General features: G+C 30.1%; 6 protein-coding genes across 6 annotated transcripts; 4 read left to right on the forward strand and 2 right to left on the reverse strand.

Moving 5' to 3' along the window:
• The first annotated feature begins 16,728 nt into the window (after positions 1 to 16,728).
• LOC122501746 lies at positions 16,729 to 17,373 on the forward strand. Its single transcript, XM_043611459.1, has one exon. It carries the CDS (start codon positions 16,729 to 16,731, stop codon positions 17,371 to 17,373), a length of 645 nt encoding a protein of 214 aa, XP_043467394.1.
• An 880-nt stretch (positions 17,374 to 18,253) lies between these two features.
• LOC122501747 (translation initiation factor IF-2-like) lies at positions 18,254 to 18,853 on the forward strand. The gene has a single exon (XM_043611460.1). It carries the CDS (start codon positions 18,254 to 18,256, stop codon positions 18,851 to 18,853), a length of 600 nt encoding a protein of 199 aa, XP_043467395.1.
• A 3,178-nt stretch (positions 18,854 to 22,031) lies between these two features.
• LOC122501748 (translation initiation factor IF-2-like) lies at positions 22,032 to 22,631 on the reverse strand. The gene has a single exon (XM_043611461.1). It carries the CDS (start codon positions 22,629 to 22,631, stop codon positions 22,032 to 22,034), a length of 600 nt encoding a protein of 199 aa, XP_043467396.1.
• An 880-nt stretch (positions 22,632 to 23,511) lies between these two features.
• On the reverse strand, positions 23,512 to 24,156 carry LOC122501749. Its single transcript, XM_043611462.1, has one exon. The coding sequence runs from the start codon at positions 24,154 to 24,156 to the stop codon at positions 23,512 to 23,514; it is 645 nt and encodes a 214-aa protein (XP_043467397.1).
• A 4,421-nt stretch (positions 24,157 to 28,577) lies between these two features.
• Positions 28,578 to 33,198, forward strand: LOC122501730. The gene is made up of 2 exons (XM_043611444.1): positions 28,578 to 29,268; positions 31,813 to 33,198. The coding sequence occupies exons 1-2, from the start codon at positions 29,081 to 29,083 to the stop codon at positions 32,039 to 32,041; spliced, it is 417 nt and encodes a 138-aa protein (XP_043467379.1). The 5' UTR covers positions 28,578 to 29,080; the 3' UTR covers positions 32,042 to 33,198.
• A 4,473-nt stretch (positions 33,199 to 37,671) lies between these two features.
• LOC122501750 lies at positions 37,672 to 58,496 on the forward strand. Its single transcript, XM_043611463.1, has 5 exons — positions 37,672 to 38,111; positions 40,269 to 40,493; positions 42,013 to 42,437; positions 46,485 to 46,510; positions 58,263 to 58,496. Exons 1-5 carry the CDS (start codon positions 37,924 to 37,926, stop codon positions 58,494 to 58,496), a joined length of 1,098 nt encoding a protein of 365 aa, XP_043467398.1. The 5' UTR covers positions 37,672 to 37,923.
• The last annotated feature ends 13,593 nt before the right edge of the window (positions 58,497 to 72,089 follow it).

Here is a 72,089-nt window from a genome sequence, read left to right on the forward strand (position 1 = left end):
TTACACGTACTTTAAAAACCGCACCGACTTTAACTTAAAAATAAAGTCTTTCTTTTTCGAAACTGAGAAATGAAGCAAAATGTCAGTGGTGTCCCTTGTCAGTGGTGTCCCCTCAAAATTCTGTTTCTTGCAGCTTATTATTTTATTTTTAATAAATTTGTGTTAAATTTACTCCTTATATGCAGTTAATGAAGATATGATACTGGATTGTAATTTATAGGCTGATTTTATTCTCACTATTAAAAAAAATTATAAGTGAAATCTTTCAAAAATGTCAGTGTTGTCCCTCAATGTTCATATGTTTTTTTGGTTTTCAAAAGTATATTAAATTATGGCAGAACTCATTACAAATATTTTTTAAGTCATGTTGAAACATTCATTATTGTAATTTGAAATATTTTAACTTTTTAAAGTTGTAAGAATTTATTTAAGAAAAGAATAAACGAAAACAGAAAATTTCTTATCATTTCTGCCTATCGTTTTTCACCTAGTGAAAATTAAAATTTGCTTCCACCTGCTCGACCACTATTATTTTTGTCCATCATATATTCTAGTCAACCACAATAGAGTATCGTTAAGTTCAAAATCCAACATCGAAAAATCAAAGTTAGTAGGATCAAAAATGACATTTTAAATTTAATCACCCATATATACATTTCTAATTTTGTTTTTTATTATTATTATTATATATAAAAAATAAATGTATAAATAGTAATAATAAAGAAATAATTTAGATTAGAAAATTTTAACAGGTCTTATATTTTAATTACATTTACCTACAGATATGGAAGGAATGGAAAGCCGATATGAAAAATAAATGCAGATTAGAAAAAAAAAATTTGCATTCAACTAGTGGAGGATCTCCATCAGAAGTCTCTTTCTTGTATTTGGATGATCAATTAATTAAAATTTTAGAAAAAAGTAATGAAGACTTGATACTTTCACACCCAGAAAATCAGGAAAGAAAAACCATAGAGTCTATAAACAATTTAAATAGTTCTTCTTCTGTTTCCAAAAGTCAAAAAGAATCTCTTAACTCTTTGAATGGCTCAAACCTTACTTCCACTTCTGGTACAAAAATGAAAAATGCTAAAGTAAAAAGCAATCTGAAAGGATCGAATGCTTCTGAATCGGAATCAGACGGTAAATTAATCTATCTTTACACAAAGTTTGTATTAATACTAATTAATACAAAACATAATTATTTATTTATGTATTTATTCAATTGCCTTCATATTTAATAATTCAATTATTTCTAAATTAGATTTAATTATTATTGAAGATGGAAAATCAGATATTCACCCACTACCTACACTTGATAATAAAATAAATGACATTGATATTTTGGTATAAAAACGATCAAGTAAGAAATATGAATTTCAAATTATTATGAACTATAATAATCTTCGTATCCGGATTTCCAGATCTCTGTTCACACCTGAAGATAGACTTATGTGGATCCTTTTGTTTTATTTCTAGGTTTGACATTTCTTTTGTATATACATTGTTAAGTTGTCAATTCACAGAAAAAGCAATTCACAGAAAGAAAAGACGATCAGCATTTTAAGGCCAAGAGTAGCGATTTCAATAGAAGGGAAATTGTACAAATAAGTTATAGAATAAATCCTGTAGATGTCTCTGGGAAATTATTTGAGCTTTACACGGGTTGAAAAATTTAATTAGTACGAATAAAATTAAATTACAGGATTTAAAAAATAAATATAAACTACAATTATAATATTATAATAAATAATTATAAATAAAATTATTATAATTATAATAATTGTAATTATAGTATATAATTAAAATAATGATTATTATAATTGTAATAAATAATTATAAATGTAATAAATATATAATTGTAATAAATAATTATAAATATAATAATTACAATTGTGAGGGTAAACTCTGTGAAGAGATACCAGGATGCACTCCCTTTGCGGAAACTTCCTGCTATCTTGGAGAGACACATCGACCTCCACGTCCGAACATACATGTTCACGTGCCCTTGGATATCATAGACGTCGCATCAATGCTCCGGCAATGCTATAACGTCTATGTAACTAACGGAGGCGGTTCAGGGCCCATCTTGGCCAGATGGTAGTACCCTGTTTAGGCTCGATCGTTCCCTCGACACGGAACAAAGAAATTAAAAAGAAAATGAATGTAATGGACAAGATTTTAAATGAAATACTCCAAGTGGGTACCTCGAAAGAGGGTAATCCCACCACCGATTCTGATCGGGTGCAAGCCCTGACAGTCGGTGCAGATGGCTCCAAGGATTTTGGAGGGAGCCAAATAGATAGCCAGCTGACATGCTACGAATCAAATGTCGCAAATCAGTTCCTGGCTATTCCCGGAATTTTCAAGAGTGTGCGTCAAGCATTCAAACGCCAAAAGAACGTCAGTCGTGACATTCAGGATGGCGTGGCGGTTTTAGAGGGTGCGTTCTTTACAATTTGTAGGAATCTGCGTTTTATCCCTGAACCGTTCAATGATCAGGAGCCACGGACTCCAGCTGTAGGAACTCCAAGGCAAACGTGGAGTGCTGTTGCAACTTTGGATAGTGCAGCAGCTGCAGATTGTAATAAGGCAAAGAAGGCGAGCAAGCGCCCCAGGGAAGGCGGAAGCCCGAATAAGAGTCCACAACAAGCGACTCAAAGTGAAAAGAGGATTAAGCGAAAGGATGCTCCACAGCTTAATCCTGAGTCGCTAGTTGAAGCAAATGAGGCATCCTCAAGTAGTCCTAGTAAGACGTATGCCGAGACCGTCTTGAAAGACGGAGCGGACAATGAGGACGGCTTTAAGGTTGTTGAAAAGAGAAGGGAACGGGCTTCAAGAAAGAAGCCCTCAGGCGAGAAAAAAGAGCTCTCAAAATACCCTTTGAAACTAAGAACCACGGAAGCGGTAAAGATCACGGCAAGAGACCCAAAATTTCTAACAAAATTTTCACATTCCATGATCTTAGCCAAAAAAAAGAAAATTCCAAAATTTTAAAAACAGGAAATTTTTTTCTCCATCATTAAAGGTTTTTCCAGTTTTGTATCCACTATAAAAATTTTTTTTAAAGGTTTGAGAAGGGAGCAAAGAAATTCGAAAATTTTCTGAAAAAATTTTCACATTCGATTAACTGAGCCAAAAAAAAGAAAATTTTATGAACAGGAAATCTTTTTTCTCTACCATTAATGGTTTTCCCGCTTCGTATCTAGTATAAAAAGATTTGTCAAAGGTTTAAGAAGGGAGCAATGAAATCCAAAGATTTTCTGAAAAAATGTTCACATTTGATGAACTTAGCCAAAAAAAATTCAAAAATTTTAAAAACAGGAAATTTTTTTCTACATTATAAAATGTTTTTCCAGTTTTGTATCCACTATAAAAAGATTTTTTCAAAGGTTTGAGAAGGAAGAAAAGAAATCCGAAGATTTTATGAAAAAGTTTTCACATTCAATGAACTTAGCCAAAAAAAAGAAAATTCAAAAATTTTAAAAACAGGAAATTTTTTTCTACATCATAAAAGGTTTTTCCAGTTTCGTAACCACTATAAAAAGATTTTTTTAAAGGTTTGAGAAGGGAGCAAAGATATTCGAAGATTTTCTGAAAAAATTTTCACATTCGATGAACTGAGCCAAATAAAAGAAAATTTTATGAACAGGAAATCTTTTTTCTCTACCATTAATGGTTGTTCCCGCTTCGTATCTAGTATAAAAAGATTTTTCAAAGGTTTAAGAAGAGAGCAATGAAATCCAAAGATTTTCTGAAAAAATGTTCACATTTGATGAACTTAGCCAAAAAAAAAAATTTAAAAACAGGAAATTTTTTTCTACATCATAAAATGTTTTTACAGTTTCGTATCCACTATAAAAAGATTTTTTTAAAGGTTTGAGAAGGGAGAAACAAATATTTTCTGAAAAAATTTTCACATTCGATGAACTGAGCCAAAAAAAAAGAAAATTCAAAAATTTTAAAAACAGGAAATTTTTTTCTACATCATAAAAGGTTTTTCCAGTTTCGTAACTACTATAAAAAGATTTTTTTAAAGGTTTGAAAAGGGAGCAAAGAAATCCGAAGATTTTCTAAAAAAATTTTTACATTTGATGAAGGTAGCCAAAAAAATATGAAATTCAAAATTTTAAAAACAGGAAATTTTTTTCTTTATCATAAAAGGTTTTTTCAGTTTCGTAACCACTATAAAAAGATTTTTTTAAAGGTTTGAAAAGGGAGCAAAGAAATCCGAAGATTTTCTAAATAAATTTTTACATTCGATGATCTTAGCCAAAAAAAAAGAAAATTCCAAAATTTAAAAAACAGGAAATTTTTTTTCCATCATTAAAGGTTTTTCTAGTTTCGTATCCACTATAAAAAGATTTTTTTAAAGGTTTAAGAAGAGAGCAAAGAAATACGAAGATTTTCTGAAAAAATTTTCACATTTTCGTTTTTTTTGGCTAAGTTCATTGAATGTCAAAAATTATCCGGATTTCTTTGCTCCTTTCTCATACCTTTTAAAAAATCTTTATATACTTAAAACGAAACTAAAAAATCTTTAGTTGATGGAGAAAAAATTTCCTGCCTTTAAATTCGAATGTGAAAATTTTTTCAGAACATTTTTGGATTTCTTTGCTTCCTCCTTAAACCTTTTGAAAAATCTTTAAATACTTGATACGAACAGAGATGCCAACGACCGTTGGCATATAAGACTATATAAGACTATATAAGACTATGAGAATACAAGAGAAAATGAGAGTAAAAATATATTCTTTTTTTATATATAGAATAAAATATAATACTGTATGAAGTTATCAAAATTAATAATAATAATTATTATTGATAATAATATTTAGAGGCCTTTTACGGTTTTAATTATTATTATTATTATTATTATTATTATTATTATTATTATTATTATTATTATTATTATTATTATTATTAATGGATAAAATATTTGTTCTTAAATAAATATTATTTATTACTTTTATATTTAAAAACAAAAAATATAATCTTTATTAATAATAATTAATTAATTATTTTATTGACAAATTATAATTTATGAATAATAATAATCAGTGTTAAATAAATATTAATTATTATTCAAATATTAAAAAACAAAAATTATTAAATAAGTGTAATAATTATAAATTAATAATAATTATTATTATTAAATTATAAGTAATGAATAATAATTATTAAATAAATATTAATTATTATTCAGTTATTTAAAAACAAAATTTTATTAATTTGTATAAAAGTAATAAATTAATTATATTTAAACCTGAAAACAAAATATTAAGAATTAGTAACATGGAATAATTATTTTTCGAGATATTATTCTCTAGATCCGTAGTTTTCTGTATAAACAGGGGCACCTCTTGTAGGATAAACTACGATCTTAGTTGATCAGAAGCTATATATTGCGCTATAATCAACTCTGGGTTTGCACAATAATAAGAATCTTTTAATGTTTAAACCCTTACCCCCATAAAGAAATAAAAAATAATTTTTTTTTCTATTTAAAGACTTTAAAATAAGAAAATTATTAAACAATAAAACATAAAAATTCCATATGAATTTAAAATTCAGAAGAAATTGAATCAAAAATTGAATTAAAAATCTTACTTGATATTTACATGATCGTTTTAAAATTTAAATTAATAAAATTTTAACAATTTTAGAAATTAATTTTTATAAACGTAATATATATGTATATCTTAAATATTTTTTTAGATTACTTTTAAATAAACTACATTCAAAGTAAACTATATGAATTGAAAACTGAAATTATTAAGTAAATAACGACATAAAAACTCTATATTTGCAGCTCAACAAACTAATTTTTATATACATATATACAAAACTAAAACTGCTTGCACTTCGTTAGTACCTAAAGAGAAAATAATTTTAGAATTTGAAATTAAATAAACATTTCAGGATACGAGATCACTCAAAACGAAATACAAGTAATGAAAAATGCATTTTTCTACATTTAATGATTATTTTTGTATTTAGGAAAATTGGAGTATAAGTTAGAAGCTTCTATGAGTTCTAAATGTCTATCGTCAATTTCGAAAGAGGTGCAATCTAAACCGCGTGTTTGTAGACTTGTTCGAAATCTACAAATTGCAGTTAAAAGATCATTTTTCATTTTATTTCTTTTTTTTGATCTTACATCTGTGACAATAGAAAATAACCGTTCTGCGGCTGCATTGGAGTGCGGCAAACTGAGAGCTTTTGTGACTAATGATCTTAAATTTGGAAACATTAGTTGACCTGTTACTAAACGCAAATCAATGACTTTTGACCAGAATTTTATTAAATTACACTTCAACAAGTCCTTGTCTAAGTCATTTTCAAATACTGCAGGTAAAACTAACCACTCTTCATTTAAATCATCATTATCATAATATCCGAAGAAAGAAGCTACTTTGGACAAATCAAAAATATGTACTCTTGTTTCAGAATCCATTGCAACCTCAGGACGTAAGAAAGTCAAATTTGATAGCAAATCGTGTTTTAAAGGAAGTCGCTTTTGAATATCATTTGTGACAGAGACATAGAAATTTAAACAAATTTGTCGAAAATTGTTTGCAACAGGAATTTCAACTGTGCTTAAAAGTCTTTCACATTCAGTGCCCAAAAAAACAGAGTTCAAATCTAACTGATTTTCTAATTCATTTGCTTTAATACTCGAAATTGACTGAAGGAAAGTTTCTGGTTTTAAAAAATTTTTCCAATCTGCCAGAGAAATTGTTCACTACGTTCTGAAATTTTGTCGATTAGAGTGCTACTGCTACCTGACTGAAATTTAGCATTAAATTTGTTAAAATAATCTAATACGTATTTTAAAAAGAACATGTATGCTTTAACTTCATCATTACCCAGTGGGCACACTTATTCAAAAGACGTCCTAAGGATGTCTTTTTGCGGACGTCTTTTGGACTTGTACAAAAAGACGTCTTTGAGCCGTCCCATACATTTTCTATGTCTTGGCCATTAGATGTCTTTAATATGTCTAAAAAACGTCTTTTTCATTCAACATTTGAAAATAGAAAAATTTTCATAAATAGAAAATATTATTTTCCAAGTTCAACTTGGACTTAGAAATTCATGAATGTGAAATTCATTGGAATTTTTCTAAGTTAAATTCATTTCATTGACAAGTGAGATCGTTAACTTTGTAAAAGTTCATATCTGTCTTGAACGGCTGAGGTTCTTAAGGCGCAGTGCTTCAAGCCCAAGGTATCCGAGTTCGATCCTAGCTTCGTAGGAATTTTTTCATTATTTCTCCACATTTTAGAAAACATAAAATTAAACTTATAATAAATTTAAAACAATATTACTGAGTTTCAACTTAGAAAATGTTATAAAATAAATGTCTATTTCAAATCTGAAGGAATGTAAAAAGGACGTCCAAAAGACGTCTTAAAGACGTCTTCTAGACGTCCCTTTTATGTCTTTTAGACGTCTTTTGGACGTCTTTTGTACCAGACATAGAACGTCTTTTAGACGTCTTTTAGTTGTCTTTTTGATGACTCAGAAACATTACCATCATTGTCCTCGAATTGTCCGCGGACAAAAAGGGACGTCTTTAAGACGTCTTTTAGACGTCCCTGTGCCCACTGGGTAGCGAGTAAATTCAAAATTTTTTCTGCTTCTGAAATATTTTGTTGATTATCAGAATTTAAATTGCTGCTATCAGCTGAAACTTTAATTTTTTTTTCTTTTATTTAAGGATTGACTTTTTAATTCGCAAACTTCTAAATTGAAATAATCTTGCAAAGCTGACCAATACTTTAAAATTCTTTCAATGCAATGTTGATGAGATAACCATCTCGTTGTTGCAAGTTTTAAAATTTTATTTGATTCACCAGTATAAAATTCTTGAATTTCAGTCAGATGAGCAACACGTTTCGCACTTCGAGAAAAATAAAAAGAAATCATTGATAATAATTGAGTGCAGAAACGTGGTAAATGTTTATTGCAATTGTCTTCAGCAATTAAATTTGACGAATGACAAATACAATTCATTAAAATTGCATCTGGGACGTCTGATTTTAATTTTGAAAAAATGAATTATTATTACCGGTCATAACTGAGGCATTATCACATGCAACACTGACGATGTTTTTCAAAGGAATATTCTTTTGAAGCAAATTTTGTTTAAAAGAATTATAAATATTTTCTGCTTTACAATCTGTAGCATCTAGTTTTATTAAATCACACACGTCTGTAACTAATTCTTTTTCTGATGACAAATACTGAACTAAAACGCATAAAAGTTTTTCGTCAGTATTTGTTGTTTCATCAACTAACATCGAAAAATTTGTATTTTGCAATGACTCTACGGTTTTTTCTTCCTCCCTTTTACTTAAAACATTTTTTATAATTTGTGTACATTTTGTTCTTTCTAACTCTATCCCCGCAGCAGTTTTTGAATCTTTAAAAATTTTCTTTAACATTTTTACGACAATTCCTATCATATCGATAGGAATATTGTGGCAAGCAAACAATGAAGCTAAAGCTACTTCCGCAGTTTTTATATTTCTTTTTAATTTGTCATTTGCATCAATTATTTGAGACGTCTCAAATGCAATGCACGCTTTAACAATTTCATTCGTAGCTAAACTGTTTGCCATATGTTTCGCCCGAGAACAATGTTTTAAAAGATTTTTTTTACTAGCAATTAAATTAACCTTACAAAACGCGCAGTAAGCTTTTTTCGAATTATTCTTTTTTGGTTAAAGCCAATCTTTAAATTGCAAATCCTTTAACCAAGCAGCTTGGAAATTAACAACATTTGGCTATTTTTTCTTTTTTGATTGCACATGCCTAGATTTGTGCGGTTTTTGAGAACCTTTTTCTTCAGCTTTTGCAATCAAAATTTCAGGCTCTGAACACTCAAACTCATCCGAAGAGTTTAAATTTCCATGATTTTGTGAATCAATTTTTTATTTATTAAAATAAAAAATAAATCCACAAAATTTATTTTGTGAAAAATGAACGAAAACGCGAATTTTATTTTTAGGTTATTTAAAGAAAAATTGAAAGAAAACAACTTTACGAAAAAAGAACTTTTTGAAGTTATTCAAATTCAAAGAAAAATAAATCAGACACTTTTTCAGTACCTTTAATTGCCAGTTGATCACCTCGTAGTCCAGATATTTTCGATTAAGCACAGGATCGCAATAAAATATATTGTACTTTTTTCAGAGAATTAATCTCCCTTAATATGTAAACAAGAAAAACATTCATTTGTTTTTTCTTTTACCTTTTTCGACAATCGATATATCGATGACAGTAAAAAATGCTTTCATTTTTCGAAAGAAAAATAATTTAGAATTTAATATATAATAGGTAATATTTAATAATTATTCAATAACTATAATTATAATTTTCTATTAATTATAATTTAATAATAATTATTTTTAATAATTATTTAATATTATTATTTTAAATTGACTATTACTATTAATATCAAATAGGTGGGATTATGAATCAAAAACTATTATTATTAATTAATAATAATTACTATTATTAATTAATTATAATAATTTAATTAATAATTGTTAATTAAATTTATAATTTTTGATTTTTAAGATAGGAATAATTAATAATTACTTTATACCTATATTTTTGTTCACTTATTGCAATTAAATAATAATTTTTAATTAATTAATTAATTAATTAATAATTATTATTTAATTATAAATTATTATTAATAAAATTTATAATTTTTTTTTGAACATATGAATAAAAATTAATACATTTTAAATAACTGTTAATATTATTTATGAATGGATTAATAATAATTGTTATTAATAAATTTTTATAATTAATTAAAAAAATGTATATTGAAATTTTTGTTTTTAAATATAAAAATAATAAATAATATTTATTTAAGAACAAATATTTTATCCATTAATAATAATAATAATTATTATTATTATTAATTTTGATAACTCCATACAGTATTATATTTTATTATATATAAAAAAGAATATATTTTTACTCTCATTTTCTCTTGTATTCCCATAGTCTTATATAGAGAGTTTTAAATTGACGCGCTTAAATCAAGCAATAAGAGAATTTTGGTAGCGCAAGCGCAGTTGCGTTTGGGGACGGTCGTTGGCATCTCTGGATACGAAACTAGAAAAGCTTTAATTGACTTAGAAAAAAATTTCCTGTCTTTAATAATTTTTAATTTTTTAATATTTTAGGCTAACTTCATGGAACTACCTCCTAAATAACTTATAATAAACATTAGCTCAGATCATAATTCGTAATAAATATAAACTTTTCAACACAAATTCAACAAAAGTCAACTGTATAATATAATAAATTAACAATTTGGACTGCGTCTAAGAGCCTTTCTATTCGAAGCAAATCAACTTTAAATGCTCTTGTTCGATATGACCGTTATATTTTTTAATTTTTCAATTTAAAAACGAGTTTAAACAATAACAAATATTTATAAAACATAAAAGAAACAAAACTGTGATTCGCACACGCACTTTTTATAAATAAAAAACAAGCACGACATTCACCCAACGATAAAAACACATGCTTAGAGCGAAACTGGACGTCATGTGACTCGAGACGGACATCAACAAGTACGTTTTCGGCCATATTGGGAAAATTGGGTGCGCACCCTGCGCACATGCGCATCGGCGAGACTGCGAATATTCAAAAATTATAAAGTCAAATATTTTTCTGCCTATATTATCAACTTTAGATAAATAAATGAAAATAACGTTCTACAGTAAAGTTTTATTTTTTTAAGTAAAAATTTTTTGTAGTAATTTCAAAACATTTATAGTAATTTATTATTATTTAAATTAAATTATAAATTACAATCTATAATAAATATTATATATAAATATGAGTCATTCCATTATATTTCGACTAAAGTCTTTGCCGACTAATTTTAAATAATTAAAATATTTTACAGAAATGATTTTAAAGATATTAGCATCTAAAGTATATAAAGTCGTAAAAACTGTTTATTAGAAAATATTAAAGAAAACACATAATTTACTATAAAAACGTAAAAAAATTATTAGAATTTATTATAAATGAATTATTTTATTATTATAAATTAATAGAAACAATTATTATTAAGAAATATTAAATAAAAAATTATTTTAAAGTTCACCTTGCAAATAACCTATTTTTGCAAATTTCATTCGCTAAATGTGAGAAAGAGAAATCATTAAATTTAATAAAACCTTATGAAAGATAAAGAAACTTTTAATAACTTTCAGTTTTTATCACTTTCTTCCTTTTTCCTTCACAAATGTTAAAAAATTAGCAATTAAAACTGGCACTTTGCTTATTTTCACGATTTTAAAATGTAAATGAGTTCTGCCCAGAAGAATAAAAAATTACGAAAATTGGGCAATAATAATAAGATGCTTATTTTACAATAAATATAAAAAATATTTTAAAAATTCTTTTTATTCGATGATCCTAATATCTTTAAAATCATTCCTGCAAAATATTATAATTTTTTAAAATTAGTCGGCAACGACTTCAGTCGAAATATAATGGAATGGCTCATATGCATATTATATAAATTAATAAAATATAAATTATATATTAAATTTTAAATTGAAAATTGTTAAATAATTCAATTTTATAAATTTCTACAAGTTATCATTAAAGTAATTTTCATAAATTTATAAATTTTATTGATTTAATGTAATACAAGATTATTTGAGGGGCTGCTATAAGTGGTTGCAAAATATTAAATTTTTTCTTTACTATTTTAAATATTTTTTGATCATTAATTATTATTAATTTATCCGTAAATTACAAAATCATTTTAGCCCGTATTTGCGCCCAAGTCACTTATCCCACTTTTGCTCCTAATTACCACTTTTACTATCAACCCCTCATTTCAAAGTATTACGTTTATGCCCTCACGCATGCTACAAAATTAGCACGAGCGATAGCAAAATGTGTCTCATTGAGCAAGCACGGTGTGACTCGCACGTCATGTGCCTAAAGTGTCTTTGTTAAAGTAAATTTGTAAATTTGTTACAGTGTCTGTTTTAGTATTTGTTTAAGTAATTATTCTACACTTAGCAGAAGTCCAATTGAAACATTGGCGCTCCATACTAAGGAATTTTGATAAATTAGTTTAGTTTTAGTGAGTTGGCAGGCTTTGTCAAACGAAAGCGACTTCGTTTGGCAAAGAAGCTCTCCTTTTGGGTTAATTGACAGGTTCCTATGGTCAAGAAGGTCGCAATCTTGCCATAGGAAAAGTCGTTTTAGTTTAAGTATCATAGTATTAGTAATTCAGAATTCTGGGAGAAGCAAGGTAGGAGAAAACCCCCTTTTTGTATGGAAATATCGAGAATACCGATAAGTCACCTAACGCCAAAATTCAGTACTAATTCCCAATTTAAAATAATTCTGCAAAACCTTTTGAATCTCTCTCTTGTCATCGATCCCTTGTTGTGTTAAAATCGTTAGTTAATTTCTCCGGTTTTAGTAAAAATGTAATAGATTTAGAATCAGTTTTACTTTAGTTACAGTTTAATTCTTTTATGGTTTCGAATTGTTAAATAATATGTTACAGTGAGTTTAATATTCCAATTAATTATTAGCTTAATGTTTTCTTTAATAAATAATAAATTTAAAGTGCAAAATGAAATCATGATCCCTATCACGAGTCAACTTATCATCGATACAGAATCTGTAAGTTATTTATATTATTTATGGTTCTTTGTTATAATCCAGAATACTCAAGTAATTCTGCTTATGGTTTTTTATTATTTTAATTATTAATTATAAACGACAAAATGATCATCACTATTTATTGTAACTTGTCAATTTAATTTCGTTGGTACAATATACTTAATTATTTTTATCTAATCGATTGTTAATTTATTTATAATTCCGTCACTGTGTTTTAAACTACCTTCTCTTTCTTAAATACAAAACTCACCCCTCTCTCCACGACCAGCATAGCTGACTTGTTCCGGCACGTGCAAATGTTTGTTTAGTCGGTCTTAATTAAGTATTGAGTAATGTTTGATTTAATGATTTTTGATTAATTATGTTTTAGTCCGGTTGACAATACCGGCGATACAAAAGTTGTCTGGCGCCCTACCGGGGACCACCTAGACAAACTATAAAGAACTAGATTGCACAAGTAACGTTTTCTTTAGTTAAATATTGAAATTCGGATAAAATCAGATTTTGAGTATGTAAAGTTGTCTTAGAATTCAGTTACAGTAACTTTAAAATTATAGTTTTAGAACTATTTTGGATTTATAAATGATTGTTTATTATTAATGTTCCATTTAGTTTCCTTATAATAATAGTGTAGAAGAAAGCGTTACAATTTGGCGCCCAACGTGGGGCGCACAAGTCAATATTTTTGAGAAAGTAGTTCAGTGAGTAATAGAGAAAAGAAATTTTTTTAGAAAAAAAAATTATTTTTAGTCATGTTGTTAAAGTGTGTTACAGATAATTAAAATACGTAAAGTAACTGATTAATTTTTTTAAATGTAATATTATAAGAATCGACCAACTTATCTATTTTCATGTATAAATCTCATATTTTTTAATTTACAAAAAAAAGATGAAGAGAATATTGTAATTGACTAATATTAATTTTCATAACAGAAAATTAAAATTTGAAAAATTCAGTGTCTTTAATCTCTGTTTTCTTCTTTTTTTTTGAAAGAATTTTTAATTAGGAAATTTTATTTCGAAAGGAATGATGATTATTTTGTTGTTGACAATAAATTGATGTAAAGTATTATACATGCTTTATTGTCCAATTTCATTTTGTCTCGATGATTTGTTTCGAAAAATTGTTTATTTTTAGAATTTTAATATTTTAGCCATTGTTACAGTAACCTTTACTTGGCTTATAATTATTGAAAGTCAATAATAATGAACCAAGTTTGTAAGCTTCTGTTGTTAATTATATTTTATCCCTTTTGAATCGATGAAATTAATTAACTTCTTATTTACGAAGTTATTATAATCTCTTTTTTTTAATTTAAATTTGTTCTCTGTAAGGGCGAATATGGAAAAAACTGAGTGATCACATGACTTGCCCTACCTCTGAAAATTAAAAATTTTGGGGGAAATTTGCAAGTGGGGAAACCCCCCTCACCCGAGGAAAGACCATGTCCCTAACAAGTGGTCGACGCCATGCTCATTAGTTTTGCGGATTCTAAATTGAATAGTCGTGTTTTCGCCATTTAAATAAGTTTCCTGAAAATTCTCGTGCTACAGTTTCAATTAATTAGTTATTAATTAACTTACTTGCCACAGTAGTATTATTCTTTTTTCTTATTTTTCATTTTTATTAAAAGCTGCAGTTTGTTTAAGAGTTATTTTTGGGTTCTTCTTATTTAATAATTTTAGTTCTTTTTTTGAGTTGGTTATAAAACCAGAACTCTTGTGTGTGGTGCATTGTGCCATCCACTTACACCTCAACCCCGTGTGGATAGTTCCTGTCGTGTCATCCACCGAGTAAGTAACTATAAAATCAATTCGATTCAGTGTAAAAGAAAAATTTTGTGTATAAATTTTCCTTTTCTCGCCATGTGCTAGCATCCTACCGGCGCCTATTTGGTATGCGTGAGTATTACTCATGGTGTCGGATTAGTAGTAGTGTGTAAAGCGTACGAGTATAGAAACGTGCTTCCCCTCTGATCCTCTCGCGCCAGTGATATACTCGCTCTCGCTCACTCCTATAGTGCGATCTCCGTCCTATCGAGTCTCTGCTTTGTGCGATCGTTCGTACTTTCAAGCAACCAAGACCAGTGCATATGCACTATATCTTTCTCCGTCTAACCCATTGAAGTGTATTATCTTGCTTTTATTCATACAGTACCTTGGTATAGAAAGTTACAGAAATCAAAATTTCGAATATTTCACGAAAGAAAATAGTTACAGAAATTAGAATTTTAAGAACATCCTTGTGAGAAACAGTTATAGAAATTTGATTTTAAATATTTTTCAAAAAAAATATAGTTACAGAAATTTATTAAAAGGTAAAAAGTAAAAAGAATAAAAATGGCAGACCAACGGTCTATAAAATCAGATACCTCCGAACCATCACAGTTGCAGCCATTGTTACACGATCTGAACCTTGGTTACGACGGGTATGATGCAGAAAATAATCATGATCAATTGCGTGAAGACCAAATACCATTCGAGCCTGAAATACAACACCGTGTAAATGGAGAATTTAATTTCGAAAATGTTAATACCTCTCGCGGACATTATTCTCGCTCAAACAACACTAGAGAAACGCGTAATTTCCACAGACGTAGAATCATTCCTAATCCTCGGGACTACCAATTTGATACTGTTCACATCCCAGCAACAACAATAAATACTCCGACTCCATTGAGCCCTCATTTGCTGTTACAAACACTACATCGCTGGAATTTACAATTCAGTGGTGATCGTGGAGAAGATGTTGAAAATTATATAAATCGAATCGATGAGGGTCGTGAATTATTGGTTATGCGTGAATCAGATTTATTAAAAGCCATTCCTTTTACGTTAAAAGATGCAGCGTTAACATGGTACAGAAGATTCATTCTTGAATACGCAACAAAAGCCGCTCCACTGCACAAATTGGTCAAGAAAAATCAACCCTGGGAATGGAAAGAAGATCAGGAGAGTGCCTTCAACACATTAAAATCACTGTTGACAACCACTCCTACATTAGCATGTCCTAACTTCAAACTACCATTCACCTTACAAATTGACGCAAGTTCTGTCGGATTAGGAGCAGTGTTGACCCAAAATATTGAAGGTCAAGAGCGAGTGATTGCTTACGCTAGTCGCGCCCTTTCAAATGCCGAGAAGAACTACACGGTTACAGAACTGGAATGTTTAGCCGTAGTTTGGTCCGTTAAAAAGTTCCGTTGTTACTTAGAAGGCTACTCATTCACAGTAATAACGGATCACAGTAGTTTACGCTGGTTACACAATTTGAAAAACCCAACTGGTCGACTCGCAAGATGGGCTCTAGAACTCATGGAATATGACCTGACGATCATCCCCCGGAAAGGAGCACTTCACCACGTTCCAGACGCTTTATCGCGCATACCTGAACAAATGTCGGATCATGTTCACCAAATTGAAGTGATAGAAGACCGATGGTACTTGAAGCGTCTACAGGAAGTCGAACAACATCCTGACAGGTTTCCAAACTGGAAAATCGAAGATAATCGACTTTACTACCACAAACCAGCTGATTTTCCAGAAACCGAAGTCACAGATCTAAATGCCTGGAAGTTGGTATTCTACAGGGAATGTTGTCTACAGGCCTTACAGGAAAACCATTCAATTCCTCAGTCAGGGCATTTTGGTGTAAAGAAGACTCATCGCAGAATCGCAACTCAATACTATTGGCCAAGCATGTTCAAGGATGTTGTTTCTTTTGTTAGGCATTGTGAAACTTGTCAACGCACCAAGGTCGAGCAAATCCGACCTGTTAGTTTTATGGGAAAGAAGACTGTTGAGGAACCCTGGACAGTGGTAGCTACAGACATAATGGGACCTTTGACTCCTAGTTCCAGAGGTAACGTGTACATTTTGGTCATTTAAGACCTTTACACCAAATGGATAGAGATACAGCCTTTAAGAAAAGCTACAGGTCTAACAATATCAGCAGCGTTACAGGACTTAGTTATTAACCGTTGGGGGTCATCTAAAGTTTTACTTACGGATAACGGTACCGAATTTGTAAATAATAACATGAAAGCCTTAGCGACTAAAATAGGATTTCGACACATGACCACTCCACCTTATCGACCTCAGGCCGACCCTGTCGAACGAGTAAATCGAGTAGTACGCACCATGATAATCGCATTTATAGAAAGAAGTCAACGTGAGTGGGACCTACACCTCCCAGAATTTCGTTTTGCACACAACACAGCGTACCACTCCTCAATCCAAAGTACTCCAGCGTTTCTTAATTTCGGGCGCGAACCATCAGCCGCGATATCCCTACGCCGAGAACTAGAAAGAGATATGGTCATTGTCCACCAACCCTCACTAACTTGGTCTAAAAGAATGCAACAGCTTAACGAATTGCGAAATAGTATCGTTCACGCTCTAGACAGTGCCTTCCGAAAACAATCTTTCTATTATAACCGCAAACGACGCGACCAACGATACGAAGTCGGTGATTTAGTATGGAAAAAGCAACGCGTGCTATCCGCCGCAGATAGACACTTCATGGCGAAACTAGCAGATGCATTTCACGGTCCCTTTATTGTCACTAAGCGCATATCAAATGTGGTTTCTGTTCTGGAAGATTTACAGGGGCAATCGATGGGAAAGTTTTCGGTACAAGACCTAAAACCTTACCATTCATTACTCCAAGATAACCCAGATTAACCTAAAGTAATAAATTAAATTACAGTACTTAACAAAGATCGTTACAGAATTTAAAATGTCTTAATAATTAACGTTACAGTATTCCTCACGACTCAGTTTGTTCAACATTGAGTTTCAACGTTTGTCTTTGTATTTGTCTATATTTGTGTTTCTTGTGTTCCTGTACACCAATACCAAATGTGGTATTTTGGTATAACATTCATGTCCAGAATAAGTTACAGTATAATCTAGTGTTCCAGTATTTTCAATAAAGTTACAGTTTTTCAATAAACGCTACAGTAAAGTCGTCTTGTTACCGTCCAGGTGGTGGATCCTGTAAGTGTATTCGAAAATTACAATAAAAGAATGTTACAGGCTCATAATGGAATACCCTCCACCTGACTCCACGTGTCAAATGGATGAGGCGGAGATTTTACAAATCTCCGACTCGGAGGACGACCTATCGACGATAGACAGCCTCGATAGCCACCTTCTTGAAGAGGAAGAGGACGAGATTCGACCACCATCGTCACCAAACTCGTCAAGCTCTTCAAGCATCGAAATAATCGAGATGGAGGAGGAACTAAGAGACGCTGCGCAAATGGAGGAAGACAGGGACTTTCGGGAAGAAGAATTAGAAAATGGGGACTGGCAGATGGAGGAGGAACCGAGATTTGCTGCACCCCAAGATGAACTCGAAGAAATCCCTCGAATCCCTACACCACCCGCCTGGAATCCACCAGAGCCAGAAGAATTTGGGCCAGATGAGATCAGGGGACCCCCGTTGGAAATACCAGTCCACCTATAGGAAGATCCTTTCTGGGACCCCATCAGACCCTTTGCACCAGCTCTAGCGTGGCTGGAGCAGTATAAACCAGGACTGTTCCGGGCAATCCACGAAATGGTGTCTCGGTATAGTCACCAAGCCAACGAAGATTGTCCCATAAGATGGAGAACCGACCTGGCTGGTTGTTCCGCACTCCCCAGTGAAATCCTGGAATGGCCACTCACGGTGCCAACCACCAACGATCAAGGCACCCAAACGGAACGGAACGTCGACGAGACGCAAACACAAACGGAGGGCGTACTCTGCCACACTACGCCACCCAAACCTGCTCCCGGACCATCTACACAGACTGTTCCTAGACCTTCCCCATCAACAATGGACGTCGACCCTATCTCCTCAGACTCAGAGGAAGCAGAAGGCCCCTTCGACCCCTTGAAGGCACCCAAGCGACCTATCGAAAAAGCCAATTGGTGGACTGAAGAAGATTCCTCCAGCCACCAATCAGAGCGATACATCCGACCCAGGAAGCGGAAGAATTGGAAGAAGCCGTATGTGAGACCAAGGGAAACGGCCTACAGCCGACCACCCGAACCCACGTGCTTCCTGAACGCCAGAGGGGAACCAGTTCCAGGCCCATCACGAGGACCAACTCCAAGCCGAGAACGAGGCCCAGAACCAGCTCGAGGTCAAGCACCAGGTCCAGAACCAGCCTAAGTACCGGTTCCAGCCCCTCGACGCCTCTGTTGGAATTGCCAGAGGCCGAGCCACCGCTACGGCACCAGCCCTTATGAACGGACCATTTTTTGCCAAATGTGTGGCCGACGAGGGTACACGGCCAAGAACTGTCTGAAAGACGCAGAAAAATGGGCGTCAATGGGACCGTACGTTTCGAAATACGGGAGGAACATCCCAAGGGACCACCAACACCCATACAGACAACACCGTTGAGGCCAGTGTCAGATTTATTATATAAGAATAATTTTTCACTCATTTTCACTTATAATTCACTTGAATTTTTCACTCATTTTCACTTATAATTCACTTCAATTTTTCACTCATTTTTCACTTATATTCACTTATAGTTCACTTAATGTTTAATTATATTTGCCTTCACTTGCGATCCACTTGATATTAATTTATAATTTGTTTATAATGATTTTAATGGAGAGAGGGGTGAGTTTTGTATTTAAGAAAGAGAAGGTAGTTTAAAACACAGTGACGGAATTATAAATAAATTAACAATCGATTAGATAAAAATAATTAAGTATATTGTACCAACGAAATTAAATTGACAAGTTACAATAAATAGTGATGATCATTTTGTCGTTTATAATAATTAATAATTAAAATAATAAAAAACCATAAGCAGAATTACTTCAGTATTCTGGATTATAACAAAGAACCATAAATAATATAATTAACTTACAGATTCTGTATCGATGATAAGTTGACTCGTGATAGGGATCATGATTTCATTTTGCACTTTAAATTTATTATTTATTAAAGAAAACATTAAGCTAATAATTAATTGGAATATTAAACTCACTGTAACATATTATTTAACAATTCGAAACCATAAAAGAATTAAACTGTAACTAAACTAGAACTGATTCTAAATCTATTACATTTTTACTAAAACCGGAGAAATTAACTAACGATGTTAACACAACAAGGGATCGATGACAAGAGAGAGATTCAAAAGGTTTTGCAGAATTATTTTAATTTGAAATTAGTACTGAATTTTGGCGTTAGGTGACTTATCGGTATTCTCCATATTTTCATAAAAAAGGGGGGTTTTCTCCTACCTTGCTTCTCCCAGAATTCTGAATTACTAATACTATGATACTTAAACTAAAACGACTTTTCCTATGGCAAGATTGCGACCTTCTTGACCATAGGAACCTGTCAATTAACCCAAAAGGAGAGCTTCTTTGCCAAACGAAGTCGCTTTCGTTTGACAAAGCCTGCCAACTCACTAGAACTAAACTAATTTATCAAAATTCCACGTCGGTGAAGTTCGCAACGTTTATGATCAACGATTGAAAAAAAAAATTATTTTCCTACGAAAAAGAATAAAATTTTTTGTTCACAAATATTTCTTTTGTAAATCATTATTCAACATACTAACCAAAATATTTTCTATACAAAAATTAATAAAAATTTGCTTAAAAAAATATTTTTTTTATGAAATCGTTGATTATAAACGTTGTGAACTTCACCAACGTAAAATTCCTTAGTATGGAGCGCCAATGTTTCAATTAGACTTCTGCTAAGTGTAGAATAATTACTTAAACAAATACTAAAACAGACACTGTAACAAATTTACTTTAACAAAGACAATTAATATTACCAAAATTCAAATACTAGAAAAAATGTTCTCAGATTAGTGCTTTTGTGACGTAAATCGTAAAAATAACGTCACAACTCGCCTCTCAACAGAAAGATTGTGGAAGGGAAAAATATACGTGAATAAATATCCTCTAAAATCGGGACACCAACTATTCTGAACTCTAAACGGTTATTGACATAACAATAAATATAAACGAAACTCTATTACGATAAAACTAAATTTCACAAGGTGCACTCCCGATACCGAGCTAACGCTCTGGAGGTTTAAAAAAGGGAACTACTCTCAATTGACTACTTAGGTTCAAATAGTAATGAAAATTGTGGATTGGAAGTATCGGTTCAGATAAGACCACACAACTTTTAAATTCAACACCAAGTACTTTTTATCTCAGAGACTGAAATCTAATGGTACAAATAGTATGATAGCGATGGATGTTGTATCAACAATGGTCATAGGGATACTGGGCCGGATTATTAGTGAAGTAAGGGACAATAATATATTGAAAGTTATAGTGAATTAAGTGAATTAAGTGAAAATTGTCTTATTTTATTATGAAGTTGGGACTCAAAGTAGGTACGTCCAAAGGCAACAGATTTCAAGTCTGTGGAACAGTAAATTATGAATATGGAGACGTTGCTTCAGATTGAGAAAGGAAACTCTTAAGTTTGTTTAAAATGAGGGTAGTGAAAATTATGAAAAATATTACGAAAGCAAATTGCGTCCAGAAATGTTGCAAAGATTTACTTTCAAATTAACGCACTTGTACACTTGTACTGTAACGCAAGTAAAACGAAAAAAAATTGCTTCCAGAAATGTTGCAAAGATTTACTTTCAAATTAACGCACTTGTACTGTAACGCGTCGTTCCGACGGCTTGTCACCAAATTTTCAAAAGATTTAATAATAATACTAATTGTGTTAATCACAAAAGAGAAAGTTATCGTAGAAATCATGGGATTGTATCACAAGTTATTACAATGTAACAATGTGGGTTTAACTCAAGTTATAATTGAGTCAGGAAAAAAATTTTGTAACACAAGGAGTGTTCTCCCCCCGTCAAAGTAAATAACATAGTGAATATACGGTGAATATGAAGTAGGGTGAGAAATGAGTAATTATAAATTAATATCAAGTGGATCGCAAGTGAAGGCAAATATAATTAAACATTAAGTGAACTATAAGTAAATATAAGTAAAAAATGACTGAAAAATTGAAGTGAATTATAAGTGAAAATGAGTGAAAAATTCAAGTGAATTATAAGTGAAAATGAGTGAAAAATTATTCTTATATAATAAATCTGACACTGGCCTCAACGGTGTTGTCTGTATGGGTGTTGGTGGTCCCTTGGGATGTTCCTCCCGTATTTCGAAACGTACGGTCCCATTGACGCCCATTTTTCTGCGTCTTTCAGACAGTTCTTGGCCGTGTACCCTCGTCGGCCACACATTTGGCAAAAAATGGTCCGTTCATAAGGGCTGGTGCCGTAGCGGTGGCTCGGCCTCTGGCAATTCCAACAGAGGCGTCGAGGGGCTGGAACCGGTACTTAGGCTGGTTCTGGACCTGGTGCTTGACCTCGAGCTGGTTCTGGGCCTCGTTCTCGGCTTGGAGTTGGTCCTCGTGATGGGCCTGGAACTGGTTCCCCTCTGGCGTTCAGGAAGCACGTGGGTTCGGGTGGTCGGCTGTAGGCCGTTTCCCTTGGTCTCACATACGGCTTCTTCCAATTCTTCCGCTTCCTGGGTCGGATGTATCGCTCTGATTGGTGGCTGGAGGAATCTTCTTCAGTCCACCAATTGGCTTTTTCGATAGGTCGCTTGGGTGCCTTCAAGGGGTCGAAGGGGCCTTCTGCTTCCTCTGAGTCTGAGGAGATAGGGTCGACGTCCATTGTTGATGGGGAAGGTCTAGGAACAGTCTGTGTAGATGGTCCGGGAGCAGGTTTGGGTGGCGTAGTGTGGCAGAGTACGCCCTCCGTTTGTGTTTGCGTCTCGTCGACGTTCCGTTCCGTTTGGGTGCCTTGATCGTTGGTGGTTGGCACCGTGAGTGGCCATTCCAGGATTTCACTGGGGAGTGCGGAACAACCAGCCAGGTCGGTTCTCCATCTTATGGGACAATCTTCGTTGGCTTGGTGACTATACCGAGACACCATTTCGTGGATTGCCCGGAACAGTCCTGGTTTATACTGCTCCAGCCACGCTAGAGCTGGTGCAAAGGGTCTGATGGGGTCCCAGAAAGGATCTTCCTATAGGTGGACTGGTATTTCCAACGGGGGTCCCCTGATCTCATCTGGCCCAAATTCTTCTGGCTCTGGTGGATTCCAGGCGGGTGGTGTAGGGATTCGAGGGATTTCTTCGAGTTCATCTTGGGGTGCAGCAAATCTCGGTTCCTCCTCCATCTGCCAGTCCCCATTTTCTAATTCTTCTTCCCGAAAGTCCCTGTCTTCCTCCATTTGCGCAGCGTCTCTTAGTTCCTCCTCCATCTCGATTATTTCGATGCTTGAAGAGCTTGACGAGTTTGGTGACGATGGTGGTCGAATCTCGTCCTCTTCCTCTTCAAGAAGGTGGCTATCGAGGCTGTCTATCGTCGATAGGTCGTCCTCCGAGTCGGAGATTTGTAAAATCTCCGCCTCATCCATTTGACACGTGGAGTCAGGTGGAGGGTATTCCATTATGAGCCTGTAACATTCTTTTATTGTAATTTTCGAATACACTTACAGGATCCACCACCTGGACGGTAACAAGACGACTTTACTGTAGCGTTTATTGAAAAACTGTAACTTTATTGAAAATACTGGAACACTAGATTATACTGTAACTTATTCTGGACATGAATGTTATACCAAAATACCACATTTGGTATTGGTGTACAGGAACACAAGAAACACAAATATAGACAAATACAAAGACAAACGTTGAAACTCAATGTTGAACAAACTGAGTCGTGAGGAATACTGTAACGTTAATTATTAAGACATTTTAAATTCTGTAACGATCTTTGTTAAGTACTGTAATTTAATTTATTACTTTAGGTTAATCTGGGTTATCTTGGAGTAATGAATGGTAAGGTTTTAGGTCTTGTACCGAAAACTTTCCCATCGATTGCCCCTGTAAATCTTCCAGAACAGAAACCACATTTGATATGCGCTTAGTGACAATAAAGGGACCGTGAAATGCATCTGCTAGTTTCGCCATGAAGTGTCTATCTGCGGCGGATAGCACGCGTTGCTTTTTCCATACTAAATCACCGACTTCGTATCGTTGGTCGCGTCGTTTGCGGTTATAATAGAAAGATTGTTTTCGGAAGGCACTGTCTAGAGCGTGAACGATACTATTTCGCAATTCGTTAAGCTGTTGCATTCTTTTAGACCAAGTTAGTGAGGGTTGGTGGACAATGACCATATCTCTTTCTAGTTCTCGGCGTAGGGATATCGCGGCTGATGGTTCGCGCCCGAAATTAAGAAACGCTGGAGTACTTTGGATTGAGGAGTGGTACGCTGTGTTGTGTGCAAAACGAAATTCTGGGAGGTGTAGGTCCCACTCACGTTGACTTCTTTCTATAAATGCGATTATCATGGTGCGTACTACTCGATTTACTCGTTCGACAGGGTCGGCCTGAGGTCGATAAGGTGGAGTGGTCATGTGTCGAAATCCTATTTTAGTCGCTAAGGCTTTCATGTTATTATTTACAAATTCGGTACCGTTATCCGTAAGTAAAACTTTAGATGACCCCCAACGGTTAATAACTAAGTCCTGTAACGCTGCTGATATTGTTAGACCTGTAGCTTTTCTTAAAGGCTGTATCTCTATCCATTTGGTGTAAAGGTCTTAAATGACCAAAATGTACACGTTACCTCTGGAACTAGGAGTCAAAGGTCCCATTATGTCTGTAGCTACCACTGTCCAGGGTTCCTCAACAGTCTTCTTTCCCATAAAACTAACAGGTCGGATTTGCTCGACCTTGGTGCGTTGACAAGTTTCACAATGCCTAACAAAAGAAACAACATCCTTGAACATGCTTGGCCAATAGTATTGAGTTGCGATTCTGCGATGAGTCTTCTTTACACCAAAATGCCCTGACTGAGGAATTGAATGGTTTTCCTGTAAGGCCTGTAGACAACATTCCCTGTAGAATACCAACTTCCAGGCATTTAGATCTGTGACTTCGGTTTCTGGAAAATCAGCTGGTTTGTGGTAGTAAAGTCGATTATCTTCGATTTTCCAGTTTGGAAACCTGTCAGGATGTTGTTCGACTTCCTGTAGACGCTTCAAGTACCATCGGTCTTCTATCACTTCAATTTGGTGAACATGATCCGACATTTGTTCAGGTATGCGCGATAAAGCGTCTGGAACGTGGTGAAGTGCTCCTTTCCGGGGGATGATCGTCAGGTCATATTCCATGAGTTCTAGAGCCCATCTTGCGAGTCGACCAGTTGGGTTTTTCAAATTGTGTAACCAGCGTAAACTACTGTGATCCGTTATTACTGTGAATGAGTAGCCTTCTAAGTAACAACGGAACTTTTTAACGGACCAAACTACGGCTAAACATTCCAGTTCTGTAACCGTGTAGTTCTTCTCGGCATTTGAAAGGGCGCGACTAGCGTAAGCAATCACTCGCTCTTGACCTTCAATATTTTGGGTCAACACTGCTCCTAATCCGACAGAACTTGCGTCAATTTGTAAGGTGAATGGTAGTTTGAAGTTAGGACATGCTAATGTAGGAGTGGTTGTCAACAGTGATTTTAATGTGTTGAAGGCACTCTCCTGATCTTCTTTCCATTCCCAGGGTTGATTTTTCTTGACCAATTTGTGCAGTGGAGCGGCTTTTGTTGCGTATTCAAGAATGAATCTTCTGTACCATGTTAACGCTGCATCTTTTAACGTAAAAGGAATGGCTTTTAATAAATCTGATTCACGCATAACCAATAATTCACGACCCTCATCGATTCGATTTATATAATTTTCAACATCTTCTCCACGATCACCACTGAATTGTAAATTCCAGCGATGTAGTGTTTGTAACAGCAAATGAGGGCTCAATGGAGTCGGAGTATTTATTGTTGTTGCTGGGATGTGAACAGTATCAAATTGGTAGTCCCGAGGATTAGGAATGATTCTACGTCTGTGGAAATTACGCGTTTCTCTAGTGTTGTTTGAGCGAGAATAATGTCCGCGAGAGGTATTAACATTTTCGAAATTAAATTCTCCATTTACACGGTGTTGTATTTCAGGCTCGAATGGTATTTGGTCTTCACGCAATTGATCATGATTATTTTCTGCATCATACCCGTCGTAACCAAGGTTCAGATCGTGTAACAATGGCTGCAACTGTGATGGTTCGGAGGTATCTGATTTTATAGACCGTTGGTCTGCCATTTTTATTCTTTTTACTTTTTACCTTTTAATAAATTTCTGTAACTATATTTTTTTTGAAAAATATTTAAAATCAAATTTCTATAACTGTTTCTCACAAGGATGTTCTTAAAATTCTAATTTCTGTAACTATTTTCTTTCGTGAAATATTCGAAATTTTGATTTCTGTAACTTTCTATACCAAGGTACTGTATGAATAAAAGCAAGATAATACACTTCAATGGGTTAGACGGAGAAAGATATAGTGCATATGCACTGGTCTTGGTTGCTTGAAAGTACGAACGATCGCACAAAGCAGAGACTCGATAGGACGGAGATCGCACTATAGGAGTGAGCGAGAGCGAGTATATCACTGGCGCGAGAGGATCAGAGGGGAAGCACGTTTCTATACTCGTACGCTTTACACACTACTACTAATCCGACACCATGAGTAATACTCACGCATACCAAATAGGCGCCGGTAGGATGCTAGCACATGGCGAGAAAAGGAAAATTTATACACAAAATTTTTCTTTTACACTGAATCGAATTGATTTTATAGTTACTTACTCGGTGGATGACACGACAGGAACTATCCACACGGGGTTGAGGTGTAAGTGGATGGCACAATGCACCACACACAAGAGTTCTGGTTTTATAACCAACTCAAAAAAAGAACTAAAATTATTAAATAAGAAGAACCCAAAAATAACTCTTAAAAAAACTGCAGCTTTTAATAAAAATGAAAAATAAGAAAAAAGAATAATACTACTGTGGCAAGTAAGTTAATTAATAACTAATTAATTGAAACTGTAGCACGAGAATTTTCAGGAAACTTATTTAAATGGCGAAAACACGACTATTCAATTTAGAATCCGCAAAACTAATGAGCATGGCGTCGACCACTTGTTAGGGACATGGTCTTTCCTCGGGTGAGGGGGGTTTCCCCACTTGCAAATTTCCCCCAAAATTTTTAATTTTCAGAGGTAGGGCAAGTCATGTGATCACTCAGTTTTTTCCATATTCGCCCTTACAGAGAACAAATTTAAATTAAAAAAAAGAGATTATAATAACTTCGTAAATAAGAAGTTAATTAATTTCATCGATTCAAAAGGGATAAAATATAATTAACAACAGAAGCTTACAAACTTGGTTCATTATTATTGACTTTCAATAATTATAAGCCAAGTAAAGGTTACTGTAACAATGGCTAAAATATTAAAATTCTAAAAATAAACAATTTTTCGAAACAAATCATCGAGACAAAATGAAATTGGACAATAAAGCATGTATAATACTTTACATCAATTTATTGTCAACAACAAAATAATCATCATTCCTTTCGAAATAAAATTTCCTAATTAAAAATTCTTTCAAAAAAAAGAAGAAAACAGAGATTAAAGACACTGAATTTTTCAAATTTTAATTTTCTGTTATGAAAATTAATATTAGTCAATTACAATATTCTCTTCATCTTTTTTTTGTAAATTAAAAAATATGAGATTTATACATGAAAATAGATAAGTTGGTCGATTCTTATAATATTACATTTATAAAAATTAATCAGTTACTTTACGTATTTTAATTATCTGTAACACACTTTAACAACATGACTAAAAATAATTTTTTTTTCTAAAAAAATTTCTTTTCTCTATTACTCACTGAACTACTTTCTCAAAAATATTGACTTGTGCGCCCCACGTTGGGCGCCAAATTGTAACGCTTTTTTCTACACTATTATTATAAGGAAACTAAATGGAACATTAATAATAAACAATCATTTATAAATCCAAAATAGTTCTGAAACTATAATTTTAAAGTTACTGTAACTGAATTCTAAGACAACTTTACATACTCAAAATCTGATTTTATCCGAATTTCAATATTTAACTAAAGAAAACGTTACTTGTGCAATCTAGTTCTTTATAGTTTGTCTAGGTGGTCCCCGGTAGGGCGCCAGACAACTTTTGTATCGCCGGTATTGTCAACCGGACTAAAACATAATTAATCAAAAATCATTAAATCAAACATTACTCAATACTTAATTAAGACCGACTAAACAAACATTAATATTAACTAGATTTTTTGCACGTGCCGGTACTAGTCAGCTATGCTGGTCGTGGAGAGAGGGGTGAGTTTTGTATTTAAGAAAGAGAAGGTAGTTTAAAACACAGTGACGGAATTATAAATAAATTAACAATCGATTAGATAAAAATAATTAAGTATATTGTACCAACGAAATTAAATTGACAAGTTACAATAAATAGTGATGATCATTTTGTCGTTTATAATTAATAATTAAAATAATAAAAAACCATAAGCAGAATTACTTGAGTATTCTGGATTATAACAAAGAACCATAAATAATATAAATAACTTACAGATTCTGTATCGATGATAAGTTGACTCGTGATAGGGATTATGATTTCATTTTGCACTTTAAATTTATTATTTATTAAAGAAAACATTAAGCTAATAATTAATTGGAATATTAAACTCACTGTAACATATTATTTAACAATTCGAAACCATAAAAGAATTAAACTGTAACTAAAGTAAAACTGATTCTAAATCTATTACATTTTTACTAAAACCGGAGAAATTAACTAACGATTTTAACACAACAAGGGATCGATGACAAGAGAGAGATTCAAAAGGTTTTGCAGAATTATTTTAAATTGGGAATTAGTACTGAATTTTGGCGTTAGGTGACTTATCGGTATTCTCGATATTTCCATACAAAAAGGGGGTTTTCTCCTACCTTGCTTCTCCCAGAATTCTGAATTACTAATACTATGATACTTAAACTAAAACGACTTTTCCTATGGCAAGATTGCGACCTTCTTGACCATAGGAACCTGTCAATTAACCCAAAAGGAGAGCTTCTTTGCCAAACGAAGTCGCTTTCGTTTGACAAAGCCTGCCAACTCACTAAAACTAAACTAATTTATCAAAATTCCTTAGTATGGAAAGCCAATGTTTCAATTGAACTTCTGCTAAGTGTACAATAATTACTTAAACAAATACTAAAACAGACACTGTAACAAATTTACTTTAACAAAGACAATTAATATTACCAAAATTCAAATACTAGAAAAAATGTTCTCAGATTAGTGCTTTTGTGACGTAAATCGTAAAAATAACGTCACAATATATATATATATATATATGTTTGTTAAAAAACAATTGACTGTTGTTCCGTCTGCCATTTTAATTTTACTTTTTTGCGGTTTGTTTGTGCTTTGTAAAAATGTTTTCACAAGGTAAAAATAAATGTAAAAGGAAGGCACCTTCGAAAAAATTCATACCCATTGCACATCAGGAGCGAGATGTACCTTTAGATCTATATAAATCTGAGGATAGGTGCTATCGTGACATTAAGAGGTATCATTTGGATAAGGAAGGAAAAGATCCAGGAACGAACGGGAAGCCCTTTCGGTTAGTATATATATTTCTAAAGATTTTTTTAACAATTTATTCCAATAATTACATTAAGAATCGCGTAGTATTTTCGCACGTATGAATTACTAAAAATTTTTTAAAATTAATTTCCGATCTTTTTTGAACGAATTCAGTATAAAATTCTGGCGAATTCTTTAAAAATTATTCAACAATTTTTTTTCTTAATTCCGCTAGGAATTCAGTACTTTTTCCGAACGTATTAATTGCTAAAAAAAATTTTATTACATGTTTTGACCTCTTTTCCAAACCTAATTCTATACAAAATTCGGACGAATTTCTAAAGATTTTGTCCACAATTTATTCTAAAAATTACATTAGGAATCGCGTAGTATTTTCGCACGTATTAATTACTAAAACCTTTTTTAAATTAATTTCCTATCTTTTCTTCGAATGAATTCTGTATAAAATTCAGGCGAATTTCTTACGAATTCCGCTAGGAATTCAGTAGTTTTTCCGTACCTAATTTTTAATAAAAAAAATTTTTAAATTAATTTCCGACCTTTTTTCTAAACGAATTCAGTGTAAATTTCGGGTGAATTTCTTTTGAATTTTTCAACAATTTTTTTAAGTTCAGCTAGGAATTCAGTAGTTTTTCCAAACGTATTAATTGCTAAAAAATTTTTTATTATATTTTTTTACCTTTTTTCCAAACCTAATTCTGTACAAAATTCCGACGAATTTGTAAAGATGTTTTTAACAATTTATTCTAAAATTTACATTAGGAATCGAGTAGTATTTTCGCACGTATTAATTGTCAAAACCTTTTTTAAATTAATTTCCGATCTTTTATCCTAATGAATTCTGTATAATATTTGGCAGAAGTTCTTACGAATTTTTCAAGAATTTTTTTTAAAAATTGTCCTAGGAATTCAGTAGTTTTTCCAAACCTAATTTTTGCTAAAAAATTTTTTAAAATTAATTTTCGACCTTTTTTCTGAACGAATTTAGTGTAAATTTCGAGTGTGAGATAAAATAAAAAAATTAAATAAAAAAAAATAATAAAAAAAAAAAAAAAATTTAAATAAAAAAAATTGTTCAAAAATTCAAAAAAAATTTTTTTTGAATTTTTGAACAATTTTTTTTATTTCCGCTAGGAATTCAGTAGTTTTTCCGAACGTACTAATTGCTAAAAAAATTTTATTATATTTTTTGACCTTTCTTCCAAACCTAATTCTGTACAAAATTCGGACGAATTTTTAAAGATGTTCTCAACAATTTATTTTAAAAATTACATTAGGAATCGAGTAGTATTTTCGCACGTATTAATTGCTAAACATTTTTTGAAATTAATTTTCGATCTTTTCTCCGAATGAATTCTGTATAATATTCGGGCGAAGTTCATACGAATTTTTCAAAAATTCTTATAGAAATTCAGTAGTTTTTCCGAACGTAATAATTGCTAAAAAAATTTTTTATAACATTTTTTGACCTCTTTTTCAAACCTTATTCTATACTAATTCGGACGAGTTTCTAAAGATTTTTTCAACAATTTATTCTAAAAATTGCATTAGAAATCGCGTAGTTTTTCGCACGTATTAACTGTTAAACATTTTTTAAAATAAATATCCGATCTTTTTTCCGCATGAATTCTGTATAGGGGAGAGTGGGGCAAACCTGACCCCTCTTAAAAGTGCTACTTAGAAATTTGAAACCACCATGTGTAGTATACCTCATTTTTTCCATTTGACAATTTTTACTTTTGTTTGTGCAACGCTGGGAGCAAAAGTTTTTTTTGTTGTTTTTTTCACTTTTACGAATTTTTCTTTAAGAAATTCTGAGGAAATCGTGTAAACTTTCCAAATATTAGGTCTTGGGTTTTGAAGGTACACACCTCAGGAATATTTACCACCAAAAACTTTGATGAATTTGTAAAGCGTTTCTTTTTAACAAATATTTATTCTCAAAATGAGCCTGTGGGGCAAACCGGCCATAGGATATTTTCATTGTATCAGAGTTTCAAAAAAAATATTATCAATTAGAATATTTTTTTCATTAAAATATTTACTTTCAATGAAAATTAATTATCTTCCAATGAGAATTAGACCCTTTAATATTGTTTCTCTGATAATTTCAAACATTTTTTTTTGATATTTAAAAAAATTATTTATTTAATTAAAATTCAATCCTGTATTATTATTTACATTATTACAAGCATTGTTCGCATGATTCTTTATGTTTGTTGTTATTGTAGATTATAAAAATGCAATATTATAGATAAAAAACGTAGGTGGTCGGTTTACCCCAGGGGGTGGGGCAAATTGTCCCGTTTGCAAATTTTTTTTAAGTTAACACAGCAACTAAACAATGAAAGATAAAGTATAGGTGCCTCTGGAAAAAAGTTGCGCAATTAAATGATCTTTCAAACAAGCCACCGGAAAATAAAATCGGTTGATTCGTTTAGTCACAAGAGTCAAAAAACCGTAGGTATGGCTGGTTTGCCCCACTCTCCCCTAATAATAAGTAAATAAAAATTTATAATTTTATAAATTTCTTATAATTATTATTATTATTATATTTTAGGTATGTACGATGTTCTGACAGCAGAAACGCTGTCGATTGTTCGGGCACTGGGAAGATGTATGGTACGGGAAAGCCTAAAGACCCTTTTTACATTGTCTATTCACGTCCTCACGTGAAAGACTGCAAAAACAAACTGGAAGAGGGGAAATTTCTGAAGAGGCTTCACCAAGAGTCACTAACTACAGTTAGTGACCATAGAGCAGCTTACGATGCTGCAAAAAGAAAGTGATTTATATGTCTCTCTATATTATAAAAAGATTTCGCCGCCGAATACAGTGTTTTAAAGTCGAATGTCAAAAGTCAAAGATAAAAGATCATAGGTCATAGGTCAATCAATCAGGTCAAACATCATAGGTCAAGAGACGAACATAACCTCAAAATCAGCGGTCCAAGATCATAGGTCACGAGACGAACATAACATAATTAGATCATAGGTCACAGGGCAAACATAATCACAAATTTAGGTGAAAATGATAGTTTAGAAAGCAAACATAACCTCAAAATTATGTCAAAATGATAGGTCAGAAAGCAAACATAACTTTAAAATTAGGTAGAAATGATAGGTTAGGGCAAACAAAACCTCAATCTTTTTTCTTAATTTTACATTTTTCTACTTGTGAACCAGTTTTGTAATTCCTCAAGAAAATTCATCAAGTTGTCCGGAAATTAGCTACAGTTCTTCCTGAAAACCTTAAAATAATATTTCAATTTACGGTTCTGCAGCATTTATAGTTTTTTCCCATATCCTAAATTATTAAATAAATTTTGTAACAATTCTTAAACAAAGATTTTCCGTGTATGAGGTATCTTGCTTGACAAGCTTCTCACAAGGTTACTGGAATATTATACAATAATTTTTATCACAAACATTTTTTCATTCTTCTAAGAATTTTATTGAATTTTTAAAAATAGATAAATTAATTATACCGCATTAGAAAAGAACGGTGTCTCACAAAGAAAAATATTTTTCCAGCGAACCATTAGGAGCAAGCAGTACAACATACTGTGAAAAGAAGAGTTCAATAAGTAGGTGGTCCAAAAGCGAGGCACCACCTATCCCAAACGACATATGTCTTCTTCCAGTCACATTAAATAGTGAAGTTTGGCAGAAGAGATTGGCTTACTATTTGGATGTAGATGCAGAAGAAGAGAATAAAAAAACCAGGGTGAAGCACTTGTGGAAGGTGGACGGTGCTACAGATACCGATGGACTCTCAGTCACCTTTTTGATTCCGAGCACAATTCCCGAAGAGTGCAAAATCGCCTCATACGGGTTTTGTGACTCAACATATCAAAGTGTTCCTTCCTTATATGGAGCAGCACAACTGTTTGTTTTCGGAGTAGAGTCTTACGGACAGGTATACATGTTTGTATGTTTGAATCTTTGTATGTATGATTGTATGTATGTGTATATGTTTGTATTTTTGTATCTTTGAATGTTTTATGTGTTACGTATGTTTGTATGCGTATATATTTGTATGTATGTATATGTATGTTTGTATATTTATTTGTATGTTTGAATGTTTGTATATAACTATGCGTGTATGTTTCTTTGTATGTTCGTTTGCTTGTAAAAAATTATTCATGTATGTTCGACTTTTTGAATGTTTGTATGTATGTATGCACACATACATATTAACACTGAGAGAACGATTTATCTGATTTAAACATATTTTGTTTAAATCAAACTTAAAATATCTTTGCTATACAGTCAAACATATTTAACTTTTATTAACAAATATTTTTTGGTTCATTTAAAAAAATAATATATTTCATTTAAACATAAGTTATAGTTGATTTTAAATTATTTATAATCAATTTTCAAGTTTGATGCAAACGTAAAACTTTTAAACATAATTTTTGTTTAAATAATAACAGAAAATATGTTTAAATTAAACATAATTATTCAAACAAATAATATCTTTGAATCAAAGCAGTAGATATTTTCTGTATATTGCGGGATTAAGCTTACAAACTTATTTCAATTAAACAAAATCACTTAAAATTATTTCTCTATTTGAATTAAGTATAATGTTTCCTCTGTATGTATGTATGTATGTATGTATGTATGTATGTACCTGAAAATCCGTCATATCCACCAACATCACCGTCATCAGAACTCTCCTTCACCGCCATGTCATCTCAGTCAGACTTATATTTTACGCCTCCCTCATACCCGCTCATACAATCTGTAAATGTTTCTTCAACGAAAGAATAAATTATATGTTCTAAAATTTCGTATTTTAATATTTTTTAAAAATTAATGGTATTTTATTTAGTAGTCAATTAATGTAAACTCTTTTAACAAAAAGACTTTTTTGCTCCATTCTCAAACTTTTTGAAAAATCTTTTTATACTTGATTCAAAACTAGAAAAACTTTAGTTAATCGAGAAAAAAATTTACTGTTTTTAAAATTTTGAATTTCATATTTTTTTTGGCTACCTTCATCAAATGTGACAATTTTTTAGAAAATCTTCGGATTTCTTTGCTTCCTTTTCAAACCTTTAAAAAAATCTTTTATACTGCATACGAAACTGGAAAAATCTTTTATGATGAAAAAAAATTTCCTGTTTTTAAAATTTTTGAATTTTATTTTTCTTTTGGCTAAATTCATCGAAAGTGAAAATTTTTTCAGAAACTCTTTGAATTTCTTTGCTCCATTCTCAAACCTTTAAAAAAAATTTTTATAGTGGTTACGAAACTGGAAAAACTTTTAATAATGGAGAGAAAAATTTCCTGTTTTTAAAATTTTGGAATTTTCTTTTTCTTGGCTAAGATCAACGATGTGAAAATTTTTTCAGAAAATGTTTGGATATCTTTGCTCTCTTCTCAAAGCTTTAAAAAAATCTGTTTATACTGGATACGAAACAGGAAAAACCTTTAATGGTGGAGAAAAAAAATTTCCTGTTTATAAAATTTTGGAATTTTCTTATTTTGGCTCAGTTCATCAAATGTGGAAATTTTTTTTGAAAATCTTCGAATTTCTTTACTCTCTTCTTAAACCTTTAAAAAAATCTTTTATACTGCATACGAAACTGGAAAAACATTTTATGATGTAGAAAAAAATTTCCTGTTTTTAAAATTTTGGAATTTTCTTTTTCTTTTGGCCAAATTCATCGAATGTGAAAATTTTTTCAGAAAATCTTTGGATATCTTTGCTCCCTTCTCAAAGCTTTAAAGAAATCTCTTTATAGTGGATACGAAACTGGAAAAACCTTTAATGGTAGAGACAAAAAATTTCCTGTTTATAAAATTTTGGAATTTTCTTTTTTTAGCTCAGTTTATCGAATGTTGAAATTTTTTTTGAAAATTTTCGGATTTCTTTGCTCCCTTTTCAAACCTTAAAAAAAAACTTTTTATAGTGGATACGAAACTGGAAAAACCTTTTGATGTAGAAAAAAAATTCCTGTTTTTAAAATTTTGAAATTTTTTTTTTGGCTAAGATCATCGAATGTGAAAATTTTTTCAGAACATCTTTGGATATCTTTGCTCCCTTCTCAAAGCTTTAAAAAAATCTGTTAATTTTGAATACGAAACAGGAAAAACCTTTGATGGTAGAGAAAAAAAATTTCCTGTTTTATAAACAGGAAATTAAAACAGAAATTAAAACAGAAAAATAAAAATACAAAAATTTTATAATTTTTGTATTTTTATTTTTTTTTGGCTAAGTTCATCAAATGTGAAAATTTTTTCAGAAAATCTTTGGATTTCATTGCTCCCTTCTTAAACCTTTTGAAAAATCTTTTTATACTGGATACAAAACTGTAAAAACCTTTAATGATGGAGAAAAAAGTTTCCTGTTTTTAAAATTTTTGTATTTTAATTTTTTTTGGCTAAGTTCATCGAATGTTAATTTTTTTTAGAAAATCTTCGAATTTCTTTGCTCTCTTCTTAAACCTTTAAAAAAATCTTTTAATACTGGATACGAAACTGGAAAAACCTTTAATGGCAGAGAAAAAAGTTTTTTGTTTTTAAAATTTTGGAATTTTCTTTTTTTTTGGCTCAGTTCATCGAATGTGAAAATTTTTTCAGAAAATATTTGTTTCTCCCTTCTCAAACCTTTAAAAAAATCTTTTTATAGTGGATACAAAACTGGAAAAACCTTTAATGATGGAGAAAAGAAGTTCCTGTCTTTAATAATTTTTAATTTTTGTAATAAATAAATTACTGGTATTAAAAATAGTAAAAAATTAATCTCTCAAAAGGACGGGTAAAAATGATTCCAGGACGCATTATTATTCTCCAAATATAATTTTTCTGAAATATCATTTTACCGAACTGCATTTTTGCGACTAGTAATTTTCGCGAAAAGTCATTTTTCGAAATTGTCATTTTTGCGAATCGCTATTTTTACGAATTATTAATTTTGCGAAAAGTCATTTTTTCGAAAATTACAATAGTAAATTAGTTTGCATATATACATTTACTATATAAATCTTTGCAAAAATGACTTTTCTAATTAAAAGTTTTTCAGCTATTTAAATTTTGCCGCAAAATTGACGTTGAATGCAGGTGACTGGGGAAAGACAAAAAAATGAAAATTAATTAATAAACTAAAATAAATTTATTTATTAACTATTAATTAAAGTAAAAAATTAATGCTTTTCCCCTTTTCCTGTAATTAATTTCTGTAGCAATTAAAAAGATACGTTTTGGAAAAAGAAATAGGAAAAGAATGCTATCAAAATTGAGGTTATATGTGTACTTTTAAAGAAAAAATTTAATTTTCAATAATTAATTGGGAAAAATAAAATAAACGTTAATTAACGGTAAATTATTATATATTTTACTTACCAGTTAAAACTTTTTTCAGAAGACCTTTCAATAATGTATAAAATTAATTCTTTTAACGTAATAACAATAATAATATAATGGTATTAGTATTATAGTTAATTATATATTATTATTATTATTATTATTATTATTATTAATATTATTGCTTCCTCATAAAGGAAGCCTTATAGTGATGTCGATTTCCGAATTTTTTAGAATCAATTATTTTTACAAATTTTCAAGTGTAGTATATATAATTCGTCGAGAGGAACAAATGTCCGGATGTATGTGTGTATGTATGTGTGTGTGTGTATGTCACCGATTCTTGTGGACAAATTTTCTCTTACACGTCTTGACGGATTTTGATAAAATTTTGTAGGTGTATTACGGTCATGAATACTAAAAATCAGACAGAAGGATTTTCAAAAATATCTAAAAAAAAATTTTTCAACAATTTTTTAATTTTTGAAAAAATTAATTTTTGGATTTTTTAAAATAACTTTTTTCTATATTAAAATTTTCATTAATTCTTGTCAAAATTGCATTCCTGACATAAAAACGAATCGATTCATGTATATAAAGTATATATTTTATCAATATTTATAGAATTAATAAATATTTTAGATTTTCATAAAAAAATTGAAATTTTGTATTTTTTGAAATTTTATCTTAATACTTTAAAACATTATTTTTTTGGATTTATTAAAAAGAAGATTTATTAATTATATTTAATAAACTATTATAATTATTTAACTTTTAAAATTATATATAATAATATATATTGAGGAAGCTTAATGGTCATGAAATGAACAACTTGTTATTATTATTATTGTTATTATTATTATTTTTATTATTATATTTTTAATTATTTATTACAATTGTAATTATTATATTTATAATTATTTATTACAATTATATTTATTACATTTATAATTATTTATTACAATTATAATAATCATTATTTTAATTATATACTATAATTATAATTATTATAATTATAATAATTTTATTTATAATTATTTATTATAATATTATAATTATAGTTTATATTTATTTTTAAAATCCTGTAATTTAATTTTATTCGTACTAATTAAATTTTGCAACCCGTGTAAAGCTCAAATAATTTCCCAGAGACATCTACAGGATTTATTCTATAACTTATTTGTTCAATTTCCCTTCTATTGAAATAGCTACTCTTGGCCTCAAAATGCTGATCGTCTTTTCTTTCTGTGAATTGCTTTTTCTGTGAATTGACAACTTAACGTTTGTTAAAAAACAATTGACTGTTGTTCCGTCTGCCATTTTACTTTTTTGCGGTTTGTTTGTGCTTCGTAAAAATGTTTTCACAGGGTAAAAATAAATGTAAAAGGAAGGCACCTTCGAAAAAATTCATACCCATTGCACATCAGGAGCGAGATGTACCTTTAGATCTATATAAATCTGAGGATAGGTGCTATCGTGACATTAAGAGGTATCATTTGGATAAGGAAGGAAAAGATCCAGGAACGAACGGGAAGCCCTTTCGGTTAGTATATATATTTCTAAAGATTTTTTTAACAATTTATTCCAATAATTACATTAAGAATCGCGTAGTATTTTCGCACGTATGAATTACTAAAAATTTTTAAAAATTAATTTCCGATCTTTTTTGAACGAATTCTGGCGAATTCTTTACGAATTATTCAACAATTTTTTTTTCTAAATTCCGCTAGGAATTCAGTACTTTTTCCGAACGTATTAATTGCTAAAAAAAATTTTATTACATGTTTTGACCTCTTTTCCAAACCTAATTCTATACAAAATTCGGACGAATTTCTAAAGATTTTGTCCACAATTTATTCTAAAAATTACATTAGGAATCGCGTAGTATTTTCGCACGTATTAGTTGCTAAAAATTTTTTAAATTAATTTCCTATCTTTTACCCGAATGAATTCTGTATAAAATTCGGGCGAATTTCTTACGAATTCCGCTAGGAATTCAATAGTTTTTCTAAACCTGATTTTTGCTAAAAAAATTTTAAAAATTAATTTCCGACCTTTTTTCAGAACGAATTCAGTGTAAATTTCGGGTGAATTTTTTTTGAAATTTTCAACAATTTTTTTTAAATTCAGCTAGGAATTCAGATGTTTTTCCAAACGTACTAATTGCTAAAAAAATTTTTATTATATTTTTTGACCTTTTTTCCAATCCTAATTCTGTACAAAATTCGGACGAATTTTTAAAGATGTTCTCAACAATTTATTCTAAAATTTACATTAGAAATCGCATAGTATTTTCGCACGTATTAATTGCTAAAACCTTTTTTAAATTAATATCCGATCTTTTGTCCGAATGAATTCTGTATAAAATTCGGGCGAATTTCTTACGAGTTCCGCTAGAAATTCAGTATTTTTCCAAACTTAATTTTTGCTACAAAAATTTTTAAAGTGTATTTCCGACCTTTTTTTTAAGGGACTATTCAAGTATTACGTAAACATTTAAGGGGGAGGGGGGTCTAGCTATTGCTTATTTCCATTAGAAAAATGGCGCTAATGCATATAAAAAATCTGACATGGGGGGGTCTAAAATCCTGAAAAATATGCTTACGTAATACTTGAATAGCCCCTAAACGAATTCAGTGTAAATTTCGGTCAAATATCGTTTGAATTTTTGAACAATTTTTTTTATTTCCGCTAGGAATTCAGTAGTTTTTCCGAACGTACTAATTGCTAAAAAAATTTTATTATATTTTTTTACCTTTCTTCCAAACCTAATTCTGTACAAAATTCGGACGAATTTTTAAAGATGTTCTCAACAATTTATTTTAAAAATTACATTAGGAATCGAGTAGTATTTTCGCACGTATTAATTGCTAACTATTTTTGGAAATTAAATTCCGATCTTTTCTCCGAATGAATTCTGTGTAATATTCGAGCGAAGTTCTTACGAATTTTTCAACAATTTTTTTAAAAATTCTTATAGAAATTCAGTAGTTTTTCCGAACGTAATAATTGCTAAAAAAAATTTTTATAACATTTTTTGACCTCTTTTTCAAACCTTATTCTATACTAATTCGGACGAGTTTCTGCAGATTTTTTCAACAATTTATTCTAAAAATTGCATTAGAAATCGCGTAGTTTTTCGCACGTATTAACTGTTAAACATTTTTTAAAATAAATATCCGATCTTTTTTCCGCATGAATTCTGTATAAGGGAGTGTGGGGCAAACCTTACCCCTCTTAAATAATTTCAAACATTTTTTTTGTTATTTAAAAAAATTATTTATTTAACTAAAATTCAATCCTGTATTATTATTTACATTATTACAAGCATTGTTCGCATGATTTTTTATGTTTGTTGTTATTGTAGATTATAAAAATGCAATATTATAGATAAAAAACGTAGGTGGCCGGTTTACCCCAGGGGGTGGGGCAAACCGGCCCGTTTGCAAATTTTTTTTAAGTTAACACAGCAACTAAAAAATGAAAGATAAAGTATAGGTGCCTCTGGAAAAAAGTTGCGCAATTAAATGATCTTTCACAGAAGCCATCGGAAAATAAAAACGGTTAATTCGTTTAGTCACAAGAGTCAAAAAACCGTAGGTATGGCCGGTTTGCCCTACTCTCCCCTAATAATAAGTAAATAAAAAAATTATAATTTTATAAATTTCTTATAATTATTATTATTATTATTATATTTTAGGTATGTACGATGTTCTGACAGCAGAAACGCTGTCGATTGTTCGGGCACTGGGAAGAGGTATGGTACGGGAAAGCCTGAAGATCCTTTTTACACTGTCTGTTCACGTCCTCACGTGAAAGACTGCAAAAACAAACTGGAAGAGGAGAAATTTCTGAAGAGGCTTCACCAAGGGTCACTAACCACGGTTAGTGACCATAGAACAGCTTACGATGCTGCAAAAAAAAGGTGATTTATATGTCTCTCTATATTATAAAAAATTTTGCCGCCGGATTCAGTGTTTTAAAGTCAAATGTCAAAAGTCAAAGATCAAAGATCATAGGTCATAGGTCAAGAGACGAACATAACCTTAAAATCAGGTCAAACATCATAGGTCAAGAGACGAACATAACCTCAAAATCAGCCCTGCTGGAAGAATGAACTAAAAAAGTACTAAAATTGTTCTGGTCTCTAGTACAATTTCAGTCCGTTTTTTAAATGTTTCGGTAGACATTTTTAAAGTCCTTTACCAATAGTTTCAAATTTAGGTTATGTCCACAAACCATCGTTAACAGTTTAGAAGTGAAAATAAAAAAAGGTTAACAAAATTTTCAACGAAATTCCTGTTAAATTTTAAACTTATATTGCAACCCCTGCTTTAACAATAGACCCGAAAGCCTATTGTTGTATGGGATTATAATTTTATGGCTTAAAAAGTTTACAGTTTAAATAATTCAATTTTCAAAACAAAAAAATTTGAATCTGTGATGTTTTATGATTACAAATATCTAAAATTCATTATAAAAAATGTTTAATTAAAAAAGTTATAAACTATCTCGCAAACTCTAATTGTTACGTAAAAACGGATATTATTTTTGAATTTAGATTAACATGAATATTTAGCATACATAATAATTACTTGTAAAGAATCTGAGTTCATGAAAAACAAATATAATGTTGAAATATAAATAAAATTTATATTTAACATTAACAAAGAAATATTCGTCCTTCAACTTAATGACGGTCAGGCCATAAACATCACCGATAGCGACCCTTTTGCAGGTAATTTTTCCCAGTACAATTTCAGTGCTGAAACGCAGCAAATTTTCACTAAAATAGCACAGAGCTCTCAGTACTAATTCCCCAGTACAATTTCAGTCCATTCTTCCGGCAGGGAGGTCCAAGATCATAGGTCAAGAGACGAACACAACCTTAAAATTAGGTCATAGGTCACAGGGCAAACATAATCTCAAATTTAGATCAAAATGATAGTTTAGAAAGCAAACATAACCTCAAAATTATGTCAAAATGATAGGTCAGAAAGCAAACATAACTTTAAAATTAGGTAGAAATGATAGGTTAGGGCAAACAAAACCTCAATCTTTTTTCTTAATTTTACATTTTTCTACTTGTGAACCAGTTTTGTAATTCCTCAAGAAAATTCATCAAGTTGTCCGGAAATTAGCTACAGTTCTTCCTGAAAACCTTAAAATAATATTTCAATTTACGGTTCTGCAGCATTTATAGTTTTTTTCCATATCCTAAATTATTAAATAAATTTTGTAACAATTCTTAAACAAAGATTTTCCGTGTATGAGGTATCTTGCTTGACAAGCTTCTCACAAGGTTACTGGAATATTATACAATAATTTTTATCACAAACATTTTTTCATTCTTCTAAGAATTTTATTGAATTTTTAAAAATAGATAAATTAATTATACCGCATTAAAAAAGAACGGTGTCTCACAAAGAAAAATATTTTTCCAGCGAACCATTAGGAGCAAGCAGTACAACATACTGTGAAAAGAAGAGTTCAATAAGTAGGTGGTCCAAAAGCGAGGCACCACCTATCCCAAACGACATATGTCTTCTTCCAGTCATATTAAATAGTGAAGTTTGGCAGAAGAGATTGGCTTACTATTTGGATGTAGATGCAGAAGAAGAGAATAAAAAAACCAGGGTGAAGCACTTGTGGAAGGTGGACGGTGCTACAGATACCGATGGACTCCCAGTCACCTTTTTGATTCCGAGCACAATTCCCGAAGAGTGCAAAATCGCCTCATACGGGTTTTGTGACTCAACATATCAAAGTGTTCCTTCCTTATATGGAGCAGCACAACTGTTTGTTTTCGGAGTAGAGTCTTACGGACAGGTATACATGTTTGTATGTTTGAATCTTTGTATGTATGATTGTATGTATGTGTATATGTTTGTATTTTTGTATCTTTGAATGTTTTATGTGTTACGTATGTTTGTATGCGTATATATTTGTATGTATGTATATGTATGTTTGTATATTTATTTGTATGTTTGAATGTTTGTATATAACTATGCGTGTATGTTTCTTTGTATGTTCGTTTGCTTGTAAAAAATTATTCATGTATGTTCGACTTTTTGAATGTTTGTATGTATGTATGCACACATACATATTAACACTGAGAGAACGATTTATCTGATTTAAACATATTTTGTTTAAATCAAACTTAAAATATCTTTGCTATACAGTCAAACATATTTAACTTTTATTAACAAATATTTTTTGGTTCATTTAAAAAAATAATATATTTCATTTAAACATAAGTTATAGTTGATTTTAAATTATTTATAATCAATTTTCAAGTTTGATGCAAACGTAAAACTTTTAAACATAATTTTTGTTTAAATAATAACAGAAAATATGTTTAAATTAAACATAATTATTCAAACAAATAATATCTTTGAATCAAAGCAGTAGATATTTTCTGTATATTGCGGGATTAAGCTTACAAACTTATTTCAATTAAACAAAATCACTTAAAATTATTTCTCTATTTGAATTAAGTATAATGTTTCCTCTGTATGTATGTATGTATGTATGTACCTGAAAATCCGTCATATCCACCAACATCACCGTCATCAGAACTCTCCTTCACCGCCATGTCATCTCAGTCAGACTTATATTTTACGCCTCCCTCATCCCCGCTCATACAATCTGTAAATGTTTCTTGAACGAAAGAATAAATTATATGGTCTAAAATTTCGTATTTTAATATTTTTTAAAAATTAATGGTATTTTATTTAGTAGTCAATTAATGTTAACTCTTTTAACTAAAAGACTTCTTTGCTCCATTCTCAAACTTCTTGAAAAATCTTTTTATACTTGATTCAAAACTAGTAAAACTTTAGTTAATCGAGAAAAAAATTTACTGTTTTTAAAATTTTGAATTTCATATTTTTTTTGGCTACCTTCATCAAATGTGACAATTTTTTAGAAAATCTTCGGATTTCTTTGCTTCCTTTTCAAACCTTTAAAAAAATCTTTTATACTGCATACAAAACTGGAAAAACCTTTTATGATGTAGAAAAAAAATTTCCTGTTTTTAAAATTTTGGAATTTTCTTTTTTTTTTGGCTAAGATCATCGAATGTGAAAATTTTTTTAGAAAATCTTTAGATATATTTGCTCCCTTCTCAAAGCTTTAAAAAAATCTGTTTATACTGGATACGAAACAGAAAAAACCTTTAATGGTAGAGACAAAAAATTTCCTGTTTTTAAAATTTTGGAATTTTATTTTTCTTGGCTAAGATCAACGAATGTGAAAATTTTTTCAGAAAATCTTTGGATATCTTTGCTCCCTTCTCAAAGCTTTAAAAAAATCTGTTTATACTGGATACGAAACAGGAAAAACCTTTAATGGTAGAGAAAAGAAATTTCCTGTTTATAAAATTTTGGAATTTTCTTTTTTTGGCTCAGTTCATCAAATGTGAAATTTTTTTTTGAAAATCTTCGGATTTCTTTACTCTCTTCTTAAACCTTTAAAAAAATCTTTTATACTGCATACAAAACTGAAAAAACATTTTATGATGTAGAAAAAAATTTCCTGTTTTAAAAATTTTTGAATTTTCTTTTTCTTTTGGCTAAATTCATCGAATGTGAAATTTTTTTTAGAAAATCTTCGAATTTCTTTGCTCCCTTTTCAAACCTTTTAAAAAATCTCTTTATAGTGGATACGAAACTGGAAAAACCTTTAATGATGGAGAAAAAAATTTCCTGTTTTTAAAATTTTCTTTTTTTTGGCTAAGATCATCGAATGTGAAAATTTTTTTAGAAAATCTTTAGATATATTTGCTCCCTTCTCAAAGCTTTAAAAAAATCTGTTTATACTGGATACGAAACAGAAAAAACCTTTAATGGTAGAGACAAAAAATTTCCTGTTTATAAAATTTTGGAATTTTCTTTTTTTAGCTCAGTTCATCGAATGTTGATATTTTTTTTTAAAATCTTCGGATTTCTTTGCTCCCTTCTTAAACCTTAAAAAAAATCTTTTTATAGTGGATACGAAACTGGAAAAACCTTTTGATGTAGAAAAAAAATTCCTGTTTTTCAAATTTTGAAATTTTTTTTTTTGGCTAAGATCATCGAATGTGAAAATTTTTTCAGAACATCTTTGGATATCTTTGCTCCCTTCTCAAAGCTTTAAAAAAATATGTTTATATTGAATACGAAACAGGAAAAACCTTTGATGGTAGAGAAAAAAAATTTCCTGTTTATAAAATTTTTGTATTTTCATTTTTTTTGGCTAAGTTCATCGAATGTGAAAATTTTTTCAGAAAATCTTTGGATTTCATTGCTCCCTTCTTAAACCTTTTGAAAAATATTTTTATACTGGATACAAAACTGGAAAAACCTTTAATGATGGAGAAAAAAATTTCCTGTTTTTAAAATTTTGAATTTCATATTTTTTTTGGATAAGTTCATCAAATGTGAAAATTTTTTCAGAAAATCTTTGGATATCTTTGCTCCCTTCTCAAAGCTTTAAAAAAATCTGTTTATACTGGATACGAAACAGGAAAAACCTTTAATGGTAGAGAAAAGAAATTTCCTGTTTATAAAATTTTGGAATTTTCTTTTTTTGGCTCAGTTCATCAAATGTGGAAATTTTTTTTGAAAATCTTCGGATTTCTTTACTCTCTTCTTAAACCTTTAAAAAAATCTTTTATACTGCATACGAAACTGGAAAAACATTTTATGATGTAGAAAAAAATTTCCTGTTTTTAAAACTTTGAATTTTCTTTTTCTTTTGGCTAAATTCATCGAATGTGAAATTTTTTTTAGAAAATCTTCGAATTTCTTTGCTCCCTTTTCAAACCTTTTAAAAAATCTCTTTATAGTAGATACGAAAGTGGAAAAACCTTTTATAATGTAAAAAAAAATTTCCTGTTTTTAAAATTTTAGAATTTTCTTTTTTTGTCTCAGTTCATCGAATGTAAAAATTTTTTCAGAAAATCTTTGGATTTCATTGCTTTTTTCTCAAACCTTTAAAAAAATATTTTTATAGTGGATACGAAACTGGAAAAACCTTTAATGATGGAGAAAAAAATTTCCTGTTTTTAAAATTTTGGAATTTTCTTTTTTTTGGCTAAGATCATCGAATGTGAAAATTTTTTTAGAAAATCTTTAGATATATTTGCTCCCTTCTCAAAGCTTTAAAAAAATCTGTTTATACTGGATACGAAACAGAAAAAACCTTTAATGGTAGAGACAAAAAATTTCCTGTTTATAAAATTTTGGAATTTTCTTTTTTTAGCTCAGTTCATCGAATGTTGAAATTTTTTTTTAAAATCTTCGGATTTCTTTGCTTCCTTCTCAAACCTTAAAAAAAATCTTTTTATAGTGGATACGAAACTGGAAAAACCTTTTGATGTAGAAAAAAAATTCCTGTTTTTGAAATTTTGAAATTTTTTTTTTTGGCTAAGATCATCGAATGTGAAAATTTTTTCAGAACATCTTTGGATATCTTTGCTCCCTTCTCAAAGCTTTAAAAAAATATGTTTATATTGAATACGAAACAGGAAAACCCTTTGATGGTAGAGAAAAAAAATTTCCTGTTTATAAAATTTTTGTATTTTCATTTTTTTTGGCTAAGTTCATCGAATGTGAAAATTTTTTCAGAAAATCTTTGGATTTCATTGCTCCCTTCTTAAACCTTTTAAAAAATCTTTTTATACTGGATACAAAACTGGAAAAACCTTTAATCATGATTTTAATTATTATTTAATGATGATATAAACCTTTAATTCACCAATATATTTGAACAAGTTGAACAAGAGGGATCAAGCATGCGAACACATGTTTTTTCTTTCCTCTTCTTTTTCCGTTTGTAAATTTTTTTTTTTTATTATTAACAACATGTTTTGTTTTTATTTTAAATTTGTCCTTGTTGACAAATTAAGATGTGTTTTTTTGAATTATATTTTTAGTAAATTTTCAGGAAGAAACCTTCATGGTAAGTTATAGGTTATGTTATAGGTTATGTTCTTCTAGATATTTTTTAATATATTTCTTTCATTAATAATTGTATGTAATTTCAGTTTAAAATTATCTGAGGATGCCTGTCGTCGACGGGCGAAAGCTAATAAATAATTATAAAATTATATGAATGGATTTTTTCAAAAAAACAAAATAAGATCTCACTAAAATTACAAATCCAAACAAAATAACATCGTAATATATATTATTGACTATTATCAACTTCCAATATTTATGCAAAGAATATTTTTTGCTTTGGAAATTATGAAAATTGATTTCACATTTTATTTATGAGGACTTTATAATATTTGGAGGACTTAGCGATTTTTGGAGGTTATACCAAAAAAAGTTTTGGCCTGACTTGGAATTTATCTTTACTTTCAACGTGGACTTCTCTAATTTCCCATTACTATCTATACTCCACATAATGGACGGTTGTCATCGTGATGGATTTTTTGGAAATATCAGAACGCGTTTTGGCATAACACCTGTCATTCTGATGAAAAGATGGATTAAAAAGCAGAAACGTCTGAGGAGACTAAGAAATAAAAATCGGTTCTTACTACGTTGTAAGTCAAGTGGGTTTCTTCCTTCTCATTTAATTAATTTAAATACTAATTTTTCTTTTAACAATTTTTTGATAAAAAAGCAATTTAATGAAGTAACTTTTAACTATAAAATTAGTGCTCTTAATTTTGAAATTAATGATACAAATATTTCTATATCAAATTTGCAATCCTTCTTGGTTAATTTAAAGAGTGAAATATCTTTGTTGATTAGTGACCAACAAATGTGTCATTATTTTTTTACCTGCCAAGAAAATGTTTTGGATAGTTATGAAAAGAAGCTTATTGACAAGGGTATTTCGAAATTTGATTGGTTAAATAAGAAATATTACAATTTTCATTTTAATAAAAAACCAAATCCGAAATGGATTAGAAACTTATCAAGTGTGACCATTTCACAAGATGTTTCATACTTTTTAAGTCTGGGGGATAAATTTTATATTAATCCGTCGGATAAATCTGCTGTCGTTGAGGACGCTCTGACCATGACTGAGGAGAGAATTAATCTCATCCCGGATAATAAAAGTGATGTTTTCAGAAGCAAGTTAACAGGTGCTTTACAAAATTATTTAAACAATAATCATAATATTTTTAACAATTCTATATATAATACTATTGGTAATAAAACTAGACAATTTCTTAAAGAAAATAAAAACATAGTAGTTTGTAAAGCCGACAAAGGTAATGTCACTGTTGTTTTGGATAAGGATGAATATGTAGATAAATGTTTAACCCTCTTAAATGATGGTAATATTTATAAACAAGTAAACAAAGATCCTACTTAAATTATACAAAGACGAATGAATGCCAAAGTTGATTTGCTTCTCAAGAATTCCTATATAAATTGTCCAATGAAGAAGCATCTTAAATCTTATAATTCGGTAGCTCCTAAATTTTACGGTCTGCCAAAAATTCATAAATCACAGGTTCCAATGAGACCAGTCACTTCTTTTTGTGGATCACCAACTTACAATTTGTCACAATTCATTAGAACGCCCATTAAGAAAATTATTAGAAATTCAGAGTTTCATGTAAAAAATAGTTTTGAGTTTATAAATAAAATTAAAGATTTTCATATTCCTAACGACTTCATTTTGGTCTCACTTGATGTTAAATCACTTTTTACAAACGTTCCTAAAGAATTAGTTTTGAAATGCACAAAATTAAAATGGAGAGAAATCAGGCAGCACACAGATATTCCCGACAATATATTTTTAGACATTTTAGAATTTTGTATTGATAGTGCGTATTGTTCATTCAATGGTAAATTTTATAAACAGATTTTTGGTACTCCGATGGGTTCTCCATTATCTGGCACCATAGCTGACTTAGTGATGGAGAAACTTGAATCGGATGTTCTTAAGAAATTGGATTTTGAATGTATTTTTTATTTTAGGTATGTGGATGATGTTATTACATGTATCCACAAGGATATCGTTAATTGTCTTCTTGATGCCTTCAATGGCTATAATAATAATATACAGTTTACCATTGAAATTGAAAATAATGGTCGCATTAGTTTTTTGGACACCCTTCTAATAAGAGAGAGTAACTCTATCATGACTGATTGGTATCACAAAGATACTTTTTCTGGTAGATATTTAAACTACAATTCTAATGTTTCTGTTAAAGATAAAATTTCCATTGTTTATGGCTTGGTGGACAGAGCCATTAAACTATCTGATAAAAAAAAATTTTTAATGATAATTTGAAATTTGTTCACGATATCCTAATTGAAAATAATTACCCTGTAACCTTTTTAAATAAATATAATTATTTACGTTACCAATTTTTATTAAATAACAATGCTAATAATAATAATATCAAAGAACCTTTTTCTTCCTCTAATGTAGTCGTTTTGCCTTACGTAAATGAGCTGCAATATTTTTTTAAAAGTTTATTTAATAAGTACAATGTTGGTGTCGTTTTCTCTTATGATAAGGATCCGTTTAAAATTTTTTCAAAAAATAAAGACCCTACTTCTTTTGATTTAAAATCGCATTTGGTTTATTGTGTACCTTGCCAATGTGGAGCTTGCTACATTGGTGAGACTGGTAGATATATTAAAGACAGACTAAGTGAACATAAGAGGGATTGTAGAAATGATAGTAGAAAAACAGCTTTGGTCACTCATGCACATGAGAATGACCATCTATTTAATTTCGAAGCAACAAACATCATATGTAACGAACGAAATTACAGACGAAGGAAATTTAGAGAGATGTTTCACATTCTCAAGTCCGAAAACTCTGTTAATAAACAGACTGATTTAAATAATTTGAATCAGTTTTATCATTCGTTAATTCTCAGTACTAATTAACTAATATATTTATTTTGTATTAAAAATTTTCTTAGATTACTGCTTATTTGAAATTTGAATTTACCTACTGTATGGGTTTCTTCCTTACCATATATAGAGGTACTTTTCAGTTTCACTTACTATCACTGTAATTCACCAATATATTTGAACAAGTTGAACAAGAGGGATCAAGCATGCGAACACATGTTTTTTCTTTCCTCTTCTTTTTCCGTTTGTAAATTTTTTTTTTTATTATTAACAACATGTTTTATTTTAAATTTGTCCTTGTTGACAAATTAAGATGTGTTTTTTTGAATTATATTTTTAGTAAATTTCCGGGAAGAAACCTTCTTGGTAAGTTATAGGTTATGTTATAGGTTATGTTCTTCTAGATATTTTTTAATATATTTATATTATATTAATATTATATTTATATTAAATGTAGAAATTTTTTTTGAAAATCTTCGGATTTCTTTACTCTCTTCTTAAACCTTTAAAAAAATTTTTTATACTGCATACGAAACAGGAAAAACATTTTATGATGTAGAAAAAAATTTCCTGTTTTTAAAATTTTTGAATTTTCTTTTTCTTTTGGCTAAATTCATCGAATGTGAATTTTTTTTTAGAAAATCATCGAATTTCTTTGCTCCCTTTTCAAACCTTTTAAAAAATCTCTTTATAGTGGATACGAAACTAGAAAAACCTTTTATAATGTAAAAAAAAATTTCCTGTTTTTAAAATTTTAGAATTTTCTTTTTTTTGTCTCAGTTCATCGAATGTGAAAATTTTTTCAGAAAATCTTTGGATTTCATTGCTTTTTTCTCAAACCTTTAAAAAAATATTTTTATAGTGGATACGAAACTGGAAAAACCTTTAATGATGGAGAAAAAAATTTCCTGTTTTTAAAATTTTGGAATTTTCTTTTTTTTGGCTAAGATCATCGAATGTGAAAATTTTTTTAGAAAATCTTTAGATATATTTGCTCCCTTCTCAAATCTTTAAAAAAATCTGTTTATACTGGATACGAAACAGAAAAAACCTTTAATGGTAGAGACAAAAAATTTCCTGTTTATAAAATTTTGGAATTTTCTTTTTTTAGCTCAGTTCATCGAATGTTGAAATTTTTTTTTATAATCTTCGGATTTCTTTGCTCCCTTCTCAAACCTTAAAAAAAATCTTTTTATAGTGGATACGAAACTGGAAAAACCTCTTGATGTAGAAAAAAAATTCCTGTTTTTCAAATTTTGAAATTTTTTTTTTTGGCTAAGATCATCGAATGTGAAAATTTTTTCAGAACATCTTTGGATATCTTTGCTCCCTTCTCAAAGCTTTAAAAAATATGTTTATATTGAATACGAAACAGGAAAAACCTTTGATGGTAGAGAAAAAAAATTTCCTGTTTATAAAATTTTTGTATTTTCATTTTTTTTGGCTAAGTTCATCGAATGTGAAAATTTTTTCAGAAAATCTTTGGATTTCATTGCTCCCTTCTTAAACCTTTTGAAAAAACTTTTTATACTGGATACAAAACTGGAAAAACCTTTAATGATGGAGAAAAAAATTTCCTGTTTTTAAAATTTTAAATTTCATATTTTTTTTGGATAAGTTCATCAAATGTGGAAATTTTTTAAAAAATCTTCGGATTTCTTTACTCTCTTCTTAAACCTTTAAAAAAATTTTTTATACTGCATACCAAACTGGAAAAACATTTTATGATGTAGAAAAAAATTTCCTGTTTTTAAAATTTTTGAATTTTCTTTTTCTTTTGGCTAAATTCATCGAATGTGAAATTTTTTTTAGAAAATCTTCGAATTTCTTTGCTCCCTTTTCAAACCTTTTAAAAAATATCTTTATAGTGGATACGAAACTGGAAAAACCTTTTATAATGTAAAAAAAAATTTTCTGTTTTTAAAATTTTAGAAGTTTCTTTTTTTTGTCTCAGTTCATCGAATGTGAAATTTTTTTCAGAAAATCTTTGGATTTCATTGCTTTTTTCTCAAACCTTTAAAAAAATATTTTTATAGTGGATACGAAACTGGAAAAACCTTTAATGATGGAGAAAAAAATTTCCTGTTTTTAAAATTTTGGAATTTTCTTTTTTTTGGCTAAGATCATCGAATGTGAAAATTTTTTTAGAAAATCTTTAGATATATTTGCTCCCTTCTCAAAGCTTTAAAAAAATCTGTTTATACTGGATACGAAACAGAAAAAACCTTTAATGGTAGAGACAAAAAATTTCCTGTTTATAAAATTTTGGAATTTTCTTTTTTTAGCTCAGTTCATCGAATGTTGAAATTTTTTTTTAAAATCTTCGGATTTCTTTGCTCCCTTCTCAAACCTTAAAAAAAATCTTTTTATAGTGGATACGAAACTGGAAAAACCTTTTGATGTAGAAAAAAAATTCCTGTTTTTCAAATTTTGAAAATTTTTTTTTTGGCTAAGATCATCGAATGTGAAAATTTTTTCAGAACATCTTTGGATATCTTTGCTCCCTTCTCAAAGCTTTAAAAAAATATGTTTATATTGAATACGAAACAGGAAAAACCTTTGATGGTAGAGAAAAAAAATTTCCTGTTTATAAAATTTTTGTATTTTCATTTTTTTTGGCTAAGTTCATCGAATGTGAAAATTTTTTCAGAAAATCTTTGGATTTCATTGCTCCCTTCTTAAGCCTTTTGAAAAAACTTTTTATACTGGATACAAAACTGGAAAAACCTTTAATGATGAAGAAAAAAATTTCCTGTTTTTAAAATTTTAAATTTCATATTTTTTTTGGATAAGTTCATCAAATGTTAAAATTTTTTCAGAAAATCTTTGGATATCTTTGCTCCCTTCTCAAAGCTTTAAAAAAATCTGTTTATACTGGATACGAAACAGGAAAAACCTTTAATGGTAGAGAAAAGAAATTTCCTGTTTATAAAATTTTGGAATTTTCTTTTTTTGGCTCAGTTCATCAAATGTGAAATTTTTTTTAAAAAATCTTCGGATTTCTTTGCTCTCTTCTTAAACCTTTAAAAAAATCTTTTAATACTGGATACGAAACTGGAAAAACCTTTAATGATAGAGAAAAAAGTTTTTTGTTTTTAAAATTTTGGAATTTTCTTTTTTTTTGGCTCAGTTCATCGAATGTGAAAATTTTTTCAGAAAATATTTGTTTCTCCCTTCTCAAACCTTTAAAAAAATCTTTTTATAGTGGATACAAAACTGGAAAAACCTTTAATGATGGAGAAAAGAAGTTCCTGTCTTTAATAATTTTTAATTTTTGTAATAAATAAATTACTGGTATTAAAAATAGTAAAAAATTAATCTCTCAAAAGGACGGGTAGAAATGATTCCGGGACGCATTATTATTCTCCAAATATGATTTTTCTGAAATATCATTTTACCGAACTGCATTTTTGCGACTAGTAATTTTCGCGAAAAGTAATTTTTCGAAATTTTCATTTTTGCGAATCGCTATTTTTACGAATTATTAATTTTGCGAAAAGTCATTTTTTCGAAAATTACAATAGTAAACTAGTTTGCATATATACATTCACTATATAAATCTTTGCAAAAATGACTTTTCTAATTAAAAGTTTTTCAGCTATTTAAATTTTGCCAAAAATTGACGTTGAATGCAGGTGACTGGGGAAAGACAAAAAAATGAAAATTAATGAATAAATTAAAATAAATTTATTTATTAACTATTAATTAAAGTAAAAAATTAATGCTTTTCCCCTTTTCCTGTAATTAATTTCTGTAGCAATTAAAAAGATACGCTTTGGAAAAAGAAATAGGAAAAGAATGCTATCAAAATTGTGGTTATATGTGTACTTTTAAAGAAAAAATTTAATTTTCAATAATTAATTGGGAAAAATAAAATAAACGTTAATTAACGGTAAATTATTATATATTTTACTTACCTTAAGACTTTTTTCAGAAGACCTTTCAATATTGTATAAAATTAATTCTTTTAACGTAATAACAATAATAATATAATTGTATAATATAAAGGAAATATTAAAAACAAGATAAATAAATGTTATAATGAATTTAATAAACTGGCGACATACTACCAGCCCGACCCACTAAAACCCGTAACCCTTTTTTTGAAGCCCTTTACCCTCCCTCGGAACTGTCGTAAGACTTTAGCCTTCAAGGGTGGCGCTCCAACTCTATCGCTGCTACGACTTTGTTATTTGTCTGCGGTTCTCCTGCGTCAATAGTTAAAAAAGCGATAAAAACTATTTCAAAGTCCAAGCGAAATTCACAACACAAGAATAATAAAAAAACAAATTTTTAAAAAGTATAAAAAGTCAAAAGATAAAATTGCAAACGGATATAAAAAAGAAAAGAAAAAAAAAGTAAACACGTATATAATTTTGAGAAGATAAAACTGTACAAAAATGAATAAAAAACACAAAACAAATTTAAAAATGTATAAGGACAAATAAATCACAAAATAAATTAATAAAAGAACAAACAAACAAATTAAAAGCTGTTTAAATTACGCTTTTTGGCGGCCGTCAAGATCCTTCATCGACATAACCGAGATTATGAAGTTTTTGACTTGCCGCCAATTCTCTTCTGACTGGGTCATCAGCGATACCATGTTCTCCGGTGTAACTTGACTGTTTACACCTTCGAACATGGCCCGCCTCTCCAAGTCCCACTTTCTGCATGAGAAGAGGGTGTGCTCCGCGTTGTCCTCAGGGAACTGGCAATATGCACACACCTCGTCCTCGCGTAATTTAAAGCGACACAGGTACAAGTTAAAACACCCGTGACCTGTGAGCGCCTGAGTCAAATAATAAGAAACCTGACCGTGTTTCCTATTTATCCAGGTGGCGAGTGCCGGGATAAGGCGATAAGTCCATCGACCTTTTTCCTCACCATCCCATCTCTCTTGCCATCTTTCTATGAGCCTGTGCCTCGCTACTTTGCGGATCAGGCCCTTGCTTGGTCTCAATTCCGCATCCAAGGAACTGCTTTCTTTAGAAAAGAGAAACATTTCTTCCCTTTCCCTCGCCAAAAGATCTGCTGGCGGGACACTTGCAAGGACCTGCACAGCACTCGTAGATACCGTCTTATATGCAGAGATGATACGCGTTGTTATTGATCTCTGCGCGGACAGTACCTTTTCACAGATGGTGACACATCTTTTACTCCTCAGGGATGGGGCCCACGCTGGTGCTGCATAGAGCATTTTAGCGTGGGCGACACTCGCCACCAGTCTTCTTTTTTGTTCACGGGGTCCGCCAACATTTGGCATTAGCCGTGAAAGATTAGCCGCACACTCGATCGCCTTATTTGACGCCGTAGCCATGTGGTGGTGGAAGTTTAACCTTTCATCTAACTCCACACCAAGATATTTAATTTGCTTACTCCACTTGACCTCGAATCCGTCTATCACGATTCGTGGGAGCTCATAACCACGTCTGTCTGTGACCAGCAGTGCCTCGGTCTTTTCCAGGGCCATTTCAAGACCTCTGGTATCCAGCCAGCTTTTTGCTAGTCGCAGACATTCGTTCACCAATATCCCAAGAGCCTTCTCGCTTTCGGCAGTGCACACGAACAACGCGTCGTCCGCAAAGCCGATGATCACCGCACCTTCAGGCAGATCCATCCTCAGGAAGTCATCGTAAGATACATTCCATACAAATGGACCCACCCTCGAGCCTTGAGGAGTCCCACGCTGCATCTCTTCCCTGAGAGTGCAGGTGTCTCCCTCATATATAACCCACCTGTCGCTAAGATAATTATCCATTATCCGCAACAAGTAGGGCGGGATTTTTTTCTTTTTCATCGACTAGATGAGATCTTTCCATCTTGCGGAATTAAACGCGTTGCGTATGTCAATTGCTACCAACGCGCAGAAGCTCTTCTTTTTTCCAGGTCCTAATTTGTTTTTTCATGCTTTGCAGAACCATATCTTCTAGAAGTTTACTTATCGTATCTAGCAGGCATATAGGCCTGTATGATGAGACTTTATCTAGAGGTTTTTAACCTTTCCTCAGGAGGACTAACCTCTGTCGCTTCCAAGCGCGGAAGAACTCTCCTCTCTCAAGGCAAAGATTGAAGCAAAATCTGGGGTGAAGTGTCGATTACCAACTTTAGGATCTCGTTACTTACCCCATCGATTCCAGGCGCCTTGCCTGTTTTCAATCTTTTGCCTGCTCTTTGCAGTTCACTAAGTGTGAAGAATTCTTCCTCTTCGACTTTGCAAGAACTCCAGTCCCTTCTAAGGTATGGTTCTGCAGGATAAAACAAAGAACTTATTATTTTTCTGACCCAATCGGGATTGTCCAGGCTGGGGGTCTTTTGCCTCGTGACTAATTTCTTAGTCACGATTTTAAAAGCCAGACCCCATGGGTCCTTATCGACTTCCTCGATTAGGTCCTTCCAGCTACGGCGTCGCGACTTGCGGATCTCTTTTTTGAGGTTATTTTTTGCCTCCTTGAAAGCCTCTTTCAGCAAAGGATCTCCCTTAGATCGGGTGTATGTCCTTCTTGCTTTGAGGCATTCCTTTCTCAAGGAGGCCAGCTTCTCAGACCACCAGTGCAAGGATTTTTTCCTTGGAAAGGCCCATTTGCGACGTGGCATCGACGCATTGCAAGCGGTGACGATTATATTTCGCACCGCTCGCACCTCTCCATTTAGACTTTTCGGCCTCCTCACCCAACCAGAATCCTCAATTAAGATAGATTCTTCTAGGGACCGGCTGAACTTTTCCTTGTCGAGTTTCTTAATGTTCCACGAGAAGATTTTGCGACTAGGAGCTTCCTGTCTTTTTCCTCCTCGTGTGTCTTCCAATGAGACTGAGAACTCAATGTACTGGTGGTCACTTGCTGTATATTCCTCAGAGACCCGCCAGTCGCTTATGCGGCTAAATATATTACGTATATTAGCCACTTCTATCCACACAAACCCGCTGCTTGTCTCCAAGAACTTGTCAAACCGCAATTTTGGGTTGCACAGCTTGATGGCGACTCTCTTCGCCTTATCCTGATACCAAGGTGCGAGGTCGCTTCCCTTATACTGCTCACTGCAGAACAGGATATCGACCTCATTTTCCCTAGCTGTTTGCATCAGGAGCACCTGTGCATCCTTACTTGTATGCAGGTTGACTCGAAGGAGTTTTAGGGATTTGCCCTTTTAAGTTTATCCAGTTTCTCCTTGTAAACCGGGCAGGAAATTCTTCCAGGGATATGGTTGACTACCGTTTTTCCCAAATCTGTACACGTAATGCACTTTGGCTTGTCGCTAGTACAACTCTTGGCGAAATGTCCCGCTTCGCCGCATCTCCGACAGTTTTTTGTTCTGTCGGGGCCCTTGCAAATTATTATTATTATTATTATTATTATTGTTATTATTATTATTGTTATTATTATTATTTTTATTATTATATTTTTAATTATTTATTACAATTGTAATTATTATATTTATAATTATTTATTACAATTATATTTATTACATTTATAATTATTTATTACAATTATAATAATCATTATTTTAATTATATACTATAATTATAATTATTATAATTATAATAATTTTATTTATAATTATTTATTATAATATTATAATTGTAGTTTATATTTATTTTTTAAATCCTGTAATTTAATTTTATTCGTACTAATTAAATTTTGCAACCCGTGTAAAGCTCAAATAATTTCTCAGAGACATCTACAGGATTTATTCTATAACTTATTTGTACAATTTCCCTTCTATTGAAATCGAAATCGACGACTTGTAAGTGAATAAATATTGTTTTTATTAAAATACTGTGTCTCCCATTTACTCTCCTTCCTCCCCTTTTCCCTTAATTATAATTGGAGATCTGGGCCTCCAGTTATAAATTGGCGCCCAACGAAAAAATCCACCTTCCATATTTCCTTTCTGTAAAGAAAATTTTTAGAATAATTCTTTTCATCATCTTCGTTTGTTGAAAATTGCCAAAGAAAATTCCCAGAAAATTCATTTTTTTCATCATTTTTTAATTGTTGAAAATTCCACCTGTCACCTCATTGTCGCCTAACCTAAAAACCGAACCTTTTCTCTCTTCCTTTTTCCCATATTTAATGAAAAATATTTCATTTGTGCTTGAAAATTATTGATTTTATTTTGTGCTATTTGTATATAACTTCTGACAATTGTGAAAAATTTTTATGTGACGAACGAACGACAATGACGAAAATTATTGTGTAAAATCAGTGCGCGAAAGCACCGGTAAAAAATAAATCGTGGAAAATTCATATAAATCGGGACTAAATTTATGAAAATTAGCGAAAATTAGTGAAAATAGCGAAAAATAAAATCGGAAATTACGTAAAAAAGTGAATTTATCGATTATTTTAAGAGAAAATTTTGTCGTTGATAGAAGACGGTTTGTTTTGTTTTCGTATTCGAGGTCGTGTGTAACACAGAACAAAATAGTAAACGGAAAAGTAAACACGACAAATTTCGCGATTAAATCGAAAAATAATTTCGTCAAGTTAGAAATAAAAATTAGTATACAGGGTGACAAATGAAATTGAATCAAGAAAGTAGAGAAAATAAAATCTTCGAAAATCAAGACTTATACTGGGTGTGTAAGAAGTATCGATTTATTTTCTTTTAGTATCTTTATTGAAGGAAAGTGTCATTGATTTTTTTAAGTGCAAATCGATAAATAAAGTAAATTTCGGAAAAATTTGAAAATTAGTTTGAACATTTGTGATAAAATTAAGAAACAATTGAAATTTTTTCTCACGTAGAAATTCATGATGATGAATAGAAAATAGCGGAAAAATTTTTCTTTTGTATTGGAATTAGTGGAATAAAATTAAATAACGATTTAATTTTAATTCTAATTTTTCAATAAATAATTACAAATGGCGTAGAAACGCGTATTACGATCGACAACTAGAAAAATGCGAGAGAACAGAGAAACGGAAAATAGTTCGGGAAATGAAACAGATTTTGAGGAAACAGACACAGCGAGCGAGACTGCCCCTCTCACACACAGACAAAATTCCCTCCCGCAAGACAATAAATCAAATGATTTAGAAGCCACGATAGAGACACACGAGGCAATGATTCGTGCTCTCGTTGAACTCGTGCCTCCCGAAAAATAGAAATTTTTTAATTTCAATAAATGTATGCCCCTCCCAAGCGGAACCAGAGAACGAGCAGCAACAAGGAACGTATCCTTGCCAGGATTAAAGGCAAGAGATACGAAGGACGCGAGTGTGCAGTTGATGCATTTGGAGAACAGTAACCAAGGGTTACTAAATGCAGGCCCAACAGCTGTACCAATATGAGGAAATATTGCGAACTAAAAGGGAAAAACTGCGCGAAAAGGAAAAATTTTTAGAACTCGAACACAGAAGAATAGTACAGGAAAAATACAAAACTTCTGCATATATTTCAATAAATAGAAGTACTAAAAATAGTAGCGAAGCGGATAATATTTTTCGAATGCGTTTGGATAAATATCTTGAACAGATAAAAGCGAAAATTTGGAAAAACGACAGAATGTTCATTTTAAGGAAAATACTCGGAAAAATCAGGAATTTAATTACGAATGGCCCGAAGATAGTAAAATAGAAGTAGTAAACGAACCCAAGATTTCGGAAAAATCTGATTTTCACCCAAAAAAAATCAGAGAATATTTTTCGCAAAGAAAGTTCGCGACCAATACAAAATTTTTCAGGACGTGAAAATTATTGTTTTGGAAATAAGAATATTGCTGTTCATGGCGACGATCAGGAACAATATTCAGATTCAGATAAATTCGTAAATGAGATAACGTTAAGAGACAAAGAACTAGAACATCTCAAATTAGAATTGGATCGAATGAGAAGCGTTATAGAAAATTTAGCGAAAAATATAAATTCAAAAATACAAGAAAATTTCACAAAAAATACTCAAGTCGAAAATCCAAATGCCCAAGCCGATAATAATCGCCATTTTGGAAATTCAATTAACCCCTTTCCTTTTGGCATGATTCAAACCCCGTTTCAAATAATGTCAAAATGGCCTTTTAAATTCCACAATAATAAAATTGATAACCCTATTCAATTCTTAGAAGAACTATTTAGATTCAAGCAAGGTTATGAAATATCGAATAATCACGTACTAGAAAATATTGACGCAGTATTAGCGGACGAAGCTCTCGAATGGTGTAGAACAGTTAGACTTTTTATATTGTAATAAGAAAATTGTTCGGAAAATTACATCCGCGAAAAGGTTTACAATGGGAACTACGTCGCGCGTACGAAAATTTGCGGATCGAATACAAAATGTACATTCAAAGAAATGATTTCAAAACCTTCGAGGAGTTAGAAAGCCTTCGAAATCGAGAGGAATAAATCAAAAATTCGCGGTCAATCTTTGAAAATTGCAACTTATGAAAAAGAAAACTCGTCTAGTGATGAATCTGAACAAATGTCAGACCAGAGAAATAATGAAAATTTTAGAAAATTTGGTGGAAGTTCGAAATTCTAATCAAAGTTTTCAGGAAATTATTTTCAAAGAAACTGGTCATATGACCAACCAAAAACAGCTTTTCCACCTGACACAGCTACAGACGGTAGTAGAGGTCAGAACATGATGGAAAATTCTTCTGATGATGACAATAATACAGATAATAGTCTACAAGCGGCAGTACAAAATCATTCTTCTGCAGGGAATGTAAATGCTTCTAGAAAAGATCAAAAGGATAGAAATTATCAGAGAAATTTTTCAAACTCACAGAAAAGATGTTACGGTTGCGGAACATTAGGTCATATACGTAGGGAATGTAGATCAGAATCACGGAAACGAGTAGAGGAGGTACGGAAAAATTCAGTATTCTCAGAGAATATTGAAACATCAGAAAATTTTGAACCTTTGAATCTTTGATGACGATAGGGGAATGAGTTGAAAAAATGAACAGAGTCGAACCCGTAAAACAGGATGTAGGATCACAAACGGAGTGGTCAAGCACTCATCGTGTAAATCGAAAAATTAAAAACGCGCAAAAACCCGAGAAAATTAGGATAAAATCCAGGAAAAATTTTGAACTGAAAATGGTTCGCAAAAACGGAAATTTGAGAAAATTCGAAGAAAAATTTGAATTGAGAAAAATTCAAAGTAATGGAAATTCGACAAAAGTCGAGGAAAATTTTAGAAAACACGAGAAAAATTCTAAAACCAGAATATTTGGTAGAAAAGAAAATTCTACGATATTCGAGAAAAAAGTCGAATTAGAGAAAATTGAAAATAATAATTCGGAAAAATATGGAAAAAATACGAAAATTTTTCAAAAGGTCGACTCGAGAAATAATAGGAAAATTCCAAAAATTATACCAAGACAATCTTTACAAAAACCCAACCAAATCCCAATCCCAAAACCCCGGAAAATTCTTCTGAAACTGATGGAAATCCCTTAATACGACAAATTCGAAACGTTAGAAATGGACTTTAGTCTTGACGAGACTGATGATCCATATCTTTTCTCAATCGACAACCCATGTAAGATAAAATGGTATAAAAAAGAGGAATTAAATAGGAAATGAACGAACGCGTAACAAGTTCAGAAAATTGGCGAATGCAGGAAAATTTGCAAAAAAGGAGAAACGATGCGAGTGTGTAAGTATCGCAAAATTTAGGATCGGAAAAAATTATGACGACTGGAAACAAATTTCGTAGACTCTAGATACGAAATGGAAATTTTTTAATGATCAATGCGTCAATTATTGCATTTCACGAACAGCAAATGTAAAATAATTGAGGAAATTAAATAGACTTTTATTTTTCATTTTTTTTTAAATTAATGAGAAAATTCTTTTTTTATTGTCTTTTACAGGAATTATGGAAAGCAAAAATGCAAAGGTCAAATAGATGGATAAGAGCTGACGTCAACTGGAGCCAACTGAGATTAACGTCGAGAAGAACTAAAGGAACTGCTGGAAATTAGTTCTGCGGAAAATTTAAGGAAATTAGCAGAAAATAACAAAAAAAAATTACAGAATTTATTAATTTGGACACCGAATATTGAGAATTGTCAGAAAATTAAAGTCAAAATTTTTGTAAGGGGTTACACTTCGTCCCGTTTAGGGGAAGGGGGATGTAACGTGGCGTTACGAAGTCTCCCGCGTCTGCTGCGAATCGGGCGATTGAACCCGGAAACGGCCGAAGGGCCTCGAGGGTGTCAATCGCCAAATTCGCAGACAGACGCGACACTTGTTGTTCCGATCTCTCAAAAGCAACACCTGATTGCTGGATTAGTTGTGAGTTGTTCCGTGCTCTGATTTCTGTGCCATCGAATTCCCGAGTATAAATAATCGACGACTCGTAAGTGAATAAATATTGTTTTTATTAAAATGCTGTGTCTCCCATTTACTCTCCTTCCTCCCCTTTTCCCTTAATTATAATTGGAGATCTGGGCCTCCAGTTATAATAAATAGATAACAAAATTCTTCTAAAGTATTCAATTATTCTCAAAAATTTTAATAAAATTATTTAAAAATTATTGAACAATTTATTTATTTTAACTAATAATTAAATAATTAACTAATTTAAAGAAGAACTTTAATTAAACAATCTTGAAAATAATTCTAGAAAATAATAATGGAATTTAAATGATAAAAATAATTTAGAAAAAATTAGAGTGACAATATTCTTATATAAAATAATCATTTTATCCCTAGGTTATCTTTAATTCTTAAAAAAATAATAAATTGATCACTCCGAGTCAAAGACTTCTTCATATTTAAAATAATATTCTTATTAGTTTTTAAATTTCAAATTTTTTTTAAAAATCTTAATTCCTACAGAAAAATAATAATAAGTAAATATTTATTTTTAAAGATGAAGTTATTTGTGTTTTTGAATAATTTTTCAATTAAGAAAATTCGTAAATAAAAGTAATAGAAATTTTTTGTGTGTATACCATATCTAATAATTTTTAGAGTGAATCAGAATATTTTTTATGATCAGGAAAAAAGTCAAAATTCTTTCTAGAAATCAGAGAAAAACAAAATTAAATATTTGTGGTATTGAAAAATTCGAAATTATTTAAATATGAAAAATCTTTTATTTTTATTCTCAAAATTTTTGAAATTTTATTAAGTAGTTTGTTTATACAAGGCAACCAAAATAATATACCTCTTAAGGTAGTATTCTGGTCTGTTTTTCCGAGTAGGATAAAAAAGAAAGTTTAATCCTTTTAGTATTTACTTTTGTTTAAAGAATACAGAAAAAAATTAGGAAAAAAAATTAAAATTTTTTTAAAGTTATAAACTGGTGAAGTAGGGACTAAAAAAAAGAAAGTGCGAACTGGTTGACAGTGTGGAGACTTTTATAATGCTCTAAAACAAAAAACCCAAAGAAATTCTTGATTATTACAGACTTCGTTATGATCGGTACATTAGAAAAAAGAAAAAAATTTTTTAGCAAAATGGCGACGATTTAGAAAAAAGTTGTGTTTTTTTGACATTTTTGAATTTTTTAAAAATAAAAATATATATTTTTCAAAATCCAAGGTTCCGATCATAAAGAGATATACAAAGAACATTTCTGCAAAATTTGAAGTAAATCAGTTGAGTAGATTTTGAGTTATCGTGCCAACCAGAATTTTTTTCAGTTATAAACTTCAACAGTTTATAACTTCTAAAATTTTTTTATTATTTTTTTCTGTATTCTTTAAATATTAATAAACAATTTGGAAAAAAATAAATACTAGCTAAAACAAACGCGCGTGAATACTTGCTGGGCGCAACTGCCATAACATAAGAACCCTGATTACCTTAAAAATATGGTAAGAAAATAAATAAATATTGCAATAATTTTAATTAATTGTGCCCAATGTATTCAATATCATTTAAAAAAAGATTAACAAATTATGCATAATTTTAACATAGTCTTATATAATAAATAGGGGGCATCGCCCCCCTGCGCGCCTCGCGCTAACCCCCTAACTATTTTTAATATTTATTTTAATTTTTAAAATCATATTATCTTAATGTGATAACATAGTAATAAGTTAGAGTAAATTATAACAGGAGATATTAAAAAAGATAACTAATAGAGAATTCTACTTTACGGAAGTGATTATAGTGTCAACTTTTTCAAGTTTGACACTCCTCATAGTAAATTTGATAATTCTTTTTTCTCAGTGTCAAAAGTATTATTGGGCCCCTTTTTACCTGCAGTTGACATAAATGTTGACGTAATGTAAGGGCCATTAGGGGATGTCCATAAATTACGTAAGTCATTTTTTGGGTACATTTGACCCCCTTCCTCCCTCGTAAGATATTTTACATACATTAGCGCCATTTTTCCTATTGTTCGCAAGATCTTGCTGACCCCCTTCCCCCCTAAATGTCTTACGTAATTTATGGACGGACTAAAGATTTCGACGTAAAATAAAAGACGTTTGTGGGCTTCATTTTTACCCGTAGGTCAAAACTGACCTTAAAATTGACCTAAATTTTGAGGAAACAGCAGGTCAGAAGGAATTTTATTGTCAATTTTTGACGTGTAGGTCAAAACTGACCTTAAAATCGACCTAAATTTTAAGAAAATATCAGATCAGAGGGAGATTTCTGGTCAAATTTTAACTTGTAGGAAAAAACTGCCATTAAAATTAAAGTACATTTTGAGGACAGAAAAATAATTTTAACAGAATTTAAAAAAAAAATATGTTAATTTATAACATCTTTTATTGATTGAAACTTAATATTGAAATTTAGGTCAAACTTCTTTTAACCAATTCAATTATTTCCGTTAAGGTCAAAACTGCCCTTAAAATTGACCTACATTTTGAAGATAAAGGGAATTGTTTGTCAATTTTTTACCTGTAGGTTAAAACTGCCCTTCAAATTAACCTAAATTTTGAGAGCAGAGGGAATTGTTTGTTAATTTTTTACCAGTAGATTAAAACTGCCCTTAAAATTGACCTACATTTTGAGGTCAGAGGGAATTATTTGTGAATTTTTGACGTTTAGGTCAAAACTACCCTTAAAATTGACCTACATTTTGAGGGCAGAGGGATTTGTTGTCAATTTTTTACCTGTAGGTTAAATCTGCCCTTAAAATTGACATAAATTTTACGGCCAGAGTAAAACGCAATTTTTAACGCTTAGGTCAAAACTGCCCTTAAAATTGAACTAAATTTTGAAAGCAGAGCGATAAGTTTGTCAATTTTTAACTTTAAGTCATAACTACTCTTAAAATTGACTTAAATTTTGAGGGCAGAGGGGTTAGTTTGTTAGTTTTTTACCTGTAGGTTGAATCTGCCCTTAAAATTGACCTAAATTTTGAGTAATTTTGGCCTGTAAGTTAAAACTGCCCTTAAATTGACCTGAATTTAGGTCAAATATAACTTGTTTCTGACGATGGACCTACCTTGACAGTGGGCCAACCTTGACTGTGTTCCCCCTACTATAAGGGTCCCTTAAAACTTTCTGAAACAGCGGCGGCGGCGATATGATTTTATATTAATAGGGATAGATTACTTAACAGTTATTGGAAAATTTTCTGTCTACTTCTTAAATTAAACAAATCATAATATTGAATACTATTTCTCATAAAACTTTTTTTTAAATAGGTTTGTATCATATTTCTAAATAGTAACAGTTATCGTCAAACATAAACAATAATACTTCAATTAAGTATTTTTCACACTAATTTCATTCTTTTTTTATAATATTTAGAAAATTTAATCTGATAGCGTACCACAAATGTAAGAATGGATGTCGAAATTTTAACAATTCTAAGAAAAATGCTAAACGTTAAAACAATTGCTGTGTTAAAATTAAACATTTTCTTATAAACGTCCAAAAGATACAGTAGGGGAGGATGGGGCAAGGCTAGTTAGTGGTTGTAATGCTTAAATGGCTTATTCAAAAAGCGCGTCATTCATGATATTTTCGTGTCTTAACACTAAGGGGCCATCCATAAACCATGTAGCCTCTTGAGGGGGAGGGGGGTCAAGCAATTGATTGCGACAAGAGAAAAAAATGGCGCTAATATATGTAATAGCGACTACATGGGGGAGGGGGGTCAGAATTCCCAAAAAATGGAGCTACGTTGTTTATGGACGACCAAACAAATGATAGGAAAAATTGTAAGTCAATCTGACACCATTTGCGAAGTTAGGAGTTTATTTTTATAAAACACCTGTTTTTCTAAAATATCAACGTAATTTTAATCACGCTTTATTATATTCTTGCTGAACACGAATATCGTAATTTATTTTTAATTAAATTCACGTTGTTCCACAAAATTTAGGAATAATTGAAATATGGGTTCCTTACTCCCCCATGGGTCAAGAATAGTTAGAGCTAGTTTGGCACGGAACAATCCTGCTAATGCGACTACAAATTTTAAAAAATGATTAATCTTTCTTTTTAGGTTGATACACCCTACGAAGGATTACCACAAACAATACGAACCCTTGAACAATAGCCTTTGTAAATGAGGGACCCAGGTAATAATATTTTCTTTCTTCCTTCATCGCAAGAAAAACTATAGATAAAAGTCAATATATATATATATATATATATATATATATATATATATATATATATATATATATATACTTTTATAATTGAAACACAAAAGATAACGGCGCCAGTTACGCCGGCTCTGGTTTCTCTCTTTCTATAAGGACAATATAAATAAGAATGTCTTTCTTTACCTTATTTGCAAATCTACTCGTATATATGTGCAACATAAATATATTTTCTAAATTTTATTAAAAAATGGTGGATTTGCAACCTTTTTTTCAAAGCGTCTCATTTTAGGATTCCATGGCCAGACAACTAACGTACTTAATTTTTTATTTAGAAAAAAAACGAAAATTTGTTATTTCCTATACATCAACATCTATCGACACACGTAGGATTTTTTTATATTACTTAATTTTATTTTTATTAACGAATTCGTTGATTTTTTTTAAATTGTTCCTTTTTTATTCAATCAATCACCATTTTTCAAAAATCAAATTATCGGAAAAATTTTACGTGTGTCGATAGCTGTTGATGTATAGAAAATTACATTTTGGTTTATTTCCAAATCAAAAGTTGTCCGGCTATGGAACCCTAAAAAACAGATGCCTTCCAATAAAATGCTGCACAGCAGCCATTTTGCAATAAAAATTTTTTTTAAAAATATATTTTGCATATCAATACTCAAGAAATAAAACGTACTTTACACATTTTTAATTTACCATTTCATGGAGCCAAAAAAATTCCTAAAATATGTCTAATTTTCGTGATGACCCCCCTTAATATATCAGCAACTGCTACAAAAGCTAACTTTAAAAAGAATATGTTTATTTTTCCTTTATTTTAGTGAATAATAAATCGAAAAATCATTATATAAACCCAGGTGCAAAAATTTTTCGTTTTTTTGTTGAGCTGTGTAATCATTAACTCTAAAATAAATTTGAACAAAATTGACATAAATTACATAAATAAAAATAAATTTAAACCCATCACACTTGTCAAGTCCACTCTGAAACTTTTTGAAAACCTTCTTAACATTTTGAGGTAGGTTTTTTAAATTTATCATTCCAAAGTTAAAAACCTTATAATTTGTTTATTTTTCACTAAAAAATGAATAAAATTGTTATCATTATTCAAAAGTAGAGAGAAAAATTAAACTTTTCTTCTCTTTTAATAAAATAAAAAAAGGAATACTTTTGACTTATCTGACATTAAAAATAAATCTACATTTAAAAAAAATTTAATTCATAACAGAAAAATTTAGCTTCTAAAAAAATAAAAAAATACATTTAAATGTTTATATCAGTAAATATAAAGAAGAAAGTTATTACTGATAAAATTAAAGCAACCACATTTAAAAATAAGAATTTAATGAATACATAAAAAGTGTTTGTATATTTTGTAAACGAAACACTAGATTTGGGAGTCAGTGTAACTCTCACTAGTTCCATTTTTTTATTAAAGGGTAAGCCACTGTAAATGTAATAAAAGCGCCTGTTTTCAAGAATTTTTTTGATATAAGGAAAAGGAATACAATTATATTTATGTGAAATATGATTAGTCTTATATTCAAATAAAAGAATACAAATTAACAATAGAAGATATTACAAAATGGCGAAACTACAGACAATTTTTGTAAAGTGCTTTTCCTTTGAAGAGCTTCGCGGCACACGGGTGCAAAATTGAATCTGGAACAAAATATAAAATTTTTTCATTATCTACATGAGAATAGCTAAATAAAAACGTAGGGATTTTAAAAAATATTAATTTTTGTGTACTTTGCAAAAAATCAAAATCCTTTGAAAAGAATCATTTTTCGACAAAAAAACTTTTTAACTTTTAAAATGTATAATACATATTTATGAAAAAGTGAAAATTTTTACTATTAAAAAATGTTTACCATTATTCTGCAATTCCAGCACCATAAAAACATCTTTCTGTATTTGTACTATCTTCTATGCAGTTTCTGCTCATCAAGTAGTCAACCGACGCAGGTAGTCGTTCCGAAGGGGCCCAGCATCCACGGTAAAATTGGCTCTTCGTTCCATGGGAACGCGATGTGAACGCTTGCTAACGTCACCCATTTGATCAACATTGTGACGTTAGCACGTCGCGTTCACGTCAATGTATAGGCAACATATAAACACTCGAAATTTCAATGAAATCGATTTTGGACTCATATAAAACCCTTTTTTTCTTTATTCTCTAATGTTCAAAACATTTTTTAACTAATAAAAAATCAATTTTTGGAAGTATCTACAGTGACCTTACCCGTTAAAATGACTATTAAAATTATTTCGCAAATTCAGATTTTAATTATACTGTTATGCCCTTAAACCAAAGAAGTATAAACAAAATTATAACTTGTTATAATTTTACCATTATTTTAAGAATGTAATAAAATTTTTTAAATCTTTATAAATTTTATGCTTTTGAAAAAAATGTATATTACCACTAAAAAATGTATACCATTTTTTTTAATTATTAAGTTACTTTTTCATATAGTAGACAGCAATTAACTGTTCAAGCAATCTATCATAATTATCATTATCATCAACAACATTTTTAATATAGTTATGTATATATAGCATTACATCAAAGTATTTCATGATGAACAACATTTTTTATATATAATTTATGTGGATATTCTGAATTCTTATATGCTGCAGAACCAATAACATGAATTTTTAGATTTTTTCCGACTTTACTCGAGAACCAGCAACATAAACTTGACCATGACCAAATGCTGAAATTGGCAAATATATTCCTACTTTATCAAATGATTGACCCTGGGATTTATTAATAGTCATTGTATAAGCAAGTCTGACTGGAAATTGTCTTCTTACAATTTTAAAAGGTAATACATCTTGTGATGGCGATAAATCAATACAAGGAATAGAGACTATTTCACCTTTATATTTTCCAGTAATTATTTCTGCAGAAATTACGTTTGTTAATAAAGATTTGACAACTAATCGAGTCCCATTACACAATCCTTGAACTAAATTCATATTTCTTAAAAGCATAATTATGCATCCTTCCTTTTATACAAAAGGTAAAATAAATAAAACTTTAATTTAATAAAATAATTTTTTCTTTTACAATACATTTAAAATACAACTTAATTTATTTATTCAATTTATTTACTTAAAATTAAAATTTTACCTATTAATATTTTAAAAAAAAAAATTTTTTACCCTAAAAAATTAAATTTCTTTTTATTTAAACTTCTAAATACACTTTCCAGTATATTTACTTTGTTACGACTTACTTAATTTTAAATAAATTTAACTATTTATTAATAAACTAAATTGACGGGCAATTTGTACATATTTTAAAATTAAATCAAATTAATTAATTAATTAATTTTACCTTTAAATCCTGTTTATAAATATAATTTAAATATAATTTTTATAAATTAATAATTTATAGTAATTCAATTAAACCTTATCTTTAAATTACATATTGATTTAAATAATTTTTTATCATAAAAAATTACAAAATTATTTTAAAAAAATTTTTTTTTAATAAAAATATATAAATACAAATTTTATAAGTATTTCTTATTGTGGAGTATCAATTTAATCATCAAATTCCTCTAAATAAATTAAAATACCGTCATATCTAACTATTTCAATCTATAAATTTACTTTATTAATATTTTAATTATAAACTTATATAATAGGGTATCTAATCCTAATTTTAATAAAATTAAATCTTTATAACACTAAATTTTATATAAATAAATTCAACTAAATTAAATTAAATAAATTATTTCACTATTCCATTTATTTCCCCCAATTAAATTTATCATTTAAATAATTTTACTTTAATATTTAATTAAATTAATTTTATATATAAAGTATAACCGCTATTGCTGGCACTCTAATTAATCTATAATAAAAATTTTACAAATTAAAAATTTCTTTAAATTTTAATACTTTAAATTAAATGTATCTTTATAATATTATTAAAATATTAATTTTTATCAAAATTTTATATATTTAAATAAATTTATAAATTAATATAAAATATAAATTTAATTAAAAGTTTTATTTAACCTAAATTCTTTAAATTTGCAATTTAAAATTTTTTATAAACTATAAAACTACTCTATAAACAAATTTCAATTTTTTTTAACCACATAATTTAAAAAAAAATACAAAAAATATATTACAGATAAAAATTGTCCAATTTCTATATAAGGATATTCAATTGGCTTTATACCAATCCATGTTAATAAAATGAAAGATTAATAAATAATCAATATAAAATCTGATTAAATGGATAATTTACTTCCCTTATAAATTTCCCCCCCCCCCCAAAAAAGGTAAAATTAATAAAATTAACACAGAAGCCCCTAAAGCAACAACCCCACCTAATTTCCTAGGAATAGATCGTAAAATAGCATAAGCAAAAAGAAAATATCATTCAGGTTGAATATGAATCGGAGTAACTATTGGATTAGCTAAATTAAAATTTTCAGGATCCCCTAAAACATAAGGATTTAGACAATTAATAAGTAATAAACTAATAATCATAATTAATAAAACTAATAAATCTTTAATAAGAAAATATTTATGGAAAGGAATTTTATTTAAATCTCTAGACACCCCTAAAGGGTTCCTAGATCCAAATATATGAAGAGAAACTAAATGAACTAAAACAATTACTAAAATAATTAAAGGTAAAATAAAATGAAACCTATAAAATCGTCTTAAAGTAGCAGCTCCTACCCTAAACCCCCCCCCACAATCAAATAACAATATCATTCCCAATAAAAGGAATAGCTGAAACTAAATTTGTAATTACAGTTGCCCCCCAAAAAGATATTTGTCCTCAAGGTAACACATACCCCAAAAATGCAGCCCCTATAATTATTAAAAATATAATTCTACCTCTTAATCAAGGAAACATTATTTTATAAGATCTCATATATAATCCTCGTCCAATATGTATAAATAAACAAATAAAAAAAAAAGAAGCACCATTTATATGAATTAATCGAATGACCCACCCATAATTAACATCATGAATAATATGAATTACCCTTTCAAATGCCAAATCAATTCTAGAATTATAATATATTGATAAAAAAATTCCTCTTAAAATTTGAATCCTTAAACATATCCCTAACAAAAATCCAAAATTTCATATTAAATTAATATTAATTGGTGTAGGTAAGTATAATAATTCTTTTTTTAAATTACTCTGACAAAAAATTATTTTCATTATAATATTTGTCGTATAGACTTAGGTTTAAATAAAAATAAAACTTTTACAACTATAACTAAAAGATATAAAAGATATAATAAAATAAAAACTATTATTAAATCAAATTTAATGTAAATTAATTTAAAAGAATTTAAATTTCTCTCTAAAACAAAATTTTTTATTTCAATAATTGAATCATTAATCCTAACTAACCTTTTAAAATAATCTATTTTTGATATAATTACATAAATTAAACACAAAGTAAGAAGTTTATTTAATGTATTTAATAAATCAAAATACCTAATAATGATTACTCCATCTGTAGCAAACCTATTAAAATAAAGGAATAAAATTAAAATCCCTCCAATTATAACTATATAAAAAATTATTGAATAAACTCTTATTTTATTAATAACTCTTATTACTAAAATTACTATTATAGTAATTATAAATATAGACACCCCTATCATTATAGGGTGTCTTTCTTCAATTCTTATCAATCTAACAATAATAAAAAGAATAATAAAAATTAAAATTAAATAAAAATTATACATTCAAAAAATAGTTTAAATAAAAACTTTAATTTTGGAGATTAAAAATATAATTTTTTATTTTTTTGAAGTAGCTAAAAAATTTTTAATTTAATTTTAATTTACAAAATTAAAGTTTTTTATAAACTACTTAGCTAAATTCCCTTCCCTATTTTAATCCTAATACTCTATTTATCTTCAATTTTTTTAATCACAAATCTATACCCTCATTTACTTTTAACTCTAATATCTTTAGAAATTATAATAATTTCCTCAATCTTATCTATATTTTATATTTTACTATTAATTAATTTTGAATACTTTATCATAATCATTATCCCTATTATTATTTGTGAAGGAATCCTAGGATTAACAATTTTAATCATAATCATTCAATTTAAAGGTAAAGGAACTTTACATTCAATAAATTTAATAATTTAAATTATATGAAATTAATTTTTATCTTAACCTTAAGTCCTATAATTTTTTT

The sequence above is a fragment of the Leptopilina heterotoma genome, unplaced genomic scaffold (genome assembly GCF_015476425.1).
Source record: "Leptopilina heterotoma isolate Lh14 unplaced genomic scaffold, ASM1547642v1 Lhet_213, whole genome shotgun sequence".
Classification (NCBI taxonomy): Eukaryota; Metazoa; Arthropoda; class Insecta; order Hymenoptera; family Figitidae; genus Leptopilina; species Leptopilina heterotoma.

Excerpts from the sequence above, each read along its gene's own strand:
- LOC122501746 (XM_043611459.1), top strand. The coding sequence starts at position 16,729 with ATGAAAGCCTTAGCGACTAAAATAGGATTTCGACACATGACCACTCCA.
- LOC122501747 (XM_043611460.1), top strand. The coding sequence starts at position 18,254 with ATGGTGTCTCGGTATAGTCACCAAGCCAACGAAGATTGTCCCATAAGA.
- LOC122501748 (XM_043611461.1), bottom strand. The coding sequence starts at position 22,631 with ATGGTGTCTCGGTATAGTCACCAAGCCAACGAAGATTGTCCCATAAGA.
- LOC122501749 (XM_043611462.1), bottom strand. The coding sequence starts at position 24,156 with ATGAAAGCCTTAGCGACTAAAATAGGATTTCGACACATGACCACTCCA.
- LOC122501730 (XM_043611444.1), top strand. The coding sequence starts at position 29,081 with ATGTTTTCACAAGGTAAAAATAAATGTAAAAGGAAGGCACCTTCGAAA. Across the intron at positions 29,269-31,812 it reads ACGAACGGGAAGCCCTTTCG|GTATGTACGATGTTCTGACA; the intron begins GTTAGTATATAT and ends ATTATATTTTAG.
- LOC122501750 (XM_043611463.1), top strand. The coding sequence starts at position 37,924 with ATGTTTTCACAGGGTAAAAATAAATGTAAAAGGAAGGCACCTTCGAAA. Across the intron at positions 38,112-40,268 it reads ACGAACGGGAAGCCCTTTCG|GTATGTACGATGTTCTGACA; the intron begins GTTAGTATATAT and ends ATTATATTTTAG. Across the intron at positions 46,511-58,262 it reads TTCAGGAAGAAACCTTCATG|AAACGCGTATTACGATCGAC; the intron begins GTAAGTTATAGG and ends CAAATGGCGTAG.